The sequence below is a fragment of the Macrosteles quadrilineatus genome, unplaced genomic scaffold (assembly GCF_028750875.1).
Source record: "Macrosteles quadrilineatus isolate MER2022 unplaced genomic scaffold, UCM_ALF_1.0 Scaffold_2__2_contigs__length_208266976, whole genome shotgun sequence".
Taxonomy (NCBI): domain Eukaryota; kingdom Metazoa; phylum Arthropoda; class Insecta; order Hemiptera; family Cicadellidae; genus Macrosteles; species Macrosteles quadrilineatus.
Window position 1 is genome coordinate 163730570 of NW_026542595.1, and position 72089 is coordinate 163802658.

At 35.3% G+C, this 72089-nt stretch overlaps 4 protein-coding genes across 5 annotated transcripts; 2 read left to right on the forward strand and 2 right to left on the reverse strand.

Moving 5' to 3' along the window:
* The first annotated feature begins 1234 nt into the window (after positions 1-1234).
* On the forward strand, positions 1235-15434 carry LOC128986746 (N-alpha-acetyltransferase 30-like). Its single transcript, XM_054407253.1, has 4 exons — positions 1235-2082; positions 9788-9911; positions 12233-12288; positions 14487-15434. The coding sequence occupies exons 1-4, from the start codon at positions 1381-1383 to the stop codon at positions 14622-14624; spliced, it is 1020 nt and encodes a 339-aa protein (XP_054263228.1). The 5' UTR covers positions 1235-1380; the 3' UTR covers positions 14625-15434.
* A 4401-nt stretch (positions 15435-19835) lies between these two features.
* On the reverse strand, positions 19836-36645 carry LOC128987827 (ESF1 homolog). 2 transcript variants are annotated; one of them, XM_054408862.1, is made up of 11 exons: positions 36454-36645; positions 33981-34621; positions 32225-32406; positions 29110-29217; positions 28572-28772; positions 27872-28103; positions 27207-27496; positions 23952-24116; positions 22532-22699; positions 20699-20845; positions 19836-19954 (listed from the first exon to the last, which is right to left on the reverse strand). In XM_054408862.1, exons 2-11 carry the CDS (start codon positions 34603-34605, stop codon positions 19859-19861), a joined length of 2214 nt encoding a protein of 737 aa, XP_054264837.1. In that variant the 5' UTR covers positions 34606-34621; positions 36454-36645; the 3' UTR covers positions 19836-19858. The 2 variants fall into 2 exon arrangements, with proteins under 2 accessions (XP_054264837.1, XP_054264838.1); XM_054408863.1 differs by having other exon boundaries at positions 36447-36645.
* Positions 36646-38736: 2091 nt separating this feature from the next.
* LOC128985098 (uncharacterized) lies at positions 38737-39783 on the forward strand. Its single transcript, XM_054404479.1, has one exon. It carries the CDS (start codon positions 38737-38739, stop codon positions 39781-39783), a length of 1047 nt encoding a protein of 348 aa, XP_054260454.1.
* Positions 39784-44575: 4792 nt separating this feature from the next.
* LOC128985099 (uncharacterized) lies at positions 44576-47671 on the reverse strand. Its single transcript, XM_054404480.1, has one exon. It carries the CDS (start codon positions 47669-47671, stop codon positions 44576-44578), a length of 3096 nt encoding a protein of 1031 aa, XP_054260455.1.
* Positions 47672-72089: the final 24418 nt, after the last annotated feature.

The window sequence follows — 72089 nt, forward strand, 5'->3', positions numbered from 1 at the left end:
ATAACAAACGATATGAATAATAATTATGAGGAACTATAGTTGCAGTTGCAGTGCAGTCAAGATAAATACTACGACAACGACGCTAGTTAGTGGTTAGTGACCGTGACTTTCTGAAATAGCTGCTGCTACGCCACCAGTTACTAGCGCATGCGCAGAAGCGCGGCATTTTCCGGTCTTGAAAGGCTCGCAATTTCTGGCACATGCTTGACAATAGATGCTAATACTTAGCACAAATGTCAAAAATGTCAATCGCAGCGCTGGAAAGGAATAATTTTAAACGGTGCCTACTTAAAAAAAAACATGCTTCGTATATTATAGAAGGTTGGCACTAAGCATCTGCCTTTTCTCTATATATAAAATCCAATGTATGTTTGTATATTTGTATGTTTGTCCTTTATGGACTCCAAAACCGCTCGACAGATTGTAATGAAACTTTCAGGCATTATTAAGCATTATTCAAGGATGGTTTGTGTGAAGTTTGGTGCAGATCCGTCAATAGGGCTCCGCCCCAGTGGCTCTGGAGTTTCCCATGTTAACCTTATGAGTACTCATATTTAAATGGAATTAAAGAATCTTAACAGCTGGTGCAACTAAACAATTTGATTCTGTGATGTTCAATAGCATTAAAAAGTTAATAGGTTTACCAACAGGGTGCAGCACTATATTTATTTTTAATTTATGAGAACAGTTAATTTGCAACCAAAAGGTGAGTGAGCATAGCGAACGAACTTCAACCTGGAGGCGAGTTAGCGTAGCGAACGAGCTAACCTGAAGGCAAGTGAGCGCAGCGAACGAGCTCCAACCTAAAGGTGAGTGAGCGTAGCGAACGAACTTCAACCAGGTCGTGATTGAGCCATGCGAACGAGCTCATCTTGAAAATGAACGAGCATGTGACATAAAACCACAATATAGGACAGGACGTAGTCTGTCGGGCCAGCTAGTGTTTCATAGTTGTTAAAATAGTGATTCCATATGAAATAAATAAATAAATGAATTCTTGTTTTGATGTCGATCTCAAGAGTGATTATTGAATGCATTTATAGCATTTTATCTAGTACACATATAATATGTAATGTATACTTATATAAAAGTAATAAACCACAAACCCTTAGTGGGCTTTGGATTTAGATCAGCTGATTTATCATTCTCATAATGCAGCATACTTCTTTCATTTCAAGTTTCGTCGACTGGGTTTGGGACTGATCTGCATCTGTCTGACTCTGACTAAATCAAAATCCAATATGGATGCCGCTTAGTGTCTCCGTTTTTGGTGTATATAACACGATTTTGTTGTGTAGTTATAATGAAAATATTAAATTTTAGGGTTTGAATTATAGTATTGTTTGGATACTAGCTACTACTTGGATTAAAATTTCAGATATGGATGAATGTAATGAAATGACGAAAAGTGATTGTACAAGTGTTCGTGACCTCAAAGGGAATGTAGCTTTAGAACCTTCATCGATGAGTTGCGTTACTGATAATATAGATATGGATAAGCCTGTCGAGGATAAAAATCGTAATATAACTTTGAAAAACTCTATTAGCAAAGTAGTTTTAGAAGGTCAACAAATTCCAACGTCAAGTGCTAAAGAAAAATGTAATGCTATTGGTTTGCATGTGGGACCAAATGGACTTGTTAATGGGTTAGAAATTGGCAATAGGCCTAGTGGAAGTTTATCTAACTTTATAGATCATATGCCCAAGCCAGAAACCTATGAATCCTTGAGTAGTGCTAGTCAAAGTAATCAACAAGTACCTAGTGAAAACTCTGTTGATCACAAAGAACTTGTCAAAATGGGGAGGACAGACTGTGACAACATTGCTGGTCAGCCATCATGTTCAAGTGCTTCCGATGATAGTGGTGCCATAGTTTCAAAAACAGTAGATCTTCACCCAATCCCTTCACACGGAAATTGTGATCGGAAGACAAGTGAACCATCAGAAGTTGAATATGTCTCGTACAAATCTGAATTACAAATGCCTGACATTATGAGACTCATTCAGAAAGACTTATCCGAGCCCTATTCAATTTACACCTATAGATATTTCATTCACAACTGGCCCAAGCTTTGCTTCTTGGTAAGCTTTCTCAGGTTTTATACTTAAGTTATCAGCCTATTTGTAGGTTTAAGTGACATGCGTCCTTTAAGATAACACAACAACCTATCCACAGCACGTAATACCAGTGCTCGATTTACTGAGAAATGCGGTGGAATAGAGATCCGGTACCTCTCTTTCAGAAAGATAAAGATATTGGGCAGCACTTTACTTTAGGTCCTACACTCATTCGAATGACAATATCGATCAATATATATCGATTAATCGATTTTTTCACTCGATATATCGTTTGGTTAGTTAGGTAAGGTTAACCTAACTTAACTAACCAAACGATATATCGAATGAAACAATCGAATAATCGATATTTTCATTCGAATGCGTGTAGGACCTAAAGTAAAGTGCAGCCAAATATTGGTATAACTTAAGTTGAATAAGTTAGTAGATACAAATTACATTAAGTTGAAAGTTAAAAGGCTGGGACGTGTTCCAGCACCTAATTTTTACAAATCGAGCACTGTGTAACTTAAACTTAATACTAATTAGGCCTAAATGTTAGTTTATAGTTTGCCTACCATTGGCTATTCTATTGTCCGAGAGTTAGTCTAAGTCCCAAGTTAAGTTAACTAGTGATCCTGGCTGCGTAGATATAACTTAAGTTCTTAACTTAAATTACCGGTAAGGTACTCTACATTATTAAACACAATTTAGTCCTTAAAAGCTCTCAAGTTAACTTAAAGGCAGAGGATACGCGTCCGGTAACCGGACGTGGATTAGACGTCCGGCAATTACTGTCATAACCTAACCTAACCAACCAAACTTGCTGATAGTGAAAAAATCGAATTAAGGTGAAATTCTTTCTCTATAAAAAAAATTATAAATGCCAAAAATTCTAATAAAAGATGTACAGTTAAGAATAAATGGTATTCAATGCAAACTCTTCGACAAAAAGTTAAAGTCATCAATGGGATTCGAACCCTGGACCTCTTGCATATCAGCCGAGCACCTTATCCACCACACCACGAACACCGATGGCTCGTCATTGTATTGTTGTGGTAAAGGCGTTCCAGGCTCCCGCAACCCCATGACGTCATTGCCGTACGCCTTATCCACGTCCGGTTACCGGACGCGTATCCTCTATGTAACTTAAAATTTGATTTAAATCAAATTTTAAACCTATGTAGGCCTACCGGTAGGCTACCACATTAAAACTTTTGTAAAGTGGTGTATAAACGATTGTGAAATAAATTAAGTAGAAAACTATTAAAAACTGATTGTTGCACTGAAAAGGTTTGGGTGGCAGGAAATCTTCAACAAATCATACCTGAGCTTGTATTACAATCAGTCACATCAGAGCACTGACCAGTGGTCTTACCAGTATTGTTGGGACCAAAAGAGCAACCACTAAGTTGACGATAAACGGTACTATCCTGTCAAAGGGAACATTCATTATTATGGATGATTTTTTTTCTATGTAGGCACAAGTTATAGGCCTGGGCCTATCGATATTAGCCTACCAGCTGACAAAACTACAATTAAATATTGCTCAGTTTTAACAAACAATTTTAAACTTGTAACATTTCGAAATTCTTTTTGATATAGGCTATGCCTACCCCACATGCCTTTTCTGTTATCAAACAGAATTTTTAAAAGGTACATTAATTTTGATTATTTGTTTACTTTAGGGGCTTCTAACAAATTTAAAAAAATTATATTTTTTTCTTTAATACAGTAACACGTTCACTGTGAGATCCCGAGGTCTCGTATCGTGCCTAGCCCGTAGTGCGGGACCCATAGTTTGGCTTATTTCCTAAAGTTATGACATTGATATTTTGGCGTGTATAGGCCTACTGTTATTGTATATAAATTAAATTTGTACATATATAGGTATAATGCATTTCCCTTGATGTATCAACTAGTAAACATGAAATGAACGAGATAAATAGATCTCATAAACGCACTGAAGTAATAAACTTTTACTTTATTAAGATATGAGACCTCTGGGTCTCGTATCAAAAATAGTTTTTCCAAGCACCACATGGGGTGATTAGTATATGAAAAAGCAAAAATATATACGTATAATAACACTTGTAATAATATATTTACACTTACTGTTGACTTATAAGACGGTAAATACATATATGTATAAATATTATCTGTATTTTTAGGCCTACCGTCTTTTAAGTCAACAGTAAGTTTAAGTGTTTAAATATATTATTACCTTCAAGTGTTATTATACGTATATATTTTTGCTGTTTACAGGTAATTTAATAACACGTACGATGCTGATCAAGAAGTTAGTGATTGATTAGAAACCATGGCAACTTTTGTTGAATGCTTGGATGAAAGAAGGAAACCCAAGAAATAATTCATTCAAGAACAAAAAGAAAGAACAATTGCGTTTTATTGCTGTTACCTTTTATCTAATGTTATATATGTTTACGTAGGTAATAATTGTTTTCAACTATGGGAACATGAATTATTTTTAATTATCGACGTGTTTCTCTTCTGAAACAGCACTATAATAAAGGTCATCTTGGTAAATGACCTAAAATATCATGATTGTGCAATGTTGTATTTTGATGTAAAAAAAGCAAATCATGGCATTAATTTGAATATTCATCCTGGTTCCTACTAAATCATACAAAAATCAATGCTAAATAATTGTCAAACCGGACAAGGAATTTCCGATTTATACAACTTTGTATCATTCATTGTTTTGTGATTGGAATCCTCTTTCCCATCCCTTTAGGGAATTGGTGCAAGTCTAAATATAGCTTCAAGGTTGCACCCACCCCTTCACCCTGTGCCCACTTGACTCACTGTAGCCCGCACTCTTTCGAGGTCATTGCCCAACCCCAAAATTATAAGAAAATAAATACAGTATGTAAACATATTTCATTTTTATTTTATTTAGCCTGAAATCAGCCGTAAGGAAACGCATAAAAAGTGATAATAGAAAGATAAAATATATATTTTACTACAGTTACGATTATTAGGAATTCGTAATTAATAACACATATTATTTGTCTTAATTTGTTATTGTAGGAAAAGAATACAAACAAATAATGAACTATTACAGCTGTGCGGTACAAGATCTCAGGGTCTCGTACAATGACGTCATAGACCTATTCACTTTCTGGGCTGGCTGAAGATTGTCAACATAGCTTACTGGTTCACATTAACAAACACTCAGCGCTCTCTCTCTTTTCTTTGCGAGGTTAGGATACGCAAAAGATTACTGCGCAACATAATCTCGGAGTCTCGTAATCGCACCTGGGTAATCATAGCGGGGAAGACACCTATAGATCTCGTAACGCACCATTGGAAAAATGTAGGAAAATATATAACGCAGTGAACGTGTTAAGTTATTTGCCCTATTTTGAACCATTTTCCCTTTGGCACTTTTGGGACAAACGACTAAGTTATTTCACCCTGAAAATTCGTGTTTGAAACTCGCGAATAGCTAAAGGCTTATTTAACCTAACCTAGTTTTGTTTTATCAAAAAAATCCGTAATTTTCGGCATTTTGCTAACTTAGGCTTAAGCATTGGTTAAGTTAGGTCGGGTTGGATAAAGTTTGGTTGGATATTTTGCTGTTTTTTTTTTACTTTTAAGTTAATGTGTTTTAGCGAATTTCCCATATAGGGAATAAGCTATTATCGTAGTACTCATGGTAAGACCTGGACGCGGGACCGATTTTTTTTTTCGTTTTGAGGTCCCTAGAGGCCAAAAACACCATCCGTTCAAATTCATATATATCTAATATATAAAATTCTCGTGTCACAGTGTTTGTCTGCAAACTCCTCCGGAACGACTTCACCGATCGTTATGAAATTTAGTGTGTAAATTCTGTAGGTATGCAAATCGGACGTAAACTATTTCCCGTTTCGAAATTCTTAAAAGGGCTCCGCCCCAGTGGCAAGGAGTTTCCATGTTAACCTTATGAGAAATGGAATTAATGAATCTTAACAGCTGTTTCAATTAAACAAGTTGGTTCTGTTCTATGATGTTCAATATCATTAAAGTTACAAGGATTACCAATAGGGTGCAGCACTATTATTGCTTTTACATTTATGACAACAGCTAATTTGCAACCAAAAGGTGAGTGAGCGTAGCGAACGAACTTCAACCTGGAGGCGAGTGAGCGTAGCGAACGAGCTAACCTGAAGGCAAGTGAGCGCAGCGAACGAGCTCCAACCTAAAGGTGAGTGAGCGTAGCGAACGAGCTCCAACCCAAAGGTGAGTGAGCGTAGCGAACGAACTTCAACCAGGACGTGATTGAGCGATGCGAACGAGATCATCTTGAAAATTAAACGTAACGGTACTTTCTTTCCATCGGTCTGTCTTAGGGGAAACCTATAACTTAGGCGATACGAAGTTCGCCGGGTCAGCTAGTATATTTATATATTTATATATATATATATATATATATGTGTCCATCAGCACGATAACTCGAGCAAAAATGATCCGATTTTGATGAAATTTGGTACAAACGTGTAAACGTACGTTCATTCGAACGAGTTCGCGATCCAGCATGATCGGACCATGGGAACGGGGGTTTACGGGGGGTTTTATGGGGTAAAAATAGGTTTTCCCATTTTTGACCCAAAAAACATAAAATTTAGCAATTTCTTTCCAAACCATTTTGTAGAGCTTAAAAAAACAAATAATTTAGTATATTGAAGAGTTATTATGCGCCTAATGGTTACGGAGAAAATTCCAAAAAATTGTAAATTTAAAATTCCCATGTTATTCTTATGGAGAATAAGTAAACTGTTGTAGTTTGCTTGTTTGTGAACATATTTTGATCAAATTTGGAAAATGCTTTTATTTCTTACTAACTATTCACATAAAAAAAAAAAACAGTTTTACCCTCCCTGATGCAGCAAACCTAGTACTTGTTAAACTAATTTTATTTAGATCGGGAATAAATGTTATATTTTTAAGTAGACATTTCAGTGTAAATCCAATCAGTCGAATGGAAATTCGCTTAGTCTGCAGGTTTGCTGCGGCGGGGGTATTTATTATTATTTAGGACATTTTAAAAACTTTTTTCCTCTGGAACGTTTTTGGCAAATGCCGTTTTTTACCCAGAAAATCAGGGTTGAAAAATTATAAAAATATTGTGTCGAAAATGCCCATTTTTGGGTTAACCAAAATAAGTATAATCCAACCTAACTTTATCTAATCTAACTCGACCTAACCCATGCTTAAGTTAGCAAAATGCTGAAATTGACGGATTTTTGATACTTAATTCACTTTCCGTTTCCGGAAATCAGACTTCGCTTTTCCAAAAATTGGCTACCGATATGGGTTCGTCATTTGCTTGTAAAAGATCATCTAATGTGCAAGACTGGTCTAGGCGAGGGCCAGATCAGCAGATGGCCAGGATCCTGAACAGCACTACACGCGCACAAGATGTTTTTTTCGTCGGGTAAGAGACCCCATTTCTGCATGTTTGTCTTGCATTTTGGTACCTCGACCCTGATTCGATTTAGGGTCTTCCACAACGTGTAATGAAGGCCTCCACCAGGACCCAGTTCCTCCCTGGCTGGTATGGGAGGGTTAGTCAACGTGGCCTCCCACCTTGCCACCCGATTGCTTGAGAGTGATCCATCCAGGACTCGGTCCGTGATAAAAAGCTCTTTCTGGACCGAAGCCATCGCTCTGCAGGTTGGTGGCCATGTAATGGGTGACGAGGGTCTGTCTCTTGCATAGTCCTTTCTGCGTCGGCAACGACATCACGTCGGATTGATGGAGGGGCGATCCCTACGATAGGATAGTAGAGTTTGTGTACTGGGGTTGGTTTCAAACACCCAGTTACAATCCGAGCCATGTCATTGACTGCAATGTCAACCTTTTTTGCATGTGACGATGCATTCAATACTGGTGTAGCGTACTCCGCAGCCGACACACTGAGTGCTAAAGCTAAGGTTCTGAGGACATTAGGGTTAGCACCCCAGCATCTGCTGGTGAGCTTCCTGATGATATTATTCCTCGCTGAGACTTTACCCCTTGTTGCAATACAATGCGCCTTAAATGTCAGTGTGCGATCCAGTATGACACCAAGATATTTGGGTGTAGGACGATGCTGAAGACGGTCTCCCCGCCACCTCACATTCAACTCACGCCCTGCTTCTCTATTGTTTAGGTGAAAGGCACAAACTTGGGTTTTAGCAGGGTTAGGCTTGAGGTGATTTGCGTCATAGTCCTGGGAAAGATCATTTAGAGTCATAGTCAGCTTCTGTTCCTCCTCTTCAAAACTCCTACCTTGTGCCGCCACCGCAGTATCATCGGCATATATATACTGACTTATAGCGTTTGGCAACGGTTGGTCATTAGTGTATATGTTATAAAGAGCTGGAGCAAAGACGCTACCCAAAATTTTAGTTTGGGTATGTTTAGATATGCAGGTGAACAGCAGACGGGCCTGGAAGTTCCTCAAGAACTTAAATGGAGATGCGACAAAACCAAAAGACAACTTTACAACAGTTACTGCCGATCAAGTCGCTACCAACCTTCTTTTAAATAGCAAAACCTATGGAAGGAAATACCGGGAGCCTGTTGTGCGTGGTGTGGCAAGTGAGAATCACTTCCTAGAAGAACCATTCTCCATGTTCGAGCTAACTGCAGTCATTACCAGCTTAAAGACTAATAGAGCTCCAGGTATTGACGAGATCAGAGTCGAACAGCTAAAGAACCTAGGTAAAAATGCCATGCAATGGTTGTTGAGCCTCATGAACATGTGCGTAAGCCAAATATACATATACCAACAGATTTTTTATCAAACCAAGGTTAGGTTATGTTAGGTTAGGTTTATTCATAAAAACACATTAAAAGTAAAAAAGAGGGGAAAGTTTTCAAAATAGGCCAAATAATAGCCAAACAATTTTCAGAAGCCCCTAAAGTTAACACATACCTTGATTAGTTATGTTAGGTTAGTTTAGAACAGTTTCATACAATTCTTGGATAGGCTATATTATTCTTCCCTAAACAAGATACCTCAATTTGTACTTAATTTAGGCTAAATGTTTTTGAAGATAGGCCTATTATAAAACATAAGGAATATGGATCCAAACAAAAACAAAAATATCGATATTAAAAGAAATCATCAATAGGCTAATAATGAATTTTCCCTTTAACAGGAAAGAATGTGAATGAGAGAGAGAATGATTCATTTCCTGAAAGCATCAATATCCTTTAAGTAATCAAGTATCCATTAAACCTCATGACAGTTGATACAAGCCAATAAACATGAGTTTACCAGTAATGTCAATATAGCAATAGATCTATCTGCAGTTAGACCTGTAGGCCTAAGGCACAATGAATATGAGAGCTGACAATAACTTAGTTGTGACATTAAAGCAGGCCCTGGTGACTTAAGTTAAGACAGCATATGACAACATGGCTTTAGTTTTGCTACTGGAGCAAGCTTCATCTTTTGTTAAGGTTTGCTAATAGGCCTACAATGCCATTAAACTCTGCCACTACACCATGCCTGTTGTGGCCTAAGCCAAACTGACTAGGCCAACTAAGTTATCAAATCGATAAAAAATAATGCTATGAAATGAGACTGTAATTTTACCATGATTATTTTTTTAGTATCACCTCTTTGTAGCCTACTTTCTGTTAAATATTCTACTTTCTTTTACCAGTACAGCCTAAGATATATTTTTAAGTTTTATACAAATTATGGATTACAAATTATTACAATCACTATTTACAGGCCATGGATGGTTCAAAATGTGTTGGTGCCATTGTTTGCAAGTTGGACATACACAGGAAAGTGGTCAAAAGAGGTTATATAGCAATGCTGGCTGTTGATGAGAGATATAGGAAAAGAAAAATAGGTATGTTAGTAGTTTTTCACCATTTTAGCGAAGTTAAGGTGGAGAAAGGGTTCTCATACCCCTTTTTGGTTGGTTAAATTGTTCTGTGACATTTTTTTTAGCTTACTCTAGGAAAATTGAATTTAACTTTGTTTAGTTTTGACAATTTATGATTTTGCATTAATCTCTAATGAAGCAAAATACCAGTTAAGTTTCCAAAACTTACAATTTTAGGCTAGGCTACATTATTTTTTTTTTCAAGCTGAATACTAAATAGTTTTAGTCCCTTACTGGTAAGTAGTTTATCTCTACAAAAGAAAATACAGTCCACCCTATGTCATTATTACCCAACAGTGACTTATAAGGTAGTTTTAGTTGCAGTTTTTTCCATCCTGCACAGACTTTATCATTTTGAATAAATCATTGACTATAATGGTCTAATCTATACATTTACTTACAATAATCTAATGAGATTCCCATTGCCAAATAGTTAACCTTCACAAAACCTGTAGGCACAGTAACTAGGGATCCCAGACGTCCTCTTTTTCCCGGACACGTCCTCTTTTTGGGTACAAAAAAAACGTCCGGGGGGATTTTTGGCAATACTTTCAAATGTCCGGGATTTTGACTTTGTGAGAGAATAAAAAAATATTTCTGCAAGTATTAATATTAACAATCAGCTTTTATAATTAATCGTCATCATAACATTAAACTAAGTTAGTATTAGTTACACTTTGATAATATCTTACTAAACTATTATACCAGGGGAACTTTAATAGTTTTTATTGCAAATCGTTCTACCAAATTGAATTCATTGTAGTCTTTACACTTGTGGCGAACGAATGGACTAATTACAAACTCTAACCCAAACCTCGGGATCGTTCGAGCCTGACTATTTTTTGTACGTTATGAAAAGTAGGGAAGATCGGCAGACGACGGACGCTTTCAGCCATATACGGCAACGGCAGTGTCCGATGCTGGCGTTCGGCCGCATTTTTCTTATTTAATTTTTTGGCATTTAATGTTGATTCATTTTAACCTAGATAGTTGAAAACTTGAATTGGGTATTGGACAAAGAAAAGAAGTTGTTTCAAAGTCCAAGCTTGAAGGGTAGTTGAATATTAATTTATCTGAGTTCAGCGATAGGAATTTGTCATTACAGTAATGTAACTCAATGACTACCATGGAAATTTTTTAAAATTTCAATATTAAATCATTCATATTTAGAGCACCTGATATCATATTTAAGCATAACACTACCCAATTGGTATGTTGCTAGCCACAAAACAACAACAAAATGGTAGCGTCTCAGACTTAGATGCGGAAGGGACGGATTTAATTCCCGGCACAACTACTCACAACCACAAAAAAGTTGCACAAAAACTTTATTCTCACATTGACCCCTTTTAAAATGCCACTGGCATAGAAAAAAATTAGAACACTGAGAACCAACTCTTCAGGCGGTAGCAGTGACGGGACGCCGACGGCATCGTTAGTTGGGTAGTGTACTCTTTGTGTAGGTTAACTGTTGCTTGCTGGGCAGGTATAATGCAGTCGTGTTGGGTGATAGTTCTTAAATACTTCTTATATAAAATAAGTTCTCTGGTTCAAAATCATGGTCTGATTTAGGACAATTTCTGTTTGGCATGCACATTGGCACCAGGGTGTTTTTGTAAATCAAGCATTCTTGAATGTGTTGTAATGTTGCGGTATTCCTTTGATATTAAAACCACAAGTCTCAATAATAAAAAAAACATGACGTTATACGAAACGTACAAGTTTATTTTTTAACATTTCTTGACCTTTAAAAAATAAACTGGGAAGCTTGAACACATTAAACTAGGTCCTCAAAATAGCTTAAAAAGTACTAATTTGAGCACGTTATTTCCAAAATTTTCCCGGGGGGCCCCCTCCATTGCTAGGGGGTATTCCATACCCCCCCAGGCCCCCCGGTGCCCCCCCCCCCAAAATATATGTCTAGAACCACCCTTGGTGAGTAATTTTGTCCTCTTTTTTGATGGAGGGACCCTGAGAACCCTAACAGTAACAAAAGAAAATATTGGATCAAGAGGACATCTTCAATGTTAACACTGTTCATTGTCAATATCAGTTCCACTTGTGTTATGTCTCCACTGACTCCTTACCACAAAAGGTGTATCCACTCAACATTATCTAGTCTATTTCATCGTTTTAATTACGATATTGAGTGGCTAAAACAATACTAGGTATAAAATCATAGTTTAATCCTTTTGTCTCTGTGAGTACAGTAAACTTAAATAACAAAAAAATCCATTCAAGCTGTTTAAACCTGATATTATATTACATTTTCTTTTCTATTTCAGGATCGAATTTGGTGTTGAAAGCCATTCGTGCAATGGTTGCTGACGATGCCGATGAGGTGAGTTGGTTGTTATGCGATGGTAAAACATAAGGCCTACTTGTGACAATTCATTTGTAAATAGGAACATAACATATACTGTACACAATTCGTATAATGAACAATCCGGTGATTACGGATTTTAAGGCATACTGTTAGCTTTTTATGGGCGAATTTCCCATATAAGGAATGAGCTAATACAGTACCGTAGGTCTCATGGTAACCAGGACCGATTTACTTTTTCGTTTTGATGTCCCCAGAGGCCAAAAGCATCATCATTTCAAATTTATATTTATAGTATATATATGTTAATAGAAAAATAAACCATAGTAGGCCTACCCTTTTAAATATATATATATGTGTGTCCGTAAGCACGATAACTCTTCAAAAAAGCACGATAACTCTTCTGATTAGGTGCGATTGGATATTTGTAACTAACCCGAGCCCAAATTTGATATCCGACACTATCCATTAACCCTCCGAGTGTCCCTAGTTTTGGCCTTAATGTTTGCCTATTTTTTGCGCATTTGCAAGGTTTTATTAAAACGGATCTGAGAAGCTTAAAAACAATGTTAATTATACTGTTCTATATACCATTTTGTTTGGAAAATCATGAGCTTCAATATTATACATAAAACATAAGGAACATTTGTTTCAAAAAAATTTTTAGGTAAAAAAAAATATTTAGGAAAATTAAAAAAAATAAGTTTGCGCTCAATGAAATTGCATAAATTATAGGCCTATAAATATTTGAAAATAGTCACTTTGTTCTAAATTTTATGAAGATTACAAATATATAATAATATAAGGAAGTAGATTTGCAAATAAATAAGTTATGGGCAAAAAACAGATTTCAGTACATAGCGTTTAACTAAGAATGCATAGCCTAACCATAGCTAGGAATCTGGCTGATAATTTACATCAATATCACTACCTACTTCTTCAGGATCATCAACCAGCCCTTCACAATCACTTAAATCTTCTTATAATGCACCACGTATATCACTACTTTTGATTTTTAACACTAAAACAATGATAAACGTAATAAAACACATCAGTCATCGGTGCGAGGTTAACCAAGCTGTTTACAAATACGCACGTCAGCTGTCTGCTACAATTATGATCGGCTCGAGAAAAAAAAACGTTTAGAGACAGACCTCAGGAGAAAGCTTAGAATCTGCCAAATAAAACGATACCTAACTTGATCCAGTTCAATCCGATTTTGTCAGTCATAGAGCCTTCGCCGTAAACAGTGTTTGTGAGTCGAAAAATCGACACAAAACACTACACAAAGTGTGTTATGTGTCGATTTTTCGACACATAACACTCGGAGGGTTAAATATCCTACTTTTTTTATTGGGTTAGTGCCGCCGACATTTACTCAAGCTGGACACAGTTCATATAAGGTCTGTCCTTCCACTGGCTAAGCCACTGTATATTAGTAACCTTAATAAGGAGTGCACAGGTTCGCAATTCATAAATAGACAATAGACAAATTTCTTTATTATTATTTTCTTCAAGAATTACGAGATAGCATTATGTTTAGATCTCTTGCTTTACGGGTATTTTCTGGTCCTCTATCATTATAAGAGATTAAAAAAAAATTTTGGTTGAGTAAACAGATTGTTCCACCAGCCAGTCTTGCAGTCCTTGTTTTAGTATGATTCCTCTCATAGTCTTGAGTTCTTGTTCTTGGGACAGTGCATTGATGTACTTGTGGCCGATATAGGATGGTTTCTTACTGAACTGGGTTGTAAATTTACGCAAATTTAAGATCTTTGACAAAAGGAAGAGGCACTTACAATATGATTTTTTCTTTTTATTGCGAAATACCTTCAGGAATAATAAAAAATATGGTGTGCAGGAAGGCTGAAATTGGTTGCTTGTTGCTCTTCTGGTCTGGTATGGAAGAATATATTCATTCCTGGGAAGGTCCTGCTGGTCAGTGTATGACGGTTGGGAGGTTTAGCGATTTAAAGGCTTCTCTACAGCTATCTGTGAGGTAAAGGTCCATGAGAGCCCTAATGGTCTTCTTCTGTATTACCAAACTACCATCTACCAACTACCAAACTACAATGACATAGGGTAACCTACAAAATTATATTAGTAGAGAAATCACAAACTAAATGCCCACGTCAAAGGATACATATCAAAACAGTTCAACTTGAAAGTAAGGTTTACTTAAGCTAGATTTATTTACCAGAAAAATTATGTTCCAGGTGGTACTAGAGACAGAAATCACAAACCGACCAGCTCTCCGCTTGTATGAGAATCTGGGATTTGTCCGAGATAAGCGGTTGTTCAGATATTATCTCAACGGTGTGGACGCACTGCGACTCAAGCTATGGCTCAGATGAAACGCCTTGTGCCTAAGTTTTCTGCTCGTTATGCCAAATTATAAGTGTAGCCGATATTGGTTTATGATAGTAATATTTATTTACCTTTTTTTGTGATGTGTAATTACTAAACAAGAAACAACTGTAAAGGAAAATGTAATAATATATTTATATAGTCTTTAAATAACATAGTATTTGTTGATAGTTCATTAATTTTGATATATTTTCAACAGAAGTTTTATATTGATTACCTTTTGACTGTTAAAAGTTAGTATTTTGTTGGGTCCAATAGAATTTGATTGACTTGAACCGAACTTGGTTATTTTCCAAGGACAGTTTGTTACCTTTATAATTTTAATTATTTCAATGAGCATGAACTATTAATTATAATAACTTTACATGTAGTCTTATTTGGTTCTTGATTATTCTGTCGATTGTTGATTCTTGATGAGGTTTGTTACTAATTATGTTTCATTGTTAAAGTTGAGTCACCTGCAAGTAATTAGTTATTCTCTCTCTGAACTAAAATCTTATTTTTTAAACTGTTGCTATTTATATATATTTTTTTCTTTTAAATTATTTATTGAACAATATTTTGAAGTATTTTTATAAAAGTTTAATTTATATTACTTTATTTGACTTAACGTAATGAATTCCAAAATAACAAAATCATGTCATTTTTTATTCTATGTATAAGGTCTGGAATGTAATTAATTCAAATGGTTTGGAAGTGGTTTGTAATACTACTGGCTTTACTTATACTGTGTTGGCAAATCACTTAAATAAAAAAATCAAATAAAGTTTTACAATAAAACTGATTTGTTACAAGAATTCCCTAGTTAAATTTAATTATACATCCCTTCATTGCAATTATTAAAAATATTGTAGTAACACTGAACATTCCCTGATCAGTGTTTTTGTTTATTTATAGATGTCTACTAGAGCAGATTGTGTAACTTATTCTTTGGTACCTTTCAATATAGGCTGTATTCCCTGTTTTTGAGACTAGGAATAGGGACAACTGACATCTTTCTTCAAGTATTGTAACAACTCAATACAGGGTGTCTTTGGTTTCTATTTTGTGATTTAATAATTAGTTACGGTACGTAATAATTAGTTACACAAAAAGAAAAGACAAAAATTGTTTATGATTACGTACTGTCTTTTTGTCAAAATTATTTTTAGTAGTACTGTTGTAGTTGAAAATGTTTATTTTTTAATAAGCTGCTTTATTTTTCTGCTTTTTTGTAACGGGATATGAGCCCAAAACTGTAAAAATTATTGTTTGTATACAAATTTTATATACCGTGTATATAAACTGAAGGACAGTTTCCCAAAGTTTCACGGTAATGCATTGGAGGGTTAATGCATAATGCAATACAAACATTTAATTTCAATACGTATAAAAAAAACACATGGGTAGCCTATATATACCAAAATATAAGGGTACCTATAATAACTTAAACAACTTTTTTTCATTACACTGAAATCACAATTAATTGGTCTACTGCAGCAAAAAATAACTGTATAATACATGTGTAAGAAATATTAACACGAAATATTAGTTTAAGCTCCATTCTAAATGCGGCTTCATACTATTTATTTCACTACAATAAGTAATTGTTCCCCTTTATTTGTATTTACACAAAGAGAAACATACCTCAGTAATTTGATTTGTGTATTGCATTGGTGGAGTAATACAACCTGTTCTTCAAATATATTTTTGCTCTGTTTGCAAAAAAAGATCAAAGATACTTACTTTGGAAACCAATCTATGAAGAAAAACAAGGTAGATTTTTTTATGAATTAAAGGAGGCTAGAGGTATGGCAGAAGACATTGTTCATAACACGGGCCCAAAGTGTATTGTAGACTCTCGCTCATTGGGCCATCAGCTTTTCCTTGGTCATAAAATTTGAGTTGATTTTTGAAAAGTATCACAAGGGCCTAGTGATAAATAAACTATTACAAAAGGTTTACAATATATATTACGTACTGTCTTTTTGTCAAAATGATTTTTTAGTTAGTACTGTAGTTGAAAATGTTTATTTTTTAATAAGCTGCTTTATTTTTCTGCTTTTTAGTAACGGGATATGAGCCCAAAACTGTAAGGTATATTCTGATAGAAATTGATGGGGAGAGCACTAAATTAACTACAAGTATTGCAAAGGCGTTAACTTAAGAATAAGAGTTATTTGATCCCCATAATAGATTTGAATTTTTTATTTTAATTGCAAACAGCCCCAACACTACAGACCATCTTAGTTTATTATGTTGATTGATCATTTTTTCCTAATATTTTATGTATAAAAAATTCTTTACGAAGTACCGTAGTAGGGTTTGAGTAATTGAAATTAGGTTATTTTATTTCTAGCCTGTTTTGTTTCTAACATTTTAAAACTTTAGGTTGTAGCTGTGAAATGTCTAGTCTATTGTTTCTCTGGTACTCTTAGTTTTAATTTATTTGAAAAGTATGATTTTTTTGGAAACTATGAATTTTTTTCTCACACTAATTAATTTTAAGATTTGTTTTGTTGCCACTTGTTGAAATGGTAGTGTAAATTTGTTACTATGAGAGTTGATGTGACGTGAGTTGCTTTTTATCAGTTTATAAAGTTTGGATATTTGACTAAAAGCAGTATTTGACACCAGCTCACTTTATCTGTGGCTCAATTCAACATTTATTTTCATTTTAAAATTGGCTACAACATAAACATGATAATGGTATAAAAAAAAAAATCTCCTTTTGCTTGAACATTTTTTAGGACAAGAGACAATTTTATTTCATTAAATTAACTTGTTTTTAAATACTTTTTTTGTCTTTCTTATAAATGATCACAATAATGATAAAGCAGCATAGTTTTCAACAGTTTCTGAAACAATGTTAGATTTGTTTAAAGTCGTACTGTAAGAAGGCACTTCTGTTTTTGACACTGTATATATCATAAGTAGAAATGTTAGCACTGTGGGTAGCCTGTTGTGTGTATAAAGCTATTAATACATTTGTAAATAATATAACAAGCTGTTGTTATTATGCTATGAGAATTTCATTGGTCACCCTTGAATACCTGTACTGATAGTGGTAATATTGTATATTCAGTGATTGTTGCAAAACCGATTGTTTATGGCAAATCAGAATCAACATTTTTTATTATAAAAAATTTCATTTTCCTTAAAGTATGTTTTTGCCTGGTTTTTCTCAAGTGTTGATGTGTTACAAAACATTGGAATATATCACTGTTACTGACACCATTTTCAACTATGGAAGAGTGAGTTTTCTCCAGGTCCTATATGGTCCTGGAGAAAACTTTATCCCCCTTTGTTAAATACTGTCAGTGACAGTGAGATATTCTAATATTTTGTGTCTCTTGTGCCAGTTTGGACTCTTTTCCACTCAGCTAAGCCTGCTGATCCTTCCAAAAATTTCTAAAAACCTTGGCCCTTGTGCTTTACAGTAGACTCCCTCTAATATTTCCAGTTAAACCGACGTCCCCAAAATCTCGTTAAAACGGATCGTTTAAATGCATACTCTATACAGTATTTGACTGAAATTAGAAGAGCATTGTATCTAGACACGTAATCACTGGTCTCAAATCTTTCCCGCGAAAACAGTCGTTTCAGTACCGCCCACTTCCTGCCGATCTAGTCCGGTTAAACCGATGTGCTGATAAAAATTATCCGGATAAAGAGTTGTCACTTCTACCGAGTGTTGTCCGGTTAAAAGGTGTCCGGATAAGAGGGAGTCTACTGTATGTTTAATCCTTAACTTGTATAAATAATGGGTCTCTATTGACCTAGATTTTAGTTGGTGATAAAATTATACTGAGTACTGATTAAATTTTGAGAAATAAAGGTATCCATAATTATCTTTCAATATTTTACATCAGAACATTAGCGTTCACATTATTGTCTATTGTTTATTGTCACCCTAACTACATTGCTGATTTTTATCTGCTTTTCCCTGCCAATTATTCATAACACCTACCGATAATGCTTTTTTAAGTTTCTAAAAATAACGTATTGTAATATGCCAGACTTCTTTATGTATTTTTCAATCTAAAAAATAATAGTTGTGACAAATAAATAAAAGGTTAAAATACCTGCTTGTCGCCTTGTGGTCCAAAGTATTGTCCTAGTGGATTATGTACATTTCGGCGCGAGCGCCATCGTCTGATCCGTATAAGAACTGTTTACACTAAACTTCCCTGAAGAGGTGCGTAAAATATTCACAACACAAAACACACATAAAAACCGGTCGACCATTAATTAACATTTTTTAACTTTGCTACGCGTACACGGGCAGGATATGGAGGCGCGCCAGACGTGTGTCGAGACTCGACTGAAGACGGTAGTTGGTCGTGATCTGACCTTTGTCCTGGTGACGTAGCTAGTGCAGCATTGTTTCGGCTATTATTCATTTGTATTAAGGTTTCAAAAAGAATGTTGGATTGCAGGGTGTTTTTGTCGTTTAACAGGTTGTTTCAATTTTAGAGGCTCTGTAAATTTCGAACTGTTCCAATGCCGTCATTGTTCGGCCTTTTTGGCAAATATGTAAAGGCTGCAAATTTGTTGTTATATCAGTATAACTATGGTTACTGGCTACCAAATGGTCGGCGAAATTTGATTTTTGAACGATGGTTTTCTTGGGAAGATGTTCTTTAAACCTCTTTACAAAGGGCCTTCCAGTTTGGTCAATGTAAAACTTATCACAGTCATTACAGGTTATTTTATAAACTCCTGTTTTTTGACAAAAATCCTGTGGTGTATTTTTTACGGAAAGGAGATTTTGGAGTTTGTTAGATGTTTTGAAGGCTACAATTTTGCCATGCTTTTTCATCTGGTTTTTCAGTGTATGGGAGAGGTTCGGTCAATTGGTCCGGAAACACCACAGCAAAATATGAAGATAATAGTTGTGAGCCTAACTTGTGAAAGACTTGTTCATTTAAAAGCTACAAAGATGTCAACACAACTTTTACTAAGCAATAAACTTATTGCTAAAATACTTTTTTTATACACAAAACAATTTACTAAGCATTGAAGAGGAGGGCTGACAGATCAAGACCATCATCTAGATTTCCCGATCTAGCATTTGATTTATAAGTTATTTCTCAAACTATCTGGACCAGTTTGTCTGGTTTACGCCATTTGTCTCTTTTTGGCTATGATTTTATACAACTCAATCCCGGTCCTCTAATAAAGTCAGGATTAGGATCTGAAATCAAACTGCAAACAAATAATTTACAAAATGTACATAACTTTAATTTTTTATTTTATTTTTTGTTTTACTTTTTATTCTGTTCACGAGCAGTGAAAGTTCTGTTTCTGCCTTTGTTTTCTTTCCAGCTGGCTCTTCCTGAAATAAAAAAATCAGTTATGTGTTCTGATCTTAATTAAGTTTGTTTTAAAATGTCTTAGTTAAATGTTTAAGGTACCCATTGTTGTGGTTTGCCCCTGAGATGGCAAGATAAATATTGATAGTGTATTAGTTACCTTTTATTTTCGTCCCAGCTCAAAAAAGTTGTATAATATTTCAACCATGGTTTCAACGAGTTGGGTCATGAAGTTGAAACGATGGCTGTTGATACTATACAACTATTTTGAGCTGGGAGAAAAATTAAAGGTAATTAAACCACTATAAATAAATGTCTTAAGTATGAATTGAAATAAGTACTGGTAACCTTAAAATAGTTCAAATAAACAAAAAAAGCCGTAAACAAAAAACCACACTTGGGCAAAGGAGTAATTGAACTGTGCCGTATAAGTCTCTCCTTAATCAGCCATAATGAAGCCAAAACTAGGTTGGAACAAACTATTTCAGTCAACACACTACACTATATAAGTTGTATTAACAATTACAAGTATTAAAGTTTTAGGTTATATACCTCGCTTAGAACCTAACCATAATGGTAGTATCTAAAATAACATTTTCACATAAAAAAAAAAAAAAAAAAAAAACAGTGGTAATTAGGTGTAATTAACAGAAAAGATAAGTTTCAGACTATTTCAAAAATATTTTAAAACCCCCACTGATTTGGCTATTAGTTGTTACTGATCGCTATTTCTACAACTGTAATCTAAACACAAACTTATTTCTTACTTGTTCAACTTGTTGTCTCCTTCTCTTGAGTTTCTCCGAGATTATAGCCTCCATGGCTTTAGTCTTGCGGAACTGAGGGTCAGCTGGGTCTACATTGAAATGATGAGAGGAGAACAGAGCACTGAATCTGTCGTCTGCTACATTCACCTGAAATTATTTTTTTTATTCTGTGTTCTTGTTACAATGCATAAATCAAACCACTGTTAGATTTATTTCTTAGTTAAACTTTATAGGTAAGGAATGCAGTTGTTGCCTTCTGCCTGTTTTCTGAATGCTACATAAGGAGGCAGCATTCATACTGATGCTACTATACGCTATTTGTAAATAATTTTGTCAGAAACGTTCTAAAAATACCCATAATACCAGAGCACTCTATTATGGGTGTTTTTCATAACACACATAACTGTAATAGAACATACACATTCTTGTATATGCTTGGATTGCACGAAATCAATTCATGAATTTCATTATGAATTGAAGTTCTATGGTATGAATGTAGGAGTGTAATTGAACAGTTATTTTAACTATGAAAACTGAGTTTTATGTTAAATAAATCAAGCATGAAATATACTGTTGGTCAAGTCTCAAATATTATTTATAAATGTTCAAAGATTTTTAAGACGATTTTTGAGTTTTACAACACCGACACACCAGAATTAATATCTAAATATATAAAAGGCAAAGCCCTCACTGACACACTCACTCACTCACTCATCACTAATTCTCCCACTTCCCATTTACCTAGGACGCTGAAATTTGGTACACTGATTCTTTAGGCATTAAATAGGAAAACTAAGCTATTTTTATTCTGATCGGACTCTCGGGCTCCGCCCCAGTGGCTCTGGAGTTTCCCATGTTAACCTTATGAGTACTCATATTTAAATGGAATTAATGAATATTAACAGCTGTTTCAATTAAACAAGTTGGTTCTTTTCTATGATGTGCAATAGCATTTAAGTTACAAGGATTACCAACAGGGTGCAGCACTATTTTTTTAAATTTACGACTACAGCTAATTTGCAACCAAAAGGTGAGTGAGCGTAGCGAACGAGCTAACCTGAAGGCAAGTGAGCGCAGCGAACGAGCTCCAACCAATAGGTGAGTGAGCGTAGCGAACGAACTTCAACCAGGACGTAATTGAGCCATGCGAACGAGCTCACTTATTAAGTAAAACGGGGCAAAGCCCGTGGGTACAGCTAGTTTTAAATAAAAGGTGAGTGAAATTTGAACAGTGATTGTTGAATGAATGAAATGACAGCTTTGTTTGCTACTAACTAATGTAAAAGCCCAACGATTAGGGACAGCTCGGCTCAGCTTTGCACCATCAAACAGATTTTGATTTTTCTCAAGATCTAACTGGCAAATGTCTAAAATTACTAGGTGGTGATCACTATATCCAGTCAGCTTTAAGTAAGAGATTTAAACTTGTTAGTGACTCGTTCAAGGATTAGAGCAGTCTGACCTCATGGCTTTGATTTTAAGACCTCTTACCCATCCTCTGGCACATATGTTGACTGGGGTTTTTATTAATATTAAGTTTGTGGTGATCAATGCTGTGAATACACTCTATGTAATTAAAAAAAATTGCAATGGAAATTTTTTGGGTCTGACGCTGATATTATTTGTCCCAACTCCAGGGCAAAGACCAATGAAAGTTAACAAGGGATCTATGTTAATTAGAACACATAAATTAGTTTTGTTTTAAATCATATCTAGTAATATTATTTAATTTATTCATTTAAAACTAAAATTATGATTAGCAGAGATTTTAGCTCAGCAAGACTTTAAAGTGAACATTTTTGTTCAACAAAGAAAATTGTTCTTAATTTTTACCTTGAACTCATCTTTTTCTTCCAAGACTTCTTGGGGTTTCTTTTTCAGTTGTTTTCTCCTCTTCTTCTTCTTTCCATCACTTTCTTGCTCTTGAATTTTCTTTAAATTGAAATGACTCTTTTCCTTCTCTGTGTCATTCTCTTCCAGAAGCAATAATTCTAACTCAGCCTGAAAACCCACAAATGTTATACCTCATAATATTTTCTCATATTAATGGTAAAATAGGGTCTTCGGGATTTTATCCCCCTGGAATTTTACCCCCTGAGGAAAGCTGACGTAGTAACCTGAGTGCTCTAAAGTTTGTTCGAAGGCAGAATTTTACCCCCGCGAATTTGGGAGTCTAATGAAAATAGACAGAGCGTGATGAATTAGATTAGCAATAAAAACCGGAATTATACCCCCTATAACTAGCGTTTAGGCAACTCTAGATGGACTTTTACCCCGGGATTTTTAAACCCGAATTTTACCCCCTGTGCAAATATAGAAATTAGTGAGATTAATTTATTTCAATTTCATGATTTCAGTTTTTATTGAATGAATAGTAAACATTTTATTTTTTTGTAACCTATCTTAATAAATTTTTATGTAATCTCAACTAGGTAAACAGGTTTTGCTGTTTGATTTTGATCCCTAAAAGAAGAGATTCAGGATTCGACTTTTGGGACCAACTGTTAGATAATATATGTAAACATAATATATGTTAGATAATATATGTATGTAAACAAACTGAGTAACCCATTTAAATTATAAATGGGTTAACATTTCTTAAACTATTTGCTATACGACTGTGGAAAAACAATTTATTTAGAAGAAAATGAATTATTCTCATTAATTTTAATAATGGCCAGAGGGTAAAATTCCGTGGGTAAAAATGTAGGCCATATATTTTGAGCTGACTTCATAAAGGAGGTTAATTAATTCCGCTACCCTGTGAAATACACTTGCTGCAGCACACTTGCTTACTAAGCCAACATCCATTTGCCTTGTGGCTTTTACCAACATATTTCCTTGAACGTGTCAGATATATTCCCTTTGTAAATAACTATTTTTTTCGTGGGGGGGGGGAGCTTTGTGTTACAAAATTCAAGGTAGGTTTGCTGATACAAAGAGGGAAGGTAATGACATATTTTTTAAGTAAAGTTTTAATAGTTTGTTTGTTAGTATGACATAAACTGTTATCCAATCAATTATATATTATGAAGATAGCATGGAGTGTACTGTAACATATGAATACCTCAATAACCGTATTATGTAGAACAATCAGGAAGAGAAAAATTCTCCCAATAGGGAGGGGGGGGGGGGGCAAGGGCACAATTTATTATCCCTCAGGCCCTTAGCGTGTCACATGCAAATTATACATGGTAAAATAGCATAGAAATAATTTTCAAGCAAACCTGTGAAATTAATATACATTTCATACTTTTTTTTGTTTGGTCTCTTCCGTCTCCTCTTCATCGTAATTCTTTTTCTTCTTCTTTCCCCCTTTCTTAGCAGGCTGAATCTCTTCTTTGAAGTAAGGATCATTCATATCCACATCAGAGAGTAAGTCATCATCAGAGTAGAGATCACTCTCGCTATCCTCTTCCTGTAAAAACAATAATAATGACACCTCAGTGTAAAAGAAAATGGTTGAAAATTCTCACTCTTTAAGCCTCAAGGACTTAACACAAACAACCCTTCACAACAGCATCCCACAAAAAAACTGTACCTGATAGCTTTTACAACCTAGGCAGCTAGGCCATTGGGTTTACCAGTCTTGTTAGTTGTAGAGCAGCGGTTCCCAAACTATAGTTCCGGCCCAATAGTGTATGGCACTGGCAAGAGCTGATTGGGTAGGTCACGAAAAGAATAAAATATAAAACGTATTATTTATTCGTACCCAAAAATTATAAAAAAAATCACTCTCTTAACAGTTGAGTGATAATCAGAATGAACTGAGACAAGGTTTGTTAGGTTCTAGGCCAATACACAAAAGCCACATCAAAATGTTAACTATTGCCTGAGTAGTTACCATTTTGATTTGTTTCTCAATAGACCCTTTATATAATAATACCAGCAGAGTGCAGTTATACTCAAGCTTTGTGTTGTCAATGGGGGAGGACACAATTTGATAAAATTTGTTTCTTTAAATTTACGGTATACTATAGCATTACACATCTACCATAGTCATAGTGCTCTACCACTTCACCTAACAATAGAGAAAAATTAATTATTAAAAATTCACAAAATATCACAAATTAAATTATTCATGAAATTAAAAACATAACAACTGTAAACAATCCTACTTTGACAGTTCTTACTGCGTATCACAGCTTTTTGTTGTTGCTCAGTTCAAATTAGTTGTTTTCATAAATGCAAAAAAAAAATAGTGCTGTAGCCTGCTGGTATATCTTATAACTTTTTATTTAATGCTTTTGCATATCATAGAATCAACTTTTGTAGTTGAAACAGCTGACAAAATTCTTTAATTCCCTTTAAATATGAACGAGGTGTTAGCCCGTCCTACATACGGGAGTAGTCAGTTAAAACGGTGTAGGCCTATAATTCAGAACAGCTAGTTTACACGTATAAAGACAAATTTTATTGCAGCCTACAGTAGAAAGAGTAATTATCAATTGAGAAGTGTATAGGCCTAGTCAATGATATCACCTTCCATGGCATACCTACCTCTTCCATAATCAATATCACCACAATACAATTACTCATACTATACACAATTTCCAGTAGGTCTGAATTGAAACTCCCTAATATAAAACGAAAACATCCAATAAAATTCACAGTACACATAACTATAACGTTGGTGTCCTGACATCATTAAACGAATCGTCCACACACATCCTTTACCAGTATGTCAATTTCACAGCATCAATTGCTAAATAAATAAGTGTAAACAAAGAAAAGTAAACACAACAACATATTAGTTTATTTTTTAAACAGCTGAGTCATAAATAATATTCATTTGAACAATTTGGTCACATGTTGAAGGAATTTAAAAAGTAAAAACGCTGGTAATTAATTGTAATTACCAACGTAACGTAAACGTAACGTAACGTAATTAATTTTCTATGTTTATTATCCATTCCGTTATCAGTTCCAATATCCTTGATAATTAAACCACCCTCATTGAATCAATGTACATCGTAATTTCCCATATTCATTTATTTAAACTATAAAATATTCAGCGCCTCCAATAACCACAACTAAACACACGCCAAACAACTTTTTTAGATTTCATAAAAGGACGGTTAGTCTAATTGCAGTATCCTAGGTCAATGATGACGTTGTGTTCAATCTATGTCATTCATTTGTGTATATCTTTGGATAACACCCGTCTGAGGTTGTGGTGGTAATTTAAAATCGTATTCCTGAGGATTCTTGATCTCCATCTTTATGACATCAATATTTCCGGGCCTAATCCAAACAAAGTTCAAGCATTCAAAAACATTGATTGTAAACAAAAAGCTGCCAAGATGAATTAAAACATGTAAAAATTGTGATTTTCCTACCCTTTCCAAAAAAGTTGTGGAGTAAAATAATTTGCATATCTTTTTTTAAACTCGTGTACAGAGCCTCGACTTGTACTCATCAATGGTGTTACTTATCTCGGTGGTCTACTAATCTTACTTATTTCCTATAATCAATGACAAAATAAGAGTAAATAAAATAACCTCATAGTTCCATAGTTTATATTTAACCAGCTGTTAGTTAAAACATATCATATTGCTCTACAACAAATCGAAGATTACAAACATTGCTTTAAAAAATAATTTGAACATCCTAGTATTTTACTATGTATATTAAATTAATCTGTCATCCTCTTACAGAAGAATTGAACGTATCAATGATTAGCATTACACATAGTATAAATAAGTCAACCCTAAGTATGTCTTTACATTTTTATCCAAATGCTGAATTTGTGACACAAAAGTTGAATGTGTACAGCTGTTTTGAAGCAAATTATTTTATACCAAAAGCTAGTTTAGAATCCTAGCGTCGGCTGCTAGACTTTTTAAAAATTAAAACTTAATTTATAAAAAACTGGGACCCTAAACTAAAATTATGGCTTCGACATTCCCTAGTTCTCAAAATTATCTTTCTTTCAACACAAAAATCATGAAAATCCGTCGAGTGGTTGATTCAGAATCGTGAAATAAAAAAACACTGTTTCGTTTTAATATTATAGATACTCATAAGGTTAACATGGGGAACTACAGAGCCACTGGGGCGGAGCCCGAAAGGATTTTTGAGATAAGAATATGCCTATATGTTAACCGGGAATGTGAGCTATCATCATGCCAAATTTCAAGCCAATCCGTCCAGTAGTTAATGTGTGATTGAACTTCAAACAAACAAACAAATAAACAAACAGACAAACTTTTACATTTATAATAATAATATTATTAAATTAAATTAAAATTCTGATATTTAATCTTACTATAAAGTAAGATTCGTAAAATGATAATAATTAAAATAGTAAAAATAAATATTAGTAATATTATACAAAGGGTGGGTTGATTCAATATGATGGTGGGCCGCCCAAACTAAAAGTTTGGTTACCGCTGGTATAGTGTAACCAGGTTCGGTCACGTCAGGTCAGGTGTGCACCTAATGAGGAGTTGATCTATATGTGGCAGAGTTTTGAGTTTGTAAATAAACAAATGCTAGTTCAAATCACCTTGTTCTTTTCTTTCTGTTTCAACTTTTCTTCCCTCTTCTGTTTCTTCTTTTTTTTACGTTTGTCTAGCATTTCTTCAAACGGTGTTTGAGGTGCGTTTAGTTTCTCTTTAACCGACTTCTCCGCTTTTTCTTTCAACCCAATACCCCATGTTATTTCCAAGTCGACATCCCTATTTTTCTTCTTCTCCTCTTCTTCTTCAATTGAAGCCAGCAAAGATTTGTATTTGGCAATTTTGTCTTCCTCTTTTATATTTTTATCGTCCTCTGATTCATCCTCACTAGATTCATCTGTAAATTAAATTTCCAATGTAATTCTAAATCTTATCTAAATGGAAAATTTAAACTATTTCACAAAACGGTTAGGAAGGTTTTTTGCATTAGTTTTGTAGGCTAAATTTTAAATCTCTTTGACATGTTTTTATTGTTGGAAGTGAAATAAAATCCAATGTGTTTATTTGCCATAAAAACATCTTATGTAAAAAAGTCATTGTAAACTCCATACTACATAGAAAATATTTTATTTATTATTTGAGTGCACCCTATAACACATTTTCATATTATAAAGGATATATCAAGCAAACATTGGGCTACGAAGTCTTAACAATCCCTGGTTAACGAGGTTCAATAATCTTCTAAAATGTTTAACAGTTTCGAAACACTAACCCTTGTCTGCTAGTTCTTCGTCCTCTCCAGATGATGAGGCTAGATAGGCTTGCAGGTCAACGTCATCAACCTTGTCCGCGTTCCTCTGAATTTTCCTGGTGAACTCCTGACGGCTTGGGTCAGTCTCGTCCCAGGTCAGTTCCACCTTGCCCTGCTGCAGCGCCGTGTTGGTGAAGATACGAGGCTCATACTTGGCTGGGTCTGGCATACTGGTGCAAACCTCGTGTGGTTCCTGTCGACAACAAAATAAATTGTATCACAGTGTAGGCCCTGTTTGCTGACACATCGGCTTTTTAATTCTTAACTAATAGTTTATAAACCCCCCTTATATTTAAGTCTTGACTAATATAAAATTCTGTGATGGGATTACTTCAAAACTAGATTTTTTTTAGAATAATTATTTGTAGGGTAGTAATTTGACTAGCTGAAATGGCCCTTAAAAACTATGATGACTATGACTAAAAAACTCAGAAAAACTTGATTCCGAGTCCGCTTTCTTGGTTTGGCCAGACAAAAAAACATACATTAAAGTTAGGAAATAATACATTGAACTCTACTTCAAGAATGAGAGGATTTAGACTCACTAGTGTGTTTAGATTTCTCTTGCAATGCCAGTTTTCACAACTGGTTACAATCCAGACAAATCACTTTTAGTCCTGTAAAGATAAGATACCAATACTAGTCCAAGGTAGGGACAAACCTGATCAAACGTTTCATCCTGTGGCACAAATCGAAGATCTAACTTAGTTGCACTACTTTCATATTCAAGTCCATCACACTCTGTGTACACTTTGTTGGCTGTCTCTACGGAATCAAACTCAACAACTGCATAGTAATACTTTAATCTGTTCATCTGATATTGCCGCAGCCTCTCTGTGTGATATTTCTTTCCTTCCTTGCTCTGAAACAAGAAAGAATTGTGATACCTGTAACATTGTGACAAGCTTTAGGAACAAAATATCTAGTTAAATTGCAAAACTTTGGTGTGTTGCTAGCCTAGTGGTTAATGGCTCGGATTTTGGTACGGGAGAAAAGGGGTCAAATCCCAGCACAACTAAAAACAAAAATAGGTATTGGACCACTCTCCCTTAAAAGCGCTTGAAATAATTCTTGAACTTAAATTTAAAATGCCACTAGCGTAAAACATAAAAAACCTAAAAAATTGTTGACCAATTAATATTTTTTTTTTAACTAACATTACTTTTCTTGTGTTTTGATGAATAAATGTGTGATGTTACCTCTTCATCTAGATCTGCGTCATCTTCATGTTTTAAATTTACCAACTCTATCGGCCCTCTTTCCTCCTCTTCTTTCATACGTTCCAGTCCAAATTGTGAAGGGTATATCTATAAAAATAAAATGTTTAGGCCTAGATGATGAAGTAGAAATCTTAATGGACAACCTAGTTGAATGAGACGTTTTACAAAATATGCTGATATAAAAATGCTATACACCATCACTATCTAATGCTTATTTGGATTGTAAACCAAAGACAACACTCAACTCAGCAGATTAAACTCGTCTTTTAAAACTAGATTTAATTAAAATTCAAAATATTATTATTACTAGTGGCCTGTAGGGGCCATAGCCCCTAATTTAGACACAATTGTCTATATGAAGGCAACTCCCCATTTCGCGGTAGTAAGTCAGAAATGTATCTATGAATTTGTCCCTGAATTTTAAAACAGGAAGGCCCATTTCCCTGGAATCTCTTTTTGTGTAGCGGAAAGCGACGTAAAAGCCATTGCACTGTTGTATTGCCTTATGTTTCTTATGAAGTTAGAATCATGTAAAAACATGACTTTAAGTTTGTAATTTAATTGTGGTTGTGGCATGTTAATGAGTCCATAGTGGCAACATGCGTCAAAATGTCCATTTGTGGCCTCCTCTGCGAAGTGAAATGCGCCACAATGCATGCAAGTGCTAAGAGGACCTAGATTGTGAGAAACAACACTCATCTCCTTTTCCAGCGTTCTTCTGAAGGCAGGTTATAAACCAGCTTGTGGATTTTCATATTTAGGCCTTTTACATGACGTTCTCTTTCAGCATTTCTTGTGTTAGTTGAATTCCTGGATACTCTTCCACGTCTTGCAGTTCTTCCCCTACCCAGTCTAGTTACTTCACTCATCATAAAAACGGAAAACCAAAAAATTAAACGAATACATTTCATTTTGAAACATTATTTAACAACATTGATTTTCGGAATAAATGTAAACATTACAAATAAATAAGCAACAGCTGATTAGAATGCAGACGTTTTTCAGTCCCCATGCTTTTCTTATGGTGGATATTTTACGTTACAGTAGACCCCCTCTTAACCGACCTCGTATTAACCGATAATCGGATTATCCGCCTTCGATCGTAAAATAATACAGTTTGTTTTAACCGACCTTGCTTTGAGAGCAGCTCGGTTTAACCGCCGCCTTCTAGGAATCTCGGCATTTCCGCTCCCACGCTGGGCGATGAGAACTGAACCATACGCTTATCTCCACAGGATATGACTAACAATAAGTTATTTTGTGTTGATCACAAAAGATATAGCATAGCCTATTGTCAGTTTGTCATCATCGTTCGAAGCTCGAGCACATCTGATCTGATTTGTTATCTGTGCGGCAAACTTATAACATCATAAACTGCGTTACGATTTTGAGAAATGATTATATTATCGCCGGAGTAAACAAACAATGCAACTTGTAGGGAAGGGGAGTTAACAACTCCAAGGTCAAGATAGTTTTTGTGCTTGAGCCTCCAGTGAGAGGCTATAAATAAACGTCGTGTCTTGTAACAAAATGGACGCTTGTATCTTTAATGTCGACAAAAGGTTCTGTACTGTATTACGATGTGTTTGGAAAGCATCAATTAATACATTACAGTACTAATGATATTAAAATAGGAATTTTATTGACTCTTTCTTAGAAGTATTATAATATATTCCACTGAAAGTAGGCCTATTTGACTTAACCGTGCTTTGTGTTTATTTGTGACGTTTCTATCAATATGAAAAAGGAGATAAGAGTAGTTTATTTGATAAATAATGCAAGTATGATTTCAAAATAATGATTATATAATTCCAAATGAATAGCACTTCATTATGTTATGATTTTAGGGATTGCCCGTTTTATCCGACCTTTTGAGCTATCCGACCTAGGTCCGGTCCCATTAGGGTCGGTTAAGAGGGGGTCTACTGTATATCTCGTTTTCTGGTAACTTTATGGGAATTCTGCTATTTTTCCCGAGTCCCTGGGGTCAATGCCTTTAACTTAAGACCCCTCCCACCTTTCTGCGACTTACCAGACGTCAACAATTTTCTGGTAAAAATTTTGTCTTACAGAATTATATGTAAGGATTTTACATATTTCTTTTTAAATATAAAAAATATTCATAAATATTTCTTAGAATTCTATAGGCCTATATCAATAAGCAAGCATGTTTCTTGAAAACTTGTTTCTCAGCTTGTGTGAATCGCAGGGAAAATCTGTGCGTACTGTTAGAAAGATATTTTCCAGTACAGTGGACTCCCTCTTATCAGGACACCTTTTGACCGGACTAGATCGGCAGGAAGTGGACGGTAATGAAACGACTGTTTTTGTGGGAAAGATTTGAGAACAGTGATTGCGTGTCTAAATACAATGCTCTCCTAATTTTAAGTCAAATACTATATAGAGTACATGCATTTAAACGGTCCGTTTTAATGAGATTTTGGGGACGTCGGTTTAACCGGAAAAACCGTTATCCAGACTGGCCTTGGTCCCGAGGAGTCCGTATAAGAGGGAGTCTACTCTGTATGTGCCCTTTTGTTATATCCTTTAATAAATTAAAATAGGCCTAGGCTCAAAAATAAGCACAAAAATAAAAATGAATTTAATTTTTATTTTTTATTAACATGGAACTTATGGGTTGCAATTCTGGTGATAAAATAACAACAAGACAAACAGAAGAAATTCCAATCATATGTTTTATTTACATCGTGGGGTGGAAATAGAGAAGTCTGTATCCAATAGTCAATGATATTACATATTTTTTGTTGAGTTTTCGACCACTGGACGACCTCTGGTCATTTTTATTTTATTCCTACATTACCTGCAACTGCAACTCAGTTTACCCAATCAGCCTAATTAAATCACAAAATAATTTAAATGTACCACATACCTCACCACAACAGAACAATGAGAAGCCAGCACGTCATGTGATTGCCTTTCCCCAAGATAGCTGATGAAGACACCTGGGTATTGAAATATCCTAATCGCTGGATTCCTTACGTGTTGCCAACTCTAATCCACTTTTACTATGCACAACCGCTTAACTTTTACCAACTTTTTTACAATAAAGCTAGATAAACAACGACCAACTTACAGTAACTGACTTGATGACTCCATTCTGAGGTAGGAAGGAGTTTAACAACACCATAAGGTCTACAGCTCTGATCCTGTCCCAGTCCATGTGTAACACAGCCAAGCGTGAAGTAGCATCTTCGGTCAGCTCAGCATCTCGGTCCAGCTCTCCCCATCCATGCTCCACCTCCGACTCTGACTCAGCTGTTTACATTACACAAACATCGCATATTTTCTCCTGCTGAACCTATATTATTTTGTCCTGGTCTCCCGTTAAGGGACCTCTCTATAAACTTTGAGGTTTTGTAGGTTCCGTTGTTTTCAGTATTTAAAACGGAGATTACAGACTCTAACTATAACTATATGTGTACACACATATTTAATACAACCTTGACAAATTATCTATATATTTAATACGCTAGGCATATTTTTGTCATAATTGTTTTGGAGTGGTGGTGCTACCAATCACCATGTTCAAGGTGTCATTAGAAAGGTCTTAGCATGTAGTTTTGCCATCAAACAAAAAAAAACTTTGGAATTCCATCAGGGCTCTGCCCCAGTGGCCTTCAAAGTTCCCTGTTATTCTTAGGGAGAAAATGTTTGTTTATATTTGAACAGATGAATACTTTGAAATTGACACTAATATTTGAAACAGATGGTTATACTAAAATTTTGCACAAAATCAAAACATAACCAAAAAAACGTTCGACATAATGGAGACTATAAGACGTTGATCAGGACGGCCAATAGAAGGAGGCCGACGCAAATGAAATACAAATAATACTATTGTCGTTGATAACCGAATACAGTAAGCACCCTTCCGTGCTGGGTTTAAGTGTGCTCTCCAAACAGTCGCCAGAAGATTTCACATACAATTTAGGACTGTTGGATAATTGCTGCATAAGCTGTTGATTTTGGAAGACAAGGAGGAGGGTAGGACTAATTTGAAAACAGAAGAGAGGAGATATTAGAAGAGTGGCAAATGCGTTGGGAGCAGAGTATTCTATGTTAACGTTTTAAAGGTAAACGTTCGTATTTATACCTAACATCAGAAAGAGACTGAAACAAGATTGGGAGATGGGCCATTATAAAACACAGTTTGTCAGAGAACATTGAAAATTTCAAGGCGATTTTGTGAAGATTTCACCAGGTGGAAGAGGAAGTTTGTAGATGTGGAGAAATAAAAACCATGAGTCACGTATTTATAAATTGCTCACTTCAGGAGACAAATAGGTGAGAACAGGAATATGTATTGGATAAGATAGGCCTAGAGATGAGAAAATAAACCATGATGAGTGTCAAGGAAGCAATTGAGACGTTTAGAAAAGTAGCTAGGGAAATAGGAAAATACAAAGGATACATACAGGCATTAAAATTTAAAAAAAGAAACAAACAAAAACTAAGAAAGAATAGGTATGAAAACTTGCCCATGAAGGGAGAGGAAAGGTTAGAGCGAATCTCAATGATCCCTACCGCTCAGGGGCGGTATGGGAAGGGAGTCGTGCTGGCTTTTGGACACACAGTGTGTCTGGAAACCCAATGCAGCTATGAGTAAGGCTATTTTGGTAGAAAACACTATTTACAATAAATGTTGATTATATTGATCTATTATGTACATCTTTAGTATTTCCATAATCTTTGAGTTGAATATTTTTAAGTCATCAGAAATTATGACTGTTATTCGTTTTAAAATAACGCCTGTAATACTTAGAAATTGCTCGAATTCGAGCAACAGGAACACTAGTTACTAATAAATTCTTTAAGACACTTGTACTTACATTCAGAGCTCTCTTCCTCAGACGAGCTGTCAGACATAAGAGCTCCAACTCCTCTAGCATAGTCAATATGAGGGTCTCGAAGTTTTAGTTTTATTTCATCTGTCATGCGAGCCTTCTCCAACTTGTCTGTTTCAAGTTCTGCTTCTTGGTTCTTGGATTTGTCCTTATTCTTGTTGTGAGGTTTTTTTTCTACTTCATTTCTATTTTCAGCATCTAAGTTATTTGAGGACTCATTTGAATTACTTGAACCCTGAGCCGGTGACACGCTCCATTTATTTGATTTGTATAGCTTTGTTGTTCTAATTTTTTTCTCATTTTCGGAAGTTATATCATTAATTTGGGATTCTACAGTTTCTTCATTGCTTTTATCTTCATCACTGTCATCCTCCTCATCGGTTGATTCATCATCACTCATAACATCATAATATTTTCTATAATTTTCCTGAGATGACTGATTTACTGGTCTTCCACGTTTATCAACAGAATATTTGACTTGAAAACGCTTGTCGGTAAATAATGATTGAAATCTTTTATCAATTTTTACCTTCCTTATTGACTTTGGAGTAGCCCGAAAACGTGGGTCAGATGAAATATGTGAGAACCTCTCGTCTTTGATTTCTTCCATTGAAATAGTTTATTATCTGTAAGTATAAGTGACATAAGGAATAAAAAAGATATACAGTGGAACATGGGTATTTGTTTACTTTAGGGGCTTCTAACGAATTTTGAAAAAAATAGTTTTATCTCATTATTTGGCCTAATTTGAACACTTTTTACATTTGGCACTTTTGGGGCAAACACCTAATTCACCCTGAAAATCGCGTTTGAAAATTGCCAAAAAGTGCAAAAAAATCGGCGTTTTTTTAACACTTTTAATGTGTTTTACTATTACTTTAGGACATTTTAAACACTTTTCCCAAATGTAATATAATCTAACCTAACTTAACTTAACCTAACCTAACATAACCTAACCTAACCTTGGTTTAACAAAAAATCCGTAATTTTCGGCATAGGCTATTCCTAACCTAAGCATAGGTTAGGTCGTGTTAGGTTAGGCTAGGGTTAGGTTAAGCCACACTATATTATATATTTAGCTTGGTAAATACACTCATCTACAAAACTAAATATAATCTAACCTAACCTAACTCGACCTAACCCATGCTTAGGTAAGCAATTTGCCAAAAATTACGAATTTTTTTAACAAGGTTAAGGTTAAGTTAGGTTAGGTTAGGTAATGTTAGGTTAGGTTAGTTAATGATAGGTTAGGTTATGTTTGGTTAGGTTAGGTTAAGCTAGGTTATGTTACATTAGGTTAGGTTAAGTTAGGTTAGGTTAGGTAATGTTAGGTTAGGTTAGGTAATGTTAGGTTAGGTTATGTTTGGTTTGGTTAGGTTAAGTTAGGTTATGTTTGGTTAAGTTATATTATAGGTAAGTTATTTAGTTAAGCAGAGGAGTGGGCCGGGCATTTTCGGCACTGCAATTTTTTATGATTTTTCAAATCTGATTTTTTTTTTTACGGCAGTGTCCAAAAAAGTGCTAGAGGGTGTTTCAAATGTCCTAAATAATAGTAAAAACACATTAAAAGTATAAAAAAATGAAGATTTTTTCAGTTTTTGTGATTTTCAAACACGATTTTCTGGGTGAAATAGGTGTTTGCCCCAAAAGTGCCAAATGTAAAAAGTGTTCAAAATAGGCCAAATAATGAGATAAAACTATTTTTTTCAAAATTCTTTAGAAGCCCCTAAAGTAAACAAATACCGAATCGGTAAATCAAGGTTCTACTGCATTCTTACTTAGGAAGCTGAATTAAATTGATCATTTATTGAGAAATTAACAAACCTGATTGTACCTAGGGCAATAGTGGAATTTAAGGTTGATATGAATGCAGGATGGGTATAATAAAGAGAGTTTCTTTATGGCTACAGCCATGGACAATTTTACAGCCCGGCTCAGTGGACAAAAGCCGGCTCAAGGCACGGCAAACCCTAGGTCCACATTAACTTATCCACTGACTTTTAACTTAACGTATAGGCCTACTGCGCCAACCCCAGAGCAATAAATAAAAGGGCTGCACTTTACTTTACATCCTACACTAATTTGAATCAAAATATCGATCATTCGATTGTTTCATTCAATATAAGTTATCGTTTGGTTGGTTAGGTTAGATTAACCTTACCTAACTAACCAAACGATATAACTTATCGAGTAATCAATATATCGATCGATATTTTCATTCGAATGAGTGTAGGACGTAAAGTGCAGCCTATAAAAGCTCAATAAATATAATAGGCTAGCCTATCACTAATGACAACTGTAAAGGGCATCCCGACTGAGAAACACAGTAGCCAATGTTTCTAGTCCTACAATAACTTAAATAAATGGGCTAGGCCTATAAGAACTGCACAAGTAGACCTATTTTCATATAGCCTATAACCGAACAATAAGTCAGAATAAGTTATACAGTACCTCTTACCTCTTCAAAATATGTGTAGATTTTTTTCTAGTCTGAACTAATATTTCTTCACTTTTGTCATTCATAAGATAACCACAATGAGGAATCGAATAACTGTAAGCATTTAAGTTTGAATTTCAATCATTCATTCGGTTCCAACCAAAATCCAAATCCAATATTCCATCCACGTTAGGTTAGGTTATGTTATGTTATGGCAGGAACATGGCAAACAAACATAACCTCAAATTATTAACCAAAACAAAGTCTTCTTCTTCTTCTATTCTTTTTTGCTTAAAAAATGGCTTCTTTAAACTTCCATGTGGCCACACTGTTTCAGCTCATAACACTATTAATTATTGTACCATGAATATATTGTCCTGACATTCTTGAAATGTTAAGTTAGGTGCTTGTTGAGTATATATAAAATTAGGTTAATCACTTTTAGTTGGTGTGGTTAGAGGTTTTGCTCGTTGAATGGATTGTTTGAATGAATGATTGGTTGAATGGAAAGTATTTGAAGTCCAAGTTACATATCTTAAAGATTGTTTTCTATTTCTTTTGAAAATTAAATGTGTAAACCCCTGGACCTCAAAATTAATAAATCCAAAACCTTGAATGACAACTTTGCCACCACAAACAAACAACCTGAACTATCAACCGAAGAAGCATTGGATAACATCAACTCATACAACTTTCCTGGGCATAATATATTATAGATCAACACCTGACTTGGAATAATCACCTAGAAAAACTTGGGAAAAAATGATCATCATCACTTTTTGCCATACGGATGCTCTCCATAACAGTCAAAAACACTTAAAAAATAGCTTACTTACGCACTCTTCGAATCTCACTTGCACTTTTGAATAGTAGCCAGGGGACAGCAGCGGATTTATCTACATAATCAAAATTCTTAAGAAAAATGGCGCTAAGAACGTTAAGAATCATAGAAATTCTATAACCACAAGAGCGTTGTAAGCCATACTTCGTCAAAAAAAATCATTACCGTGCCAAACCTTTACATACATCCTTGAAGTTGTAAACCTCCTAAAACTAAACCCCCCCAAGCTTAGGGAAAACGAAGACAAATGTAACTTAAGAAACACAAAAATAAACTTCCGATATCCAACAACACAGATTATGAAAACCAGCAAAATACCCCATATCATGGGTACAAACATTTTAAATGCACTCCCAGAACATATAAAGCGAATGCAATCTCCAAAAACCTTTTTTAAAACACTCAAAGAATATAATAGTCCGAAAACAATTTTACAAATTAGATAAGTTCTTCGAAGAGCACACTGCTCGCCATAAGGATAGGTCCCAAAATGAACCTACATTACACCATACACACCTTAATACCTGCTGCGACGTCGTTGACCAGAATTTCTGGATAGACTGTGTCAAGGATAAACTAAGAATAATATTTACACTATTTACAATAATTTAAGCAAGATGGCGTTGAGCCTATACTCTGTGGAACTATATAGATTAAACATGTGGAACGCATCAAAATATTCGTCAACTGAGTACAATGGTCGGTTGACTAGCCAGGCTTTAAATTTTTCATTTCATTTCATTCATTTCATTTCATTTCATTTTATTTCATTTCATTCATTGTACATCTTCAGAGCCGTAATGCGAAAAAAGCTTTGCGTTTTGGACAGCCTGAGCCTGCAGTAAGGTATGTGGAGCTGGTCTCTGTTACGAAGGTTGTAGGAGTGGTGGAATTCCCTTGTTGCGAGCTGGTGCGTAAGTTATCCCTCACATGACATAGGCCAAGCAGTGCATACTGGCTGAAGATAGTAAGGATGTTTAGGCTTCTAAAGATAGGCTTACAGTAATCACTGTAAATCTTCAATCCAATGATCCGAACTGCCTATTTTGAAGGAAATATCCTTCACACCTTGCAGCGAGTCCCCAAAGCAGGAGTCCATAGGAGAGGTGGGAATAAAACAACCCATGAAAGACAGTGTGGTGCCACTAAACTGTCTAACACAATAACCATGTGTTCTGTATTTACTTTAATCATTTGTTTATTTTTTTGTTATCCTAGCAACCTAGATAACAACAGTTTTTCTGATTTGAATCTAGTGGATTACACTACTTAACTATTCTCTGTAAATTAAATGACCTTTTACTAGAACGATTTGTTTTAGTGCGTCTATCCGCTAGAAATGGTGACCCCGACTAACAAGTAAATTATTTCAAACTAAATTGATGTTTTTCCTACATTAAATTTCAACCTTCTACCAAAACTTCATTTATTTTTCACCTTTCCCCAAATTATCGTTTTACGCCATGGACCAAGAACTTTTGGAGCGCCTAGCTCAATTAGAGAGTGAGAATGCCAACCTACAAAGACAACTTCAAGATTTGAATGGAAGACAAGAACAAAATCACATTTCTGTACATCCTCAAGAAGCCAACCTACCTGATCTTCCACCAGTTCTACCACAGCATCAGCCAGATCATACAGCCCATTCCGACGAACGACATGAAGATCATCACATCCACCGGGTAAGCATAAAACTTCCACCATTCTGGAAAGAGAAACCAAGGCTCTGGTTTGCCCAAGTTGAGGCTCAGTTTACACTGGCTCACATCACGAGCGAAACAACTAAATACTCGTATGTAATTTCACATCTTGATGAGCGCTATGCTAATGAAGTGGAGGATCTTATAATAGATCCACCTGTTGAAACTCCTTACTCTACTCTTAAGTCTGAAATAATCAGACGGTTGTCTCTATCTGAGGAGCAACGCATTCGTCAGCTATTGATGGAGGAGGAACTAGGTGACAAAACTCCTTCTCAGTTCCTACGCCACCTTCGATCACTTGTAGGTTCGACCACAATCCAAGATAGTTTACTGAAAACTATTTGGATGCAGAGACTTCCTGCTCATGTACAGAGTATTTTGCAAGTGCAAACAAGTGCCCAAACTGACACACTTGCAATTACTGCCGACAAAATTCTAGAAGTCCAACCTAACGCATCTTTTTGTCATTCTCTAACTAGTAGGCCTACATCTTTGAATGCCGTTAATTCACCAAATCCTAAATCTTCAATTTCTGATGACTCAAAATTAACTGAAGTTTTATCAAAATTATCTGCTTTGGAGTTGCAAATGAAAAATATGCGTAATGATGTTGATTCCCTACGTAAAAGGCGACCTAGGTCACGTCAGAGGAGTTTGTCAAGTAACCGTTATCACGCAGGTAGCTCCTCTGACACTTTAGAGCAAACCAATCTATGCTGGTACCACAAGCGTTTTGGCTATCAAGCTGAGAAGTGCATTCCACCATGTAATTTCACTTCTCCGACAAACTCCAAAGGCAGCCAGTGATGGCGTCAGCTGACTGCCAAGCTGGAGGGCGCCGCCTACAAATCATCGACCGGACTACCAATACAAAATTTTTAATTGACACTGGATCTGACATATGCTGTCTCCCTAAATCATTTGTTTGTAAGAACCAAAAGCGTATTGAATATGAACTTCGTGCAGCAAACAACTCTGCCATTCACACCTACGGTATGATGACATTAACATTAAACTTAGGGCTGAGACGAGCTTTTACATGGAATTTTGTCATTGCTGATGTTAATACAGCGATTATAGGCTCTGACTTTTTAGCACACTTTGGATTGCTTCCTGACTGTCGTAATCAACGGTTGATTGACAGTGTAACAAACCTTTCTGTTCTTTGTCAATGTACCTCAATCCCTCATTTCAGCATCAAAACTATCACACCCAATTCTTCAACTTCATCAATACTGGCAGAATTTCCCATGATTACCCGACCCTCTGGTACACCAAGAAAAGTGCTCCATTCAACCTTGCATTTCATCAAAACGACCCCTGGCCCCCCAGTTTCATCTCGTCCACGTCGACTCGCTCCTGATCGGCTTGTTATAGCCAAAGCCGAGTTTGATGCCATGCTCACCGATGGTACTGCACGTCGATCTGATGGACCTTGGTCATCACCCCTTCACATGGTCCCTAAGAAACCTGATGGATGGCGCCCCTGTGGAGACTACCGTGCTCTCAACGCTAGGACTATTCCTGACAGATATCCTGTTAGACATATCCACGATTTCACCCATTCTCTCAGAGGTTGCAAATATTTCTCTGTGATCGACCTAGTGAAGGCCTACACACAAATCCCTGTCAACCCTGAAGACATCCCGAAGACAGCCATTACAACCCCCTTTGGATTGTTTGAATTCCCCTTCATGTCCTTTGGCCTCCGCAACGCAGGACAAACTTTTCAGCGTTTCATCGATGAAGTAGTTTTTGGTTTAGACTTCTGCTTTCCTTATATAGATGACGTCTTAGTTTTCTCTAAGGATGAGACTGAACATGAAGCCCATCTACGAACTCTATTCAATCGGTTTTCTGATTATGGCATACTCGTTAACGTAAATAAGACTGTTTTGAAAGCTCCAAAGGTTACCTTCCTAGGATATGAGGTATCATCTGCTGGTACTCGACCACTTCCTGAACGTGTTGAGGCTCTGCAACAATTCACCCGTCCCTCTACTGCAAAAGGTTTGCGTCGTTTTCTCGGCATGTTGAATTTCTACCGCAGATTCATTCCTTCAGCAGCCAAGCAACAAGCAGCTCTCCATGATGCCCTCTCATCTCTACGTAGAAACCAACCTGTAAATTGGACTCCTGAATTGGATGCTGCATTCTTATCCTGCAAAGAACATCTCTCCAATGCTACCTTGCTTGTTCACCCTGACCACAAGGCCCCTCTCGCATTGTTCTGTGATGCCTCGAGTACCCATGTAGGAGCTGCTCTCCAGCAGATGGTTGACAATAAAACATGGGAACCTCTCTCTTTCTTTTCACAGAAACTGACACCAAAACAATCCCTTTGGCCAGCCTATTACCGTGAGCTTTTCGCTATATATGCCGCCATTCGTCACTTTCGTCACTACCTTGAGGCAAATCATTGCATAGTTTTCACAGACCACAAGCCAATAACATTTGCCTTCAGTCAAAAACGTGAAAAACTACCTCCTGTTCAGCAAAACCAACTAACATTCATTTCACAATTCACTACAGACATAAGACATGTTTCTGGATCGGCCAACCTAGTAGCTGACGCATTTTCTCGTGTAGATTCATTGTCAACTACGGCTCCCAGCATTGTAGATGCCAAAACTTTGGCACATCATCAAGACTCTGACCCTGAGCTACAAGAGATCCTTAAGGGAGAGACATCTCTTAATTTGAAGCTTGTCAAAATTCCTGGAACAGACCTTGATGTATACTGTGACACAACAACTTCAGTACAACGACCCTTTGTCCCTGAGCCCCTTAGACGCTCAGTTTTTAATCCTATACACAATCTAAGTCACCCTGGCATCAAAGCTTCGGCAAAACTTGTTTCTAATCGCTTTGTTTGGCCCCGAATTCAACAAGACTGTCGAAACTGGGCCCGAGCCTGTGAGAAATGTCAACGTGCTAAGATCTCCCGTCATGTATTTACACCCCATGGATCGTTTTCACTCCCATCATCAAGATTTGATCATGTTCACATTGACATCATTGGACCACTTCCACCATCCGGACCATACAAATATTGCCTAACAGCTATCGACCGCTACACCAGATGGCCAGAAGTTCATCCATTGAAAACCATCACCGCAGAAGAAGTAGCTGAGGCTCTGGTGATGTGCTGGTTTTCCCGTTACGGCTCACCCTTGCGCATCACAACTGATCAAGGACGCCAATTTGAGTCAGCATTATTTCGTGCCCTTGGAAAGACCTTCGGTGTAGAGCGAATCAGAACTTGCGGCTATCACCCTTGTGCTAATGGTTTAGTCGAGAGATTCCATCGGCAGTTTAAGGCAGCTCTCATGTGCCACAATGATTCAACATGGCTTGAAGCACTTCCCATCGTACTACTCGGCATTCGCAGCGCATATCGTGAAGACCTTCAGGCATCTACTGCCGAATTAGTTTTTGGCCACCAACTCCGTCTACCTGGAGAACTTCTAGACCTCCCTCAAGACACAACTCGTGAGGAGGACCCGGCTGACTATGTAGTTCGCTTACGTCGACACATGTCAAATTTAAGACCTGTGCCCACATCTTGGCATGATAAACCAAAGACCTTCGTTTTTCAGGAGTTAAAACGGTGTACTCACATATTTTTGCGAGATGACTCTGTTAGACGATCACTACAACCACCTTATACTGGACCGTTTCCCGTGGTATCTCGTGATGATAAAACTATGACTATAATCCATCGTGGTAAACGTGTGAAGGTGACGTTGGACAGAGTAAAGCCCGCGTATCTATTGCAAGATCTTACTCCTTCAACACATACACCCATCCATAATAAACATTCCAGAAATCCACCCTCCACAGTGTTCCCACTCAAGACCCTACTCTCAAGCCAACCCAAGTGCCCGGTCTTCCAGACTGCGCAGGGGGCTAATGTGGTGCCACTAAACTGTCTAACACAATAACCATGTGTTCTGTATTTACTTTAATCATTTGTTTATTTTTTTGTTATCCTAGCAACCTAGATAACAACAGTTTTTCTGATTTGAATCTAGTGGATTACACTACTTAACTATTCTCTGTAAATTAAATGACCTTTTACTAGAACGATTTGTTTTAGTGCGTCTATCCGCTAGAACAGTATATGGTCAGGTACAATGCCTCGTCAACAGGGGTTTGTCTGCGGAGTAGATATAGAGGACTCGAGAGAGCTTTCAACAGACACTGTCAACATGGCCACTCCAGGGACTCCAGCTAATCTTATTTGCACCTATGACGAATCCCAGCAGCTTCACCTCTATCAAAACGTCAGCGTTTGTACGACTACTCAATTTGTTTAGTTGGAACCAAGTCTTTGCCAACTCAAAAACCTCTGCAGCCTTTTCCCTGGTCAAAACTGGAGTAGATCCTCTGGCAACAAAATTGTTGTATCGTCAGAAAACATTAGGACGCTTCCAATGGCACTAAAGGTCATTTATCATGACTAAAAAGAGGACCGGCCCCAATACTGAGACCTGCTGAACACCATGCTCAACTAATCCAGGTGAGAGGTTAGCTCCAGCCAGATATAGACAGCCCTTGTCTTCGGTCACTGAGATACGACTTGAAGGCATCAAATACACTGCCACCGAACACTACAAGGACACAACAAAGAAAAAAGAAGAAGGCGATTCCCTAGTCTCTACAACTACGGTGAAGAGGACTAAGGTAAAAGGTAAAAGGTTGGCTAGTTCGCGCCACTAATCTCCATTCATACTTGACTTTAAATACCTATATTATAGTATGGTCATGGGGTGGGTTCCATAATATCGACAACCGTAGAAATTGATCGAAACTGAATTATTCCTAGTTTGTCGACACTGGAATATTCCCACTTAACCGACATCCCAAATAACCGACGTCGCAAATGATCGACACCACAAATTGTCGACATCCCATATTGTCGACAATGAAATAGTTTCACTATGTCGACACTGAAATAGTCCCAGTATATCGACAAGCACCCGTTCTTCGGAGCTACTCTTGAAAAGGAGTTGTTCTAATTCATCGTTCAGTTCCTCAACTCACGACTCGGACTCACGAGTCGTAATATTTGATTCCGAATTCCGACGGACATCTACATTTATTGACTAAGAACTTTTATGTTGTAAATATTTATTTTGTTTATTTCTTTCCTTGTTTACAAGAAAATAGATGACTCGAGTGTTACAAACTATAGTTTTTAAGGAATAATGTGAAATAAGTTAATTTTTATAGGATAAAAAACTTAATCAACATGATAACTTAATACTGTAACATTAGTCCTACCAGACACTAACTTAGGTAAGTCACCAACAAGAACCTAAGATACAGCTTATTCGTAGGCTAATTCTGGATCATCAAGCAATATTGTAGCAAATGTTTGAATAGGCATTATCCCTAGGCTATAGGATAGCCTCTTTGGGTACAGTTTCTTAACTAGGCTATGTGTTGTAAGAAAGACTTAGTAAACCAAAAGTATGGCTTTTATTCATTCAAAATTACAACCATGTTTTAGTTAAGAACAAATACAATATTTACAAACAAATCAAATAATAAATATTATCAGGTGATAATGTTCACATCACCACATTCTCCCCCACTATTTTTCAAGGTAGGTATAGCATATGTAATCCTTTAGATATGACGGAGGCTTGACATTCCTCTTTGGACGTAGTTCCCCCACAGCCGTCTCTGAAGTTGGGGTCTGAGATACCGATTGTTGAGTTTCATTTTGAACTTCATTGTGGTCAATGTCTGAATTTATATTTTCAACAATCTCTCTCTCAGTAGTGTTGTCTTCATGAGGTAGATCACCAGGAGGTAGACCAGCGGGTGCAAGATGTCTCAGGGATACTTGTGATTCTGACCCATCTCTTCTTCTGACGAGAGCGTACTGTGGATTTGATTCCAAAAGTTGAACTGGCTCCACAAGGTCATCATATTTATTAGATCTTACAAACTTTCTAAGCAGGACAGGACCAGGAGCGGATAGCCAAGATGGTAAGGAGTCTCCATTGGTAGATCTTCTGCTATGTATAAAGAATCTTTCGTGCGGTGTGCAGTTTGTCGCAGTGCATAAAAGAGATCTGACTGAGTGAAGTGCCTCCTGTAATACTTCTTCCCATGCAGCAACTGGCAGGTTGTGGTTTTTCAAAGCTAGTAGGATGGTTCGCCATATTGTTCCATTGAAGCGTTCAATCTGAGAGTTCCCTCTAGGGTTATAAGGTGTCGTATGACTTGTAGCTACTCCGTACTTGTGAAGAAAGTCCGTCAGCTCTCGCGACATGAAAGATGAACCTCTATCTGAATGTACAAAGGACGGGGCTCCAAACATAAAAAATAGATCTGAAAAACATCTGATAACTGTTGCTGAACTAATGTCCTTACAGGGGTAAGCAAATACAAAACGAGAATACTCGTCCACCATGGTTAAAAGGTAACGGTTTCTGGTTGTTGATGGAAGAGGGCCCTTAAAGTCAATATTTAGACGTTCGAAGGGAGTGGTTGCCTTTATCAATTTGCCTTGGAATTGGTGAAATCTTGGCTTCACTTCTGCACATGTTTGACAAGCTGACGTCATCCTTTTTACATCATCCAGAGTGTAGTTTAGATTTTTAGTTTTAATCCAATGAAACATTCGAGTGGCTCCCGGATGGCAGAGAGATTTGTGTAATTCGAACAACTTAGCATTGTCCCAGCGAACCGCACATGCCCGAGAGAGCGTATCTGCTTTTACATTCTCCCTACCAGGTCGGTACACTATTTCATATTGATAAGGTGTTAGCTCTAGTCGCCATCTCATAACTTTATCGTTCTTGATTTTGCTTGTATGCCTCTTGTCAAAGATAAATGATAAAGCTTGCTGATCTGTGTATAATCTGAAGTCTCTTCCGATAAGAAATGATTTCCATTTTCGAAGGGCTTCGACAATGGCAACGGCTTCTTTTTCAACAGCTGAATACAGCTTCTCAGATTTGTTTAGAGTCCGTGAGAAAAAAGCAATTGGCCGATTATCTTGACTCAAAGTTGCTGCCACGGCTATGTCAGATGCGTCAGTCTCCACTACCAGTGGCTCTTGCCCATTCCTAGGAGTAATTACTGAGTTTGCAATGTCAAGTTTGAGGGCTTCAAAATCTGCAACCGCTTCCTGTGACAAAGGAAAAGAATTGACTTGTGTCAGGTTTCTTATTTTATCAGAAAACCGATGTATCCATTTTGAATAGTGAGCGAAAAATCCTAGGACTCGCTTTAGTGAAACTTGGTCTTTGGGCACAGGAAGTGACAGTAGAGATTCTAGCCGATCTGGATCAGGTCGAATAGAGTTATGGGAAACTAAATGTCCCAACAAGGTTATTGAAGACTGGTTGAACTTGCTCTTTTCGTTGTTGATTACAAGTCCATACTTAGTTACAGCATCTAAAAATGTTCTTAGATTCACATCATGATCCTTTTGATCCTTTCCACATACGGTCAAATCATCCAGATAGGCATACACTCCATTCAGTTTTTCTTTTCTAATGATTTGGTCCATGGTCTTTTGAAAACATGCCACCCCGTTGGTTACGCCAAATGGGATTCTTCTGAATTGAAAAAGACGACCAGCAGCCTCAAAAGCAGTGTACTTCTTCTCTTCGTCAGAAATTGGTATTTGATAGTATGCTTGCTTTAGATCAATGACACTAAAAACCTTGTTCGTCGCTACAGTGGATACTAGATCATCTATGTTTGGTAAGGGATAGGCGTCTAACAGAGTAAATTTGTTTATCGTTTGTGAATAGTCCACACACAGTCGCTTCTTCCCTTTGTCGTTTGTAACAACCAACACTTGTGCACGCCAAGGTGACGAACTAGGTTCAATGATCTCCTCAGTCTGTAGTCTTTCCATTTCTTGTTTTATAAATTGCATATCTTCATCTGAGTAACGTCGTGATTTTGTGGCTATTGGCTTACAATCTGGAGTTAAATTGCTGAATAGTTTGGGTGGTTCAACTTTGGCACAGGAGCACACCAACAGAGGAGGTTTCTTACCTCCAAACCAAACCTGTATATTTGAGTGGAGTTTCATGATATCATGTCCGATAAGCACGTCAGTACAAAGATCTTCAAGAACAGTCAACTTAAAATTGTTGTAATTGTGATTCAACAGATTTAGGTTGATTTTAACAAACCCGTGGACGTTTGATTTCATATTAGAAGCAGCTAGTGATACTTGTCCACTTTCATTATACATTTTAATTTTGTTTAACTGAACAAACTTCAAGTTTACAAAGCTTGATGTACTCCCGGTGTCTATTAAGCAATTTGCTTTCAGGCCATTCACTTTAGCTTCAACTGTAGAGTCCTTCAATACAGATGTATTATGTGTAGTTGCTATTAGTGCAGCTGATGTACTAGACGTCTTCTGTTTTACTTTAAAATGTTGAGTTGGATTACTTTTACAGACTCTCGCATAATGCCCTGTCTTGTTACATTTCCCACAAGTTGCTTCTCTGGCTGGACAGCGATCTCTAGAGTGTCTATCATGCCCACAAAAATAACACTTGCCATCAACATTTTTAATAGCGGAAACAGTCGCTTCTTCCTTTTGTTGTAGTGGGAATTCGTACTGACGAGCTTGCTTTGCCAATTCATTCGTTGCACAAGTTTGCATTCCGTACATAGATTTTGGATAGCTCTCGACTTGAGCTTGAGCCATTTCAAGAGCTCTAGACTGTTCCACTGCTTCAGCTAGGTCTAAAGTTTTATTTTCAAATAGTCTCTGTCGTATGTATGACGAGGCTAAGCCATTGATAAAAGCATCACGAATGTAATGATCCCTGTATTGAATCGCATTAACAGCAGATGCGATAGATTCTAGGCTGTTTGTTAACTAAGTAATTCAAAGCTCAAATCGGTACTTTGGTAAGTATTATCCGGAGGCTACAGATATACAGCGCTTTGCGGCGGTTAAGTTATGTTAGGTTGGGTTAACATGGAAAGAACATTTTTATGTCCTAGCCCTACTGTCCATATTTGGGTGGGTTTATTCTTAACTGTACAATATCTTTTGTTTGAATTTTTTGCGTTTATAAATTTATTTTATGGACAGAATTTAACCTTCATTCGATTTTTTTCATTATCAGCAAGTTTGGTTGGTTAGGTTAGGTTATGACAGTAACTGCCGGATGCCTAATCCACGTCCGGTTACCGGACCCGTATCCCCTGCGTAGATTTTTTTGTACTGAATCCAAAGACCACTATTTTTCACTGCAGATGAATATTACTGAAACGGAATAAATCACCGCTCAAAATGTTTGAATAGTCAAGGTAGAGTGGATTACATTAACAAGTGGAATGAACTGTGGGTGAAGTAACTTAAGCCTACAGCTGATTGTTTTCAACACCAAGCAATTGGAAGTGACAACTTTATTTAATAAATATGATTCTGTCTTCGCTCATAGGCCTATTGACGTCACATCAGTTGGCCCCGATTAATATTAATGGCTGATCATATTTATTGGCGTTCCAATGCTCTAAGTCATAGCCTCCTCTACGTATTTTATAGGCCGGCCTAATGCCTACAATTGACTAAATTCTTTACCCTAGGGGAGCGAGCAGAACTTCAGTACCGGGCTCAAATCCTGCCAGATGACCAATGGATTTTATTTATTATTTTTATTATTATTTTTTTGTGAACACCACAGCCCTAGACCTAGGCTGAAGTGTGAAATGTGAATTAAAATTCCGGACTAGTGCCTGTAGCATCCTAGGACAAAAAAATGTGTGTATACAGTTATCACATTAGTTATAAACTAATAACTAGGCGGCCTGTACGCAAAATTACACATTTTAACATGATAACAGTAATAATCAAAAGGTTGTTTAAGTCAGTCATTCACAGTTTTCAAAATGAAGCGCATGTGAATTATTTTTCCAACTGTCACCTGACAAAGTGGCCTTCCTTGCACTTATTATAGCACAGAAAGTTGCTAATTGCTGCATTTACTTACTTTTACCGCGCTCTTTTTTTGCCGCACTCCTGTATTCCAACCAAACAACACAAAACAGGGTGGTTTTATTAGACACGTAATACATACGTACACTTGAAAATAAGTTGGCTACCCATTCAAGATATTACGACTACGATCAATTGGTACAGCTTACCATTTCACCAATGTTTGGATTTAACCTAACCTATAAACGTGTTGAACAGAGTTTGAAAGACAAATTATTTATATGTTTTATAATAACTGTAAGAAAAATATAATTTGTAACACAAGTGCAAACTGCCTTTGCTGCACTCGAGATACTTTCCACACACGCCTACGGCTCGTGCGTTTAAACATTTCTCTCATGTGTAGCAAAGTGCCACTTCGCCCACTAGTTACAATAGTTTTTGGTGGAACATGAGGATAATATATACCTAATCTGTATGAAAATTTATAGTTTTTTATAACAATTTAAAACTAGGCCCCTACTTAAAATTTATTTGGATTACCGTACATCTCGAAACATGTTGTTTGGAAATGACTTAATTAGGCTATAGCTTGCATTTTTGCAAATTGGGAAATAACAATGAATTAATATTTGAAGCAATTTATTCTGTCCAAACCAAATTATTAGTAAAAATTCTAATATTTATATTAACTTGACCCAGATTGCTAAAAAATTTTCTTTTATTAGCTGTACCTATTTGAATATCGCAAATCTAGAAAGGAGTGTAAACTCTTGTATTATTTGTTAGACTAAAATTATTTGTATAACACTATTTTTTATTTTTTGCAATATTTCTGTAGAGAGCTGTAGCCTACCAGTAGAATGGGGGCGTTGTAATTAATATCCTACGACATTGGAGGATACAGGGGAGAAGTGCCAGAGGAAGAGGAGATGGAAAACGGGGTGAAGTAAAGACGAAGATTGAAGAGAACTAACTTATGGTAAGTTTAGCCATTTCCTTAAATTTAATACTTATAAATCCAGGGCCGTGTCAAATTTGCTTTTGTTTTTTAGGAAATGTAGGCTATATTTTTTAACAACATAATTATAATTAATTCTGAATATGTCATAGTGTTTACATTTGGTAAGTACTGAAACAACAGTTATTTTAAGAGAAATGGAAAAGCGTTGTCAACAGAAGCAGTTGTTGAAACAAGTAGAAAAATTCTGATAGATTAATAAGGTATTTAGTACGAGTGCGGTTCAATATGTCCTTAGAAAAACATAGAATAACATAATGTTTTGGCATAAATTTGATTTATTTTGCTATAATCTCCTTTTATTTAGCTCTATACACTTATCTTAAAGTTTCTCCAACCTCCTTCAAATGCTGTTTAAATAAATAGTACCCTACAAACTTGAAAAGCCTAGAAAATACTCTTCTTTTTCAGTGATGACCTCATCATTTGACATAAAACGTTGCCCAACAAGCCAATTTGTTATCTTAAGAAATAAAAAAGGTCATTCAGGGCAAGTGTTTTTAACACGTTCACTGTGGGCGTATCCGATCGGATATGGGCCGAGCTGTGTTCAGGTGCTGCCGTAACAGATCGGATACGCTCGGCAATGCCTTTCGTATATCTTCGTTTTTGCTCTAGCGTCAGTCGAAGGCAGACCTATACTTTGTTAGGGTGTAGTGGGTGACTTGCTTTTGGTTGTGTTGTAGGTTGGTAGTAAAATTTCCCCATAAAATCCCCTTCTGGCAAACTTAAAAATCAACTTGGTGTCCCGTCTTTCTCCCTCCTATTGGCAATACAATGGGACCGGCTATATTCCAAGCAGTGCTGCTATCTGTGGGTGTTTAGCAAACTACTTCGACTCTTGTCATAAAACAGGACATCACCACACGTTATTTGATATTCATCATACCAAAATATGAAAGCCAATCACCCGGCAATCGGGTTTGTTCGACGCTGCGGGCTGCTCCGCACTGGGGCTACGCCTGCCATTTGATGGACCGCAGCGAACGTGTTAAAAGTTGATATACCTGTGTAGCTGTTCAGTAGACGTTTCAATGTGAATCAAATAAGAAAAGTCCCAACTCGCAACATCATTTTGGGTAGCAACTTTGGAGCTACTAGTTCAGCATTGAAACTAAAATCAACAGGCCATCCAAGGTCAGCCCGGATGCCAGAGAACTTCAAGAGAGTGAGGGAGACTGTGTGTTGTGGTTGAAAGTCGCTCATAACGCAATTTTGTCACGTGTAATCAAATCAATCACTTGTTCTGAAAATGAGATACACTTTGCTTAGCCACTGGGCTTCAACTTTTGCACGATTGCCGTTTTGTATGAATAAAAAGTCCAGGTCATATCATAAAATTCTTCTACTCAATGGCCAGACATGTGCAGAGCTACAGCTTATCTACGTGCAGACCCACAGCAAAATGTTGTTTCAATTTGAGACTTTTCCCCTTGGACCCACGTTGAAACGTCTACGGGACTACCCCTGAACAGCTACACCGGAATTGCCACTTTTAATAAACACTTTCACTACAATTGCATGGTGCTCAGTTGTCCACAGCTCCATGGCAACTAAAAATGTCCGCACGTAGGCCTTGAAGCGCCCCTATCCCCACTACCCTCCGCCAGTCACTAGCTCGACAGGGCGGCAAAGAAAACCGTCAAATAATTTTGCCACACTCTGTACATTATATTTAGTCCTATACAAAATGGGTTATATGGGATCATCTTCGTCTCCCACGGTCGCCAGTGGTTAAAATCGTGGGCATCCTCGGAGCAATCGTGAACATCTTTTGCGGTTGTGAGGCCTGATTATCATCACCCGCGATCGCTGGTAGTCTTAAATTTTGATCACGCAATCTTTGCAGACGCTTTCGGCTATCATGAGAATACAAGTTAAACTTGGATTATTGCACCCCCTAATTATAACAGATTGCGGGAAAATTCATTGTCCAAGAGAAAAAAATCATTTTTTCGAGGCCCCAAGTGAGTCCCCCTCTCACGCCACTGAGCACATTAAATAATAGTAGAAGTATGCTTAAAAAGACTAGACTTGTTCAGAATAAAGTTTTTAATATTAATTTTTGTTCTGTTATATTCCAGGCCTGATGACAGAGTGGATGGCGATGGAGGCATCGAGGTTGGGGGAAAGGAGGCTGAAGAAGTGGAGACAAATCAGTTTAGATTCATTATGTTCGTTGATTAGTTTAATATTTATTTTGAAATTCAGTATACTTTTATTTACATTTTTTTCTCATTTAGATTATTAAATTAAGATAATTTTATTGTTTTTATGAACATGTTTCTTAAATTTTTAATATTTTTTGTTTGTACTTCTGCCTGGTAAAAAAAATATACTGTTTATTATGTTTGTTAAAATTATTACTTTCACTAACTGACCTTGTCTTGGGAGAAAAGAGATATCTTGATATTTAACTAGCAGGGTGCCTGTTCTATAGGCGGGTCAAAATCAAATCAAATCAAATCAGAATTTTCTTTATTCATTATGTACACACAGAGTACAGAATAGCGTCAACAAGTACTATTATAAACTAGTAAGTACAATTATATATAATACAATAATAAATTAAAAATTGTAATCACTGTAAGAAATCAAACTAACTGTTACAGAGAACATATGCTCAAAAAATTCATTAAAACTGTACAAAGGTTTAACAATAATAAATGACTTCAATTTCTTTTTTAAGGACCCGAAATCAGTAGTTATACATTTTATGTTTTCTGGTAATGAATTATAAAATTTGATGCCTGAATATATTGGCTTCTTCTCATAAAACGTTAGCAAACGTTAGCGTTGAGATCTATTAAAACTAAAATTATTATTATTTCTAGTTTCATATCTGTGGTTAGAACTTAGCATACAAAGACTATTTTGATTTTTTTTTATCCACAGAATCAGATCATAGATTAATAAAACTGTCATTATTCCTAAATTTGAAAAATGTTCTTTGGCTGACCACTTAAGTTTCATTATTATTCTTATTGTTTTTTTTAAAACTTTTTTATTACCTCGCTTTCTTGTCCGGTACAAATTTTTCAATCAATTTTATGCTAAGTTCCCGATGGCTAGAGACTTGAAACTTGACACATAGCTCACAAATGGATGACAATGCAGTATTATATCATTTAATTTTCACATTTCCCTTGGGCTACGCCCCATGGGCTTCCAAATTTTCTATGTTTACATTTTGAAAGAATGTAAATATATCAGTTAATTTAATTCAGCTGTAAATACTTAAATTTGACAGTTAGAAGAGCAGAGGTTAAAAGGTACAGGTTATGCTCCCAAGAGATTCTTTATACAAACAAATATTTCAAAATAAAGATAAACGATCTGATTGCAGATATAAAGGTGTTTGTTAATAATATCATTTGTTATTTATTTAGTATTCTATAAAGTAAACAATAAATTAAATAGATTGATATATTTATAGTTAGTAGGTTCCTTAAACATTACATACATAATTATACATACATACTTATTATTATTATTATTACTATACATATTATGATACATTCAATCTAATACATAATTATATGAAAAGAAACTCAAATAAACCTTAGATTTCTGACATGCCTTTGTCTTAATCTGATATATATGCTTGAAATAGATTTAACAACCACACACATTAAAAACTAAAAAGTATAAAATAATTTATAAATAAAAACCCTTTTTAAAACAAAACTTTTTAAACACACTAAAAAGTTGAAAATAATTTATAAATATGTGGAGAGTATACATACTTGTAAGAATTAAAAGGAAAAACGTTGGGTGCATTGATAACATTAGTTCAATAGGTGAAGGTAATTGTAAATGATCTATTGAACTAATGTATAATTATTATCAATTGCATGCACCCCACGTTTTCCGTTTTAAATATTACAAGTATTTTCTCCACATATTTATAAATTATTTTCTACTTTTTAGTGTGTTTAAAAATGTTTTGTTTTAAAAAGGTTTTTATTTATAAATAATTTGTAATATAAGTATCATGTTTAAATTTTCATTGGAGGTATTACCATAAACCGACAGACCAAAAGAGACATGAGAGTGCACAAAAGCAAAATAAACTGCTTTAAGGGTTTTAATATCACAAAATGGTGATAATTTTCTAAGGATGAAAAGACCTGTTGACATTTTTTTTACAAACTTGAGATACACGAGTGTTCCAGCTAAGAAGTCTATCAACAGTTTTAAAAACTAAGGCATTTTCTTTCCTTAACTTCAACAATAAAGGAATCATTAAGACAAACATTCTTTGCCACAGACCCATTTTTCCTGTTTGAAGCAGAAAAATTAATATATTTAGTTTTTTGTTTATTTAATAAAAGGTTTAGATCTTGCATTAAGTTTTTTAAAAGAAGATATTTCTATATCATTTGCATAGTATCCGAATAGTTTTATATTTACATCATCTGCATATAAAGTGATTTTACTTTGATCACTGAAATTAGCCAAGCTATTGATGTAACATAAAAAGAATAAAGGTCCCATTATAGATCCTTGTGGTACACCATATTTCAACGGGTATAATATGTCGTGTTACTAGAACGGCAAGATATAAGTTGATTAAACTTCTTTACGTATTTCAGTTCAACAAAAGTTGTTCGATTACATAAATAAGATTTGAACCAATCATAAGCTTTATTTTTTATATAAAAATTTTAAAGAATACTTAATAATTTGGTATGACAAACACTATCAAATGCCTTGCTGAGGTTGATGAAAATTCCTACGGTTTGCTCGCCTTTATCTATAGAATCAATGACTGATTCTTTTCTATGAAATCTGTTCTTGCACTTATGACAGATTTGTTTTGTCTTAAAGCCATGTTGCTCATTGGAAATAATCTCGTGAGACTATAAGTATTTTGTTAATTTTGTTTTTAGGATCGTGTAATTCAGTTGAAACCTTTTTATATTTTGATACTTAGTAAATTACCGTAATCATTTCCAACTTTATATAGTATAGATCGCTATTCCTGTATTGATGTATTGAAATGAATAAAGTTATATGAAATTAAATGTTGTAGCGAATTTCCCATTTACCGTAGTGCTCATGGTAAGACCTGGATCCGGGACCGATGTAATTTTTTGGTTTTTATCAAAATGTTTTTGTACAGTTATTGGTAACGGAGAAAATAAACTGTTGTAGTTTACTTGTTTATGGATATATTTTGATCAAACTTGGCAAATTTATTTATTTTATACTAAGCTATCAATATTATACTAAAAAATGTACTTTATCAGTTTCCTTGAGCAGCAAATTTAGGTACTCATTAATCCTAATGTTATTTAGGCCTAAATAGATTTATTTTAAAATCAATTCAGACAAATGGAAATTTGCATAGTCGGCAGGATTGATGTGGCGGGGGTATTTTTCAAATAACAAAGTTATTGTTATCTAAGTATCTAGTATAATGTGAGATTTTAAATTCCCTATGTAGTTTTTTAATTGTTTTATGAGTTCAGTTGTTCTATAAGGATGGGAAATTTACTAAGGGAGTATGTTTTATCAATGGTTTCACTTCAGTAGTCCAATATATCTAATTAGGTTAGGCGATTGGGCTATATAAAAAAGAATTCAATCCCTAATAACTGTTAGCATACAGAGAAATAATGTAAAAGGTCATGTTAGCCTTTTAGAGTGAAGTCACAACTTCAGCCGGTTCACATCAGGAGCAAGGAAATAAAATTAACTTACCATAAGTGGTAAATTTTTTATTTTCAATTCATACTTATTTGTCTAGATCAGTAAATAAGGATGTAATAGTTACAAATTTTTATGAATGCATAGGAAATTGTTGCAACTGTAAATCGTAACTAAATAATATAAATTCTCTAACAATATATAAATGGGTAAACATGTTAATTCTTATTGTCTGAATTTCAATTAACCTATTACAAAAAGTATTTACGCCACACTACACTGTTTTCATGAACTTCCCTTGCAAGTATTTAGTACGGAAAACAGCTATTTGCCGTCAGCTTTATCAAACCGGGGTTTCATTACGTAGTACTGTACTGTAATGAGTTTTACCGGACACCAACCAGCTGATTATACTGTAATTGGCAATGAGTGGTTAGTTTATAAACAAAAACATAACCTATTTTAGATGTTTTATGACTAGTGACTGTCAGTCCTTTAGTCGGTGGTAATAAATAAGGATTCGTACGGATTGAGTAGTATGGCATAATATACCGTACGTCTCTCATTCAAAAAGTGTTTACCGGACTTGTATGGTAATCCCACACTCGTCCGGTAAACACCTATTTTCAGGACTAGTAGCGTAATATCATTGACTATTGGATACTGAAGTTGTATGAATAGTCAAAGGTAATATACTAATACAGTATAAGGCACTAATGTTATACATAGACTGCTTGAATGCATTAATTTTCCAATGAATTGAATAATCAGTGAATATGTTGGTATGAAACTTTCTGACAGAGTGTGTTAAATGTTAATTGATTATTCCCTAACAAACTAACTTTATTTCCGCTTATAAGATTACCTTACAAACTAACTTTACTTCAAATTTAAAGATTTACCGTTTGTACTAATCAGGGTTTGTCACAAATATTTGAACAAAGTAGTTGATAAACTAGGTGGCGTTGGCAGAGGCATCCACAGAATTGAACGGAATCAAAAGTGTTCCATATATATTGTTATTGACACACTTTAAAGTTTCTGATTGTACCATTGTGGCTACTTGAAAAGAACTGTGGGTGCCCTTATTTACAGAGCTGGAGCTTTATACAGAAGTCAGGATTAGGTATGAAACAATCTTAGACTGTATATGCCGTATGTGTATATGCGAAGAGATCGAAAGTCAAATTTACTGTGTCAACACCTTGCACTGAGACGTCTAACTCACATCAAACATCCTCTGTACAATGTAGCTGGTGTACTGATCTTGAATCATTATGTGAAGAGCACTGAAAAAAAACCACTAACAGTTAGTTTACATTAAACTCTGTTATTACAAAATACAGTTGACTGCCTCTTATTCGGACACCTTTTAACCATATGACACTCGGCATAAATATAATCTCTTTAACTGGACAATTTTTATCAGCATATCAGTTTCACTGGACTTGATCGGCAGGAAGTGGGCGGTACAAAAACGACTGTTCTCGTGGGAAAGATTTGAGACTAGCAACCACGTGTAGGCCTATTAACTCAATGCTCTCCTAAATTTAAGTCAAATATTTGGGTTGCATACATTTAAAAATGGTCAGTTTTAATGAGTTTTTGGGGACGACAGTGAGGAGTTTGGATAAGAGGGAGTCTACTTTAGATGAATTTTGGCTAGTAACTAGACGAATTTCATTGACTATTTATAGAATGCTAGATTATTTTATTGTAAGGTAAAGATTAAGTATGTTTAGGTTTAGGAGTACTACACTCATCCTTCACTCATATTTGGGTTAAAATACGCACCTGAGTGGCGTCCCCATCTCAATGATTGATAATTGAATTGATTGAGTAATTTTACTAGTTAGGTGATATTAACATTGACTATACCCAGAATAGACTTCACATGTAATCTAAAAATTTGAAGCCAAAAATATGTGGTGCAATCTCTTAAGATGGTCACCAACTGTAGTTCGGCTGCTTAGAAAGCAACCTGTGCGCTAATGCTAAGCTGGCACTTTCTAAGCGGCAGAACTATAATGACAATATTAAAACACACACATATGAATATATGATGATGTTAAAGTGATGAATCAATCAGCTGTTTGATATGATACTGATGCATTGATTTTACTATTCAACCCAATAAACATAATTAATATTCAACCCAATACACTATTAAACTCTGGTGAGATCCTGAACTTCATCTATTTTCTTGGGTTCAAATGTTCATATTACATGGGAAGTCTATTCTGTGTATAGTCATTGATACTAATGTACCACATTACGTATTTTACTAATAAAGTTACTAAATAAAGTTCTTGATTCTTGACTAGGGAACAAAACCCTTACAATATAAAAAAATCAATATCAAAGCAACACAACTTACTTTTTATTAAAACCGCTGAACTTTCAATGAGACAGATCTGTTCACCTCGGGTGGTGTAGGTCAGACTTCTCCACGATGTTGGGAGCGAACTTGTTTTGTGGGAGCAAGAACATTGCCTCTTACTGTGATGATCAGCAGAAATTAGTCTTCTAATGTTCTGGACAACCAAATCAGTCATGTTACCATCATGTAGAAATTGTTCTATTACAATCAAATGCCTTTGCTCATACAATATGAATAATATCTGAACAAATCAAGTTTTTGAGATCACATACATTATATAACAATGATACGACTCATGATAACTTGATCATGGTATAGTTCGGCCGCTTAGAAAACTACCTGCACGCTAATGCTAAACCAATGCTGGAGGAGGTCGCTTTCTAAGTGGCCGAACTATGGTTGTTATATAATGATAACACTGTTGCCTTAGGCCGGGCGCACACCTGATGCGGCACGGCACGGCGCGACGTTTTGCCTTAAAGCGCCTTATGCGACTAGATTTCTATTATTTCAAATGGGGGTGCCGCACACATCATCGGGCACGGCAAGGCAAGGTAAAACAGCGCCGTACGGCGCTTTGTTCTGCCTTTTCAATTTTCGTCTTTGATAATTTATTTTTCTCTATTGTTTAGGTGAATTGGTAGAACATTATGGCTATGGTAGATGTGTAATACTATAGAATACTGTAAATGTAAAAAAGCAAATTTGATCAAACTGTGTCCTCCCTTATTGCAAACGCAAAGCTTGAGTATAACTACAATAAGCATTTTATACTTAAATACTCCAACCCCGTACGAAGGACGGGTACTCTTCTAGTACAGGTATATTTTTAAATGAGTCGAGGGTTGGAACAAAAGTTATCCGGTGTCATGAATTGCTACATTAACAAACTAAGTAAAGAAACGAAAAAATTCATGTAAAGATAACCGTTTCTTATTTGAGCAACTTAAAAGCGCGTTAATCAATAAAACGGCTTTTTTGGCTTCAGTACGACGACATACCAGGACCTAGTAAAGTGACTTACTCTTTAATTTGGACTGGAGCTCAAGTTTTACTTCTAGCGGAAAATTAGGTAGGGTTGAAAAGACACCTTTTCCCCTTTCATAAACTATATTGTTTGTCGTATTACACAATTATTCAAACAAACTATGAAACAACAGCAAAATAGTTTTAATTCACATAACCTAGTGCATACAGTATAACAGCGAATGCATTAACCAGCCATAAAGAAATAAATTCCACAAATTAAATCATATCAGCTGTTAAAAACTCTGTTTAAATCTCAAGGGCAGATACATAGTTCAATCTTGAATTTGACAAATAAAACGGTTTCAGTTAAACAAATTTGTTTTAAAACAACTAAGATATAACGTTATTTATGAGACCGTGTATGAGTCTTGTTTTAATGCAATAGACAAAATAAACTGCATCCTCAAACCCCCTAATCATATAAATATGATTTTAGACATTCAAATTTCTATACAATGTTGTTGTATTGTATTTTACATGTGTGGTTCCATTAGTTCAACCTTTTATTTTTTTTATTTTGTATTGTTTTGTTACTTTTACCCACATTTTGTTGCACCGTGTGCCACGGTGAGGTATGGCGCATCAGCGGTCTGGTTTCTGGACTGTGCGCTGTCTCATAAACGCATAGTTACTGTATATGTAAAATCTTGGTTGTTTATGTTTATTAACATATCTTTACAGGTGAAGTGCCGTTTTATTAGTCATAAGATTTCCTAAAAACTCATAGTCTTAATATCTTTAGTATAATCAATAATTGTTATTATATATAAATAGAAAAATGTAATAAATGGCCACTATTTTAAATTTATACATAAATTTGACACCCTCTGCTAAGATTGCTCTACCTACCTGCCAATACTTACATACAAAGTTACAACTTAATTGAGAGAGAAGTTTTCGCAAGGTATGGTTTACATTTGTTACAATCAATTACAAACACACATACAATAAACCGGGCCTTTTTGACATCTGTTTATATTGTGTTTTTTCCATTGTTTAGACTTAAGGACCCAATAAAGTAGGCCTATACAAAAGGGTTCCATAGATATTAAATACACCCTGTATATACAGGGTTTCCTGTAGAAAGTAAACAGCAAAAATAGCTGGAAAACTGCAATATATCGCAGACTTTTCAGAGAGGTTACTTCGATGTAATAATAATAATAATAATAATAAAAATGCCTTTATTTACGAGCGAGTTTCATGATAAATGATTTTAAAACTAACTCAAGTCACTAAATCTAAATTATCCTAATATATTTACATAAGTATATACAAAAAATGTCAACAGAATGATTTATTATTCCTGCTGACTCAAATTCACCGTGGCAACATAAAATAGCAAGCTTTAACTCTATGGTAGGGAAACAGGCTATTTTTATGAGGACAGATGTTTTCTTTTAAGAAATGAATCATATGTTAGGTAATCTTAATACATTTTGACTTAAATACATGAAAACTTTAAAGTCAAATGGACATTGAACTGAGCGTAACAAAAGTTATTCCATGACTTCTACAGAGAATTCCCTTTAATTTGACACCTTAATCATCAAAATCGGTTCAAAAATAAAAGAGTTTTGTATCTTGTATCCAACATGGGAAAATATACTAGGTACTCAGTTACATTGTAGGAAATCGTTTAGATGTATTGCCCATATTTCCCTGTACTTCCCAATGATACAAATTAATGTATTATGTTCAAACAAAGTGTACAAAAATCAAATTGTGTGCACATAAATCATCGCACCAGTAAATTACCGCATATTACAATAACAACTAGAGAACCCGTGCGACTCAAGCCGCATAATATGGAACATAACACCGAGGAAAACTTTATTCATCAATTCGAATAATTCTAGTTACATTTTAGAGTTTTATAAACACTTGTTAGAAACTATTTTAAATACCGTATCTCAATTTGGGTCGTCAAGGTTCACCTGTATTATTTCTGCTCTCAGTATTAACTGATAAATTCTAATGCGAATGCTAAACGATCTGCTTCAATTCGAGTAAACATGTTGCAACAAAGGTTTTCCAGCTTTGAGAGAAGAAAATTGTTGCCTTACTGATAACCTGTGTTAAGTAATTTAAGTTTGGCCATTTTATTTCTTTGATTTGAGACATCCCAATCAAACGAATTTCCTCCGTAGAGAATGCTGAAAAGTGGGGTAATATCAACCATTTCACGTGCTTCATTTTTTACCCACAAACTCTGCGTTACCAACTGGACAGCCATAATCTGCTTTGAATGGCTAAAGCAGCAACACCATTGAAAGTTGGTTAACGGATTTTAACGTGTTGTCTCGTCAGTCACAGTATATGCCCCGCATCAGAACGTTCTCACAGTGTTCAGTGGAGTTTCCTGTCCTAAAGTTTTGAAAGTATGGATTCATTTGTCGAAGATTTGGAGAGTAATTTTGATTTTCTCTTTTTGAACAGCATACATTATTTGCCTCTCCTAAATCATACAAATAAACTTGACCGTAACTACTCGATCGTTGAATATGTAAACACAAATTCCTTTACTTAGTTTGGTCTAATATTGCCACTAAAACTTTCAATAGGAAATGAGTTTTTAAACATTTTTATTTTTGACTTGAAATTTCTGCATTGTGTTGGTGAATTTAACCAAAAAACTTTTTATAAGTTTGTCCGAAGAACTAGCAACATAACCTAGAAGTAAACATCCTTTTGCGTTTTTTTTTTTTAATTTAAGTAGAGTTAGTAAAACAAAAGTTCACATAAAACACATAAGGTCTGCCAAGATTTGGTATAATTTTACTGCTTGAACTTAGTCAAGGCATTATTATAGTTTCTACTAAATTTTTTGGAATATCTCGATCTGTCAGTGTCAGAAGTAAACATTTCTTGCATGCATTCATTATATCTAAAATTAGGCAAGTTTACTTTACAACCACGACAACACTATGTGCTTCGTATATTTTTACACTTTCAAAGTAAGTTGCATAGCAGAACAGCCAAATATGATTCAACTCACCAAATGGATGTGTACCTGGATGGGTATATGTTTTTCTAGTGGGGCCTTGGTTAGACTAGGTCTCTTTTTTTTGCTCCCCTTATGTAAAAACCGCAATAGATAGAAATATGCAGTTGGCGGGAATTTTAGGGGGCACAATTTTTTTTAATTCAACGTTACATTCACATTCCCCCCCTTTCCCCCCTGCCTACAACTTATTTTTTTTAAATAGCAAGGCACCCCTTGTGACATATCAAATAAAAGAGCATGAAAAAAGAAAATGTTTGATGGAAAAAAATTGAAAATCGGCTCATGAATTCGTGAGATAATCCCCCCCTTTTCCCCTACCCATAACTTGTTTTTTAATAGCAAGGTACCCGCCCTTGTGACATATCAAATGAAAAATAAATTTCACCAAACATTTTCTTTTCTCATGCTCTTTCATTTGATATGTCACAAGGGGTACCTTGCTATACAAAAAAAATAAGTTCCGAGGAGGGGGAGGGGGAATATCTCGCAAATTTATGAAAAGAATTTCAATTTTTTTTCATCAAACATTTTCTTTTTTCATGCTCTTTCATTTGATATGTTACAAGGGGTACCTTGCTATTAAAAAAAAATAAGTTGGGGGCAGGGGGGGAATGTTAATGTAACGTTGAATTCAAAAAAATTGTACCCCCTACGTCAATAGATGATTCCCGCAAACTGCATATTTCTATCTATTGCGGTTTACATAAATAAAGATGCAAGTTTTAAAAAAAACACCCTGTATATCAATAGGCAAGCATGTTTCTTTAAAACCTTTTTTCTCAGCTCGTGTGCAAAAATCTACGCGTACGGTTAGAAAGCTATTTTCCTGTAGGTGTGCAGAATATCTTTATAAATTAAAATAGGCTCAAAAATAAGCTCAAGAAATTAATTTGAAATTAACATAAAATTAACATGGGCTTATGGGTTGCCATCCTGGTGACGAAATAACAACAAAATATAAACAGAAAATCATAACAAATGGAAGAAATTCCAATTACAAGTTTTATTTACAACGACGGGTGAAAATAGAGAAGCCCATGGTGGAAGGAAATACCCCTGCCACTGCAAACCTGCTGACTAAGCAAATTTCCATTTGTTTAATTGACTTTCAATTAAATATTTTTAAATCACATTAGGTTTAACGAGTACCTAGGTTTGCTGCCCGAAGGAAACTAATAAAGTGTGGTTTTTTAGTAAAATATTAATAGCTTATTCTAAAATAATAAAAAATCCACGTCTGATCAAAATATATCCATAAACAAGCTAACTACAAATTTTACAATATTCTCGATAAGAATAACATGACCATTTTTAATTTACAATTTTTTCAATTTCTCAAAATGAAAAATTTAATCGGTCCTGGGTCTAGGTCTTACCGTGCCACCCACCTACGGTAATAGCACTAATAGCTACTTCTATAGGGAAATTCGCTAATAACATAGGTGTGTGATATTCCCGTCATATGCTGAGGTCACCCAGATTGCAAACGCCATTTCACTATTTAGAAAAAAATATAAAAGCAATAACAATTAAATCAAAACAAACCTATTCTTATATGACAGTTACAATCAGGTGATTTTGTATTTGCAATCTGAATCACGTCATCCTATGACTTGAGTATCAAACCTATGTTTTTTCCTTCCACCATGAGATAAGCCTGTACAGTGTACCTTACATATTTTTGGTCGAGTTTTCGACCACTGGACGACCACTAGTCAAATTAATTAGTTGAACCAGCTGTTAAGATTCTTTAAATCCATTTAAATATGAGTACTTCTAAGGTTAACATGGGAAACTCCAGAGCCACTGGGTCGGAGCCCTTTTGACGGATCTGCACTAAACTTCACACAAACCATCCTTGAATAATGCTTAATAATGCCTGAAAGTTTCATTACAATCTGTTGAGCGGTTTCGGAGTCCATAAAGGACAAACAAACATACATTGGATTTTATATACTGTATATAGATAGATAAGCCCCCAAAGTTACTTTTAAAACAGTTTGTGATGGACTAGTAGTCCAGGCGCTAAACGGGTTGAGTATGCACTGAAAGTCTGACAAAATTTGACTTTTGATTATTGTTGGGGACATCTAGTAGATGAAAAAAATCGATGATGTCGCATTTCTAGGGTGGTCACAACTCGGGGGGGAAGGGGGGAAGTTGCGCGGGTCATCGGTTTACGTTTCCGCGTCTAACTCACAAACGGTTAATGATAGAAAAGTGGTTTAAGCGTCAATCAACGCCTAAACATATTGTCCTTCAAAAAGGTTATTACAACCTTTCTTATATCTATTATACTTTAGGCGATAATCAACATTTATTGCAAAAAATAAGATTTAAAATTACATAAAATATCGGAAATATTGCGCTTGTTTAGGGCATGTTACAAACTATTTATGGTTAGAAAAACTAACAAGTAGTACAACAGCACCAAGTTTAAAGAAATCTGTGCAAAAACAACAGAGCTACGTTGATTTTAGTAAGAGTAAACGTGGAAAATTCGTAGTAGTACCGAGGCGCGCATGGACGGTACGTAGCCCACAGTCGATATAGGTTTGACGTTGTAAGTAACTATGGGAAAGCTGAATTTTTCTATGCTGTTAGACCATGTTGAGATGAGTATTTTCCCAAAAGTCCCCAATCCTACCCCTTTGTGCTTTCCTCCTCCCCTCCCCCTTTAGATAAATTTACAGTCTCTTAGAAATTAAGCTATAACTTTAAAACGGGTAAGGATAATAACGCAATCTTTTATTAATCATTTTGCGTTACGATATTCTAAAAAAGTGTATTTACCATGATATCCTAAATATTCATAGTTAAAAAATATCATAAACATAAAAAAAATAATTTTTACGGATTAATTTATGAAACTTTTCTTTGTAGATTTTTTATACGAGGTCGCACAACAAAATGTTTGATACAATGGCTATAGATAGTACAGTATATTGATTTTACAGGACTCTGGTTTTTTTTGTGCACCGCAACAATGAAAAAAATTACATATATTATGGTTTTTGTAATTGAATTTGCCGCTTTATATAGATTATATTAACGTTATGTAGCTCATTCAGTACATATACAGACTACAGTTGAACCTCTATAAGACGAATTTCAAGGGGTACGGGAAATATTCGTACAATAGAGGTATTCTTAATAAAGAGGGTCGTTTTATCGAGGTTTAATGCTGCTGTTATTCTTCTTATAGAGGTTTCTCCTTGCTCCAAGGTTTTTCCAAACAATGATTGAGGAAGGAGGAGGGATGGGTGGGGGTTTCATGTTGAGACAAGCTTCTGTTTGTTTTGAAAACTACGTACTATGGAGGTTAAGATTATGATAAATTCGTCTTATAGAGGTCACGTTCGTCTTGTAGAGGTTTTGTGCTAAGAATATTCGTTGTATAGAGGTTAATCAGTCCTAGCCCATGTCACAAACAAATTCGTCTTATGGAGGTTTTTAACTTAATTACTACGTTGTATAGAGGTGTTTTAGCATTGACCTATATGAAAGTGTCAAGGGGATTAAAAAAAATTCGTCTTATCGAGGAATTCGTTTTAACGAGGTTCGTACAAACGAGGTTCAACTGTATAGTGAATACATATGAATGAATATCGTGCATTTGCTGCTGTACGCCAGACCCTCATTTTATTATACAGGGTGTCTCACCTAAAGTGAACCAATAGATAATTTTTTTATTATGAGATATAGAGTTAACTTCTTATGAGACACTACCCTTTATTTTAAGATGTTTTTTAGTGGTTTCGAATTTTAAAAATATGTTCGCCATTTTCCAATATGGCTGACAACTTTGTTAGTCCTATGGAATACCCTGTATTTTATGATTGTTTTAGAATGTAAACGCACAATTTTTAAACCTTTTTATCCTTGACATTTTTTTCTAAAGCTACTTGTTTAGGAGTTACATCGAAGAAGAAATGGTTTGTGAGTACATCCTGCATCCTGTAGCTCATGCTCATAAACGAGTAAGTTTAAGAGCAAAAATACAAAGAATAAACAAGTTTTCAAATCACATCTACATTAAAAAAAAAACCATAAAATAAATTGTTCCAATATCAAAGGAAGCTACTATTTTTGAAAATGGTGGCTATTTTTTAAACAACAAAATCAGTATTTTTAACGTATTTTATATATTTTTTTGAACGAGGACTTATATGTGACTTATTTATTCTTTGCACTTTCTCTCTCAACTTACTCGTTTATGAGCTACAGGATGCCGAATGTACACCACAAGCCTTTCTTTTAGATATAACACGCTGTAACTCCTAAATGGGGTAGGTTTAGAGAAAAAATGTCACGAATAAAAAAAATAGCTTTTAAATTCTAAAAGAATACTAAAATACAGCGTATTCCATAAGAAATAACGAAGTTGTTGGCCATATTGGAAAATGGTGGATATATTCTTTTTATTCGTAACCATCCCTAAAAACATTTTTTACAAATAAAGGGGGTCGTCTAATAAAAAGTTAACTCTATATCGAAAATAAAATTTATGTATGTTCACTATGTAATCTCAACCGAGATGAAACGTGTACCCTTTTATAGCAGAATGTCCAATTTAAAAAAAGATACGTCAATTTTGGTCCAACAAGTTATATTTAAATGAATATGAGTTTTTTTTTTGGAATTTTTAAATGGCAAAGATTGGCGGGCACTTGGAAATTATCTTTGTCTTTATTGTCTAAAGACATTTTTTAAATTATCTTTGTCTTATTGAGGCGTGGAGTAAAGGGTGGGAATTGACAATGGAGTATAATTATTAAATTTAGAAATTGAGATATCAATACAAGAATGGGAAAAATCGATGTCATTTAAAAAATTTATAAAATATTGTTTTGTTAAGTATCTATCAAAGTAAATTATAAAAGTAACAGGTTTGTTTTATGAATAATTAACTGTTTGTAGGAAAAATTCAGATTCTCAGTAGGCTACATTTAAATTGTATTATTCATTCAATTGTTATCTGATCTTTATTAGTATGTAGTGCTATTTGTGTATATTCTGTAGTTGAAATCAGTTTATTTTATGAATAATTGTATGTGATTCATGGAATTTTTTTAAACTGTTTTAAAATATTTTAAAATCAGTGTGTCTAACACAAAACAGACGGTCTTTGACCATTGTTCTTTGCATTTAAATATAAAAAAACACTGTATTGATATTTTATTACAATGAACACATTTTCTTCATCTTCTTCTTCAGAAATATATAATAATTCTTTTTAAATATTTATTTATCTAATAATTCTTTTTGTAGATTATCGTAACGCAAAATGATAGCATTATTATCCTAACCCGTTTTAAAGTTATAGCTTAATTGCTAAGAGGCTGTAAATTTATCTAAAAAGGGGGTTAGAGGAAAGCACAAGGGGGGAGGAGTGTTGACTTTCGGGAAAATGATCATCTCAACATGGTCTAACAGCATAGAAAAATTCAGCTTTCCCATAGTTACTTACAACGTCAAACCTATATCGACTGTGGGCTACGTACCGTCCATGCGCGCCTCGGGACTACTACGAATTTTCCACGTTTACTCTTACTAAAATCAACGTAGCTCTGTTGTTTTTGCACAGATGTCTTTAAACTTGGTGCTGTTGTACTACTTGTTAGTTTTTCTAACCATAAATAGTTTGTAACATGCCCTAAACAAGCGCAATATTTCCGATATTTCATTTTAAAGTATTTTTAAATCTTATTTTTTGCAATAAATGTTGATTAGCGCCTAAAGTATAAGAGATAGAAGAAAGGTTGTAAAAAACTTTTTGAAGGACAATATATTTAGGCGTTGATAGACGCTTAAACCACTTTTCTATCATTAACCGTTTGTGAGTTAGACGCGGAAACGTAAACCGATGACCCGCGCAACTTCCCCCCCTCCCCCCCGAGTTGTGACCACCCTAGAAATGCGACATCATTGATTTTTTTCATCTACTAGATGTCCCCAACAATAATCAAAAGTCAAATTTTGTCAGACTTTCAGTGCATACTCAACCCGTTTAGCGCCTGGACTATAGGAAAAACTGAAAGCCTGATTTGATGTTTTTTTTTTATATATACATAAACGGTCATTACAGTAGTGAATGGCCGTTTTGAATGACCCCAGTGAGGGGGTGGTCATTCACTGGGACACTCACCCTATGTATGATCTTCATTGTTAAATTGCAAATTTATTATATTACAGAGTTGTTAAGCCGAAACATACCAATGAAATAGTTTCTACGTTACTAGTCCTGAAAATAAGTGTTTGCCGGACGAGTGTGGTCGTTCCCGTGCAAGACGAAGTCGAGTACGGGATTACCATACGAGTCCGGTAAACACATTATGGACGAGTAACGTACGATAGTTTACACCATACTACTAAATCTGTACAAATCCTTATATTACCACTGACTAAAGGACTAACAATCACTAGTCATAACCTCCAATCGAGAGGTTATGTTTTTGTTTACAACCACTCATTGTCACCCAAATACAGTTTAATATCAGCTGATTGGTGTCCGGTAAAACTCATTACAGTACAGTAGTACGCAATGAAACTCCATTTGATTAAGCTGGCGGCAAACAGCTGTTTTCTGGACTAAATTCTTGCATGGGAAGTTCGTGAAAATAGTGTAGTGTGGCGAAATAGTATATTTCGTACCTAGGGCCGAAAACGAGGTTTTGCTGGCTCGAGATAGTTTTTAAATTCGAGACGAAGTCGAGAACTTAAATCGATCGAGAGCTGCAAAACCATTTTCGGTCCGTGGTACGAACACTATTTTTCACCACACTACTACTATTCACAATAATAGCAATGAAAACTGATAGTCAACGCAACTTTAAGGTTATGCTAAGAAGTAATTTCAGGAATCAGCAAAAATAATAAACAGTTGCTAGGCAACGGTAAAAATAAAACAATTCTATTTCAATGCTATGGATACTGTTTTATGTAGTTAATATGCAAGCGGACAGCTGATTTTGCGGACCCGGGATGTAATAACCAACGAACTATACTACGTTCGTTGGTAATAACCTGCTTGGTCCCCAAATTACAATGACAGCTGGCATGGCCAGCAAAACGTAACTTTCAGCCAACAATTAAAATATGTAATACAGCCGAAAACATCATAGTATGGTGAAAATATCTTAATTTCAACCAAATAAATACAACCAGTTGTTCCCTTAATTAATAGTACAAAATTAAAATACATCTGTACAATGTATATTCATCTGTTGAAATTTAAACAAATATTTTCGCCGTAAAATTATACGTGGATCCTTTAGAGGACACTGAGGCAGAGCCCTGGCGTAATTTTATGGACGCGCTTATTCCACACCTAGAGTCTAATTACTGTAATTAGAAATCCATGCCGATTCCTGAGATCGTACGGTTTGTACTTTTTGAGCTAAAGAGATCAGTGTGTCAGTAAGTGGTATTTGACTTTTATAAGTGTAGACGGATGTCAAAATTGTTTATTTTTACATTTTATGACCCGATAAAGATTAAACTGTTATCTTTGGTATTTCCGCAAAAATACTCAACGATGACAGCTTGTTCCTGGAGGAAGCTGCTGCTGAATAGTTTCGTTATCTCATCTACTTCCGTTACAAATTATTCAATAAATCCCACGACTCCAGGCGTCTTATCAGCAAACATTAGTTTTATATAATTTGTGTAAAACGATCAACTGTTTTTCTAGTTGGGCCTTGGCTCTATCCAGTCTGCAATGCTATTTTCTCTATAGCTTACATTAATAAAATTAACAATTGTATTTGCATGCTCCTGTTAAAAGTATAATGCTATATTGATAATGTTATACACTAATTTGGACACTGTATTGGAGTGGTGCAATGGCCATGGCCTACAAATAAATATAAATAAATGTAAACTAATGATTTTAGGTAATAGCGAGGCTATTGAACACAATAGATTTGGAAGTGGTTCCTAAAGATAAGATAGACAATAATATTTGAGGGTATGAAACTACTTTTAAAGAAATAGGTCTTGCCATGAGTACTACGCTAATAGCTTATTCCCTACATGGGAAATTCTCTAAAAGGTCTTTGGGTGTCTTTACACTGGTTTCACCCACCCCTGGCTAGACAATCAGTTGAATTCGTAGGTAGTCGAGTGAAAAGTCATGGCTAACAACTGTATGACTAAGAGTAATCATCAACTTGGCGGCAAATATACAAACAACACCCCTACATTTCATTGACTATTAATTTTTCAACATTTCTATCCACAAAATTGCATTTTATATTATTTTTCAACTTTGTTTCAATCAATATTTATTTTACAAAATAATTTATGGGTAGGATCAACGTTAATGAAATATTTACAAAAACGACTATTCAACAATCTCTTAGCTTTATTCAAATAAATCTAATGTTAATACTACGGAAATAGAATATTTTTTACGTCTCACTATTGTTTTTATGGATCACCATATTGGCAATGTAAAGGTTAAAATAAACGGTATCAGCATCCTGACACATACTTTCTCCCATAAGTTTGTCAACAACCTTTATCATGTGTAAGAAGTGAGAGTAAATATACGGAAATCGGATTTGTACAATTTTGTTCAGAATTTAAAGGACTATAACATACTAAATTTGTATCAAACTTGTGCGGGGCCATTTTTTTGAAAATCCATTTTTTCCGTTATTTCATGGGGATTTATGAGAAAATCCCCATTAAATATCGAAATATCTAAAATATGAAAAAAAAACATTTCAAAATTGTAAGGAGTATAACATACTATGTCAAATCAAAACCGCTTTTTTCTAAAATACTATTTTTTGTTATTTTATGGGGAAACAACATAATGGACAATAACTTTTGAACCGTAATTTTTACATAAATGGGATTTGTACCATTTTGTTAAGAATATAAAGGACTATAACATACTACATTTGTATCAAAATCGTTAGTGTCATTTTTGGGAAATCAGTTTTTCCGTCGTTTTAGTTTTTATGGGAAAATAACATAATTTACAATAACTTTTGAACCGTAATTTTTACAGAAATGGGATTTGTACCAGTTTGTTCAGAATTTAAAGAGCTACAACATACTAAATTTTTATCAAAATCGTTCGGACTATTTGTTAGAAAATTAGATTTTTCCGGTTTTTATGGGTTTTTATAGAAAAATCCCCATTAAAACTCAAAATCTCAAAAAAATGAAAAAAACACCTGGAGATACCATGGATTAGAACCTACGTACCAAATTTCATCGAAATCGGACCACAGGTGTAGTCCCTAGTTCTGTACACATCCAGACACACAGGTACACACCCACCCACACACACACACACACACACACGGACATCACTTCGAAAACCACTTTTTTGGGTCCAGGGGGACCCGAAACAAATATATCCACTCAAAACTCAAACTCGAAAATTTTGACGAAAACAATACTTTCTCCATATACTATGGTATAGGGGGAGAAAGTAAAAGAATCAAAAAATTTGCAGTTTGTTTAGGAAAATTACATTTTTTTTCGTTTAGTAATTTCCGGTGTAAGTTGCTAATATAAAATGTACTACAACTCATTTAATATTTCTATAGACATTTAACTCTAATTTGAACGAGAAAATATGTGTAACAATGAACAACGTAAAATTGTTATTTGTTAAGGTTTATTTGTTATTTGTCTGTTTTAACACAGAGCTAGCAAGTCAAATGTAAAATCTATGTACTATATCATATATTTCAAATAAATTTATGATTGGAAAAACTTTAGATGGATACCACAATCAAATCATCCTTAAGCAAAGTTTGGCCTACGTAGTTTTAACTACCTTCCTACACGAAAAAAAATACCCCCGCCGCAGCAAACCTGCGGGCTAAGCGAATTTCAACTCGTCTGATTACATTTTTACTAAAATATTTCCATAAATAAGACATATTATTCCATATCTATAATATTAAAACGAAACAGTGTTTTTTTATTTCACGATTCTGAATCAACCACTCGACGGATTTTCATGATTTTTGTGTTGAAAGAAAGATAATTTTGAGAACTAGGGAATGTCGAAGCCATAATTTTAGTTTAGGGTCCTAGTTTTTTAGAAATAAAGTTTTAATTTTTA

Excerpts from the sequence above, each read along its gene's own strand:
- LOC128986746 (XM_054407253.1), top strand. The coding sequence starts at position 1,381 with ATGGATGAATGTAATGAAATGACGAAAAGTGATTGTACAAGTGTTCGT. Across the intron at positions 2,083-9,787 it reads GGCCCAAGCTTTGCTTCTTG|GCCATGGATGGTTCAAAATG; the intron begins GTAAGCTTTCTC and ends CACTATTTACAG. Across the intron at positions 9,912-12,232 it reads ATATAGGAAAAGAAAAATAG|GATCGAATTTGGTGTTGAAA; the intron begins GTATGTTAGTAG and ends TTTCTATTTCAG.
- LOC128987827 (XM_054408862.1), bottom strand. The coding sequence starts at position 34,605 with ATGGAAGAAATCAAAGACGAGAGGTTCTCACATATTTCATCTGACCCA. Across the intron at positions 24,117-27,206 it reads AACAGAAAGAAAAGAACAAG|GAAGAGGATAGCGAGAGTGA; the intron begins GTGATTTGAACT and ends TTGTTTTTACAG. Across the intron at positions 22,700-23,951 it reads AAGAGACCAAACAAAAAAAA|GCTGAGTTAGAATTATTGCT; the intron begins GTATGAAATGTA and ends GTGGGTTTTCAG.
- LOC128985098 (XM_054404479.1), top strand. The coding sequence starts at position 38,737 with ATGGACCAAGAACTTTTGGAGCGCCTAGCTCAATTAGAGAGTGAGAAT.
- LOC128985099 (XM_054404480.1), bottom strand. The coding sequence starts at position 47,671 with ATGGCTCAAGCTCAAGTCGAGAGCTATCCAAAATCTATGTACGGAATG.